Source organism: Lathyrus oleraceus, chromosome 3, assembly GCF_024323335.1.
Source record: "Lathyrus oleraceus cultivar Zhongwan6 chromosome 3, CAAS_Psat_ZW6_1.0, whole genome shotgun sequence".
NCBI lineage: Eukaryota > Viridiplantae > Streptophyta > Magnoliopsida > Fabales > Fabaceae > Lathyrus > Lathyrus oleraceus.
In genome coordinates this window covers 416,854,224-416,926,312 of record NC_066581.1, presented here as the reverse complement: position 1 = coordinate 416,926,312, position 72,089 = coordinate 416,854,224, and the positions used below count along the sequence as shown (strand labels likewise).

Sequence of the window (72,089 nt, the reverse complement as noted above, 5' to 3'; positions counted from 1 at the left end):
TGATATGTTATTGTGTGTGATTTGTAAGGGGGAGTTTGATAATTTAATGACGAGAGAATTACTACATGAAAAAAGGGAAGTATTAAGGATCATAATGAAATATTATTTATACTCATTAATCAAAGGCTGCTTATACTAGAAAAGCTTCACCAATCCCCTTCGGAAAAGGAAAGCATTTTAAGAAATCCATAAAGGCTTTGTAAGACAACACTTGGGTGGGAAAATTATAGAAAATAAACATTTTTGGGTCATTTTTGGAAACATGCCCATAAATGTAGCAAGTTCTAGAAACATGGCGATGTACACCTTACCTCTAAGGAGAAATGAACAACTTATCCTTTCATTGGTTGTTCTCTTGGTGGAGAATGAACATTTTTGGGCCATTCCCCGTCACACTTGGGAAATTGAAATTTCTTACTATTATCCTTGATTACTTCATAGAGTGAATCGAGTAAAAACCATCAGAAAAAAATATGGGGCACAACATTTTACATTTCTTAAAAAGGAATATTTTCACTAGGTTTGATGTCCCATAAGTCATTGTAATCGACAACAAGATACCTTATCCATATAAGATATTTAAAGAAATAATGGAGGACTTATAGGTAACCCATCAATTTACTTCATTATAATATCCTCAGCCTAATGGCGATGCCGAATTAACAGACATGGTTATGTTGCAAGGTCTGGTGAGAAGATTAAACAATGCTAAGCAAAATCAGGCATGTGATTTTCTAGATGTCTTGTAGGCTTCAAAGCCTCTAAAAATCTCATCCCAACTAACTCAATTAATTTTTTGTTATCTTCATCACCCCCCCCCCCCCCCCCCCCCCAAGTATTTTTTTTAACAAAGATTCAAGGTGGGAATTGATACTTTATAGAGCTTTTCATAAATAAATATAGTAAACCAGGAGTGCATGCAAAACTAATTTGATAAGAGTTATCCTTCCTCCAATTGACAAATTTTTAATAGCTCACCATGATAGCCTCTTTTTAACAGTTTTAATGACAGGTTACCCAGTAGCAAACCTTATAGGAATTTCCACAATTGGAATCCCTAAGTAGTTGAAATAGGTGCTTCCAAATTGATAATTCAGAATCTGGGCAGCCACCAACCACTCATGAGAACACATGCATTCCTAATAGATGGATTTTATGAAAATTAAGCTTCAATCCTCAGATTACTCTGAAGAGTTTCAGTGTCTCCTTAATGGTGCTAACATTAGATCAACTTTTTGTTCCAATAATCATAGTATCGTCTACATATTGTAAGTAAGAAGTCTGATAATTCTAATTATAAAAATCAAAGCCTTTAAATTTTCCTAAAACTACCATTTTGTTTCAGGATATTCCAATAAACAAGTGAGTTTCAAGCAAATGACATGTACCTTTGGTATTTTCCTATCCATTTCGCACCCAACAAAATCATAATCAATGTACCTAATTAAAGTACAATTCATCCCTTTGAGGTATCATAAACTTATATAAGTGGTGTGATAATGAGATGCCTTATATTGTGTTTGAACGTAGTGATGTGTGATTCTTTAGGGTTTAGTCGAAAATATACACATAAATAGTCAACAAACATAATATAAAGACAAGATGCAATAAGATAATGGAGAAATCCTCAATATTTTCTTTCTTCTTCTGTTTTTCTTTCCTTCTTTGTCCTTGTCTAAATTGTATGACGTTCTCATCAAGTTCGAGATTAACTTTACTTTATCCATGTTGAATCTCTTTTGCAACTCTTTGGAGTATTTTTCTTTATCGATGAAAGTTCCTTCCTTTAATTTATGAATCTACAATCTAAGAAAGTGCCACATCTTCCCCATCATAAACATTTCATAGTCATTCTACATCATATCAGAAAACTCATTGCACAAAGGTTCCCCACTAGCACCAAAATGATATCATCGACATAAATTTGCACAAGTGAAATGCCATGCTTGATATTCTTAATAAAGAAAGTTGTATCAACCTTTATTTTTAAAACAACAAATTGCTCAACCTTACGGACCAAGCCCGAGAGGCTTGTTTCAAAATTGTCAGATTTTGAGAAAACTAAATCAATAATTCAGAATTGATTCATAACACAAATTTCCAATAGTTCCAAAATTGTCTGAATTATGGAGAAAAAATTAATCAATGCATGCATATGTTATCAAGATAAATTCAGAAAAATCTCATCAAGAATAAACCTGCTTAAAGTAGGAGATGCCACACTGAATAATTATGATACAAACTATCACACGAAGCCTTTTAGATCATATGCAATGGAGTAAAAATTTATCGATATATGCATATGTTTATGCAGATAAAATCAGAAAATTCCATCAAGAATAAACATGCTTAAAAGAGTGGGAGAAAGTGAATGTTTATTAAATGCATCACATCAAAGTGAATAGTAATAATCCAGACTGTCTATATTTTCTTAAAAAGTATATATTTAACACATGAAAGACATGTGAAAATCATATAATATATACATGGAGAATCAAATAAGCAATACTAATGTTTAGGGATTAAAATCATAATTGAAAAATCATCTCTAATTTATCTCATTAGAAATTAAGGAAAACATATCAATGAATAAAAAATAATAATCATGATTAATTACAACCGACAATTAGAATATGAAACTTGCATACTCTTCCATACCTTGTCAACCTCAAGAAATCCCATACAAGTATCTTCAAAATTAATCTATAATGAAATAAAAAATATGAATATATAAATTCAACAAAAAGATAGTGGTAGTTTATTATTATGGACACAAAGCCAAGACTATTTAGAAAATTGTCTGAGGAGTTCGGAAAAGATAATACTAATGTTGGTGAGAATCCTCTATAACATTTTATCAAACATATGATATGCATATATAAAATTGAAATAACTCATAAAATAGATACCATAAAAGAAAAAATTATTTTCGAAGAACTTGGTTCTAGAGCGAGATTTACACAAAATAGAAGAAGGTGGGTTGAAGAAAGCCATACATGTGTTCTACCTCTTTTTTATGTACCATGTATCTGAGGAAATTTCAAGCTTACCAACGAAAAATCCAAGAGATTCTTTGTACCTGCAAAAATATGAATAAGTTCAACAATAAAACATCTATATAAATAAGTTCCAAACTTCAGCTACATCATACAAAAACTATGACTTTGAAACAGCAATATTTCAAGGGATCCTTAGCAGGTGTCAACAAACGAAAACATAAAAACCAGGAAAACACGAAGATTTGAATGAAGTCAAACGCATATCAACATACCTTGAGTCATAGTTCCAGAAAGATTTGTCGTCCTCTTTTACGATCAATATGTGATACGAAAACTGCAGTGAAGAAGTATATGTGGTGGAGGTGGTGGTGGCAGTATATAAGGTGGAGAAAGGGGGTGGCAGCGAGTTTAAGGTTTGTGGGAGAAAATATAGAAAATGGAAGAGGGAAAGAGAGAAGTGCGAAAAATAAAAAGTGTGGAAAGAGAAAGTATGTGCGCGTTTGTGTTGTTGTGCGAAAGAAAATTTTAGATTGTGAGCTAATGGGTGTTCGCCACGTGTCAAACAAAGAGAGGTTTGAAAGAGTTTTAATTATGACATTTGTTGATTGCCAATTTGTCCGACATGTAATGTAATTAAATTTTAGTGGAAGGGAAAAATAGTAAGAGCATGCAATAATATTATTATGGGTTGATAGTAGATGGTCTGTGGCTGGAAAATTACACATTAAAAGGTGGTGGAGAGATTAAATATTCAATGCTTTAATAATAGTAATTTATAGCCATTATTACCAATGCACCCCCACATATCTCTCTCACTTCCTCCTTCAATGTTTTGACTTTTCATTTCTTTAGGTCAATATTTGAATGGAAAAAGGAATGCATAAAAGTTGAAAGCATTAGAAGCTTTAAAATGGTTAAAAATACACAAAAAAGAAATAAAGTATTTTGGGTCATGGATAAGTTGGACTCTTACACATTTTACAATAGCATGATTAGTTAAAACATTAAAATGACACAATAAGCCCATAAGTCATGCCATCTTCATTAGTTTGTATTAAAATTACAAGTCTTGGCTAATTTCTTATCAATCGGTCTCTTACTCTCATTGGTTTGCTGATGGACTGTATTTGGGCATCATTGACTCTCTTACCACATTCCATTGTCATATGACCTCATGAATTTTGGATTACTTCATTTAAGTCTTTGTGCTTCATGTCCTCATCACTAGTTCTAAAGGGTTTCTTACTCATCAATGTTTTAAACTTTCAAATTTTAAACATTAAGAAAGATATGTTATTAGAGCCTCTCTTTAAGCAGTTGGAAATAATCACAAAGGTTGATGCTTAAAGAGTATGAACTTTAATAATAGACTTATCCTTTATACAACCAATCCGTTTTCTTTAATTCCTGCTAACATCATATATCATCAAATCTATTTTGCTTATTTTTATTAAATTAGCTAAGAGCTCTCGAAAACATTTTCATATTCTTCTGAGTTAGAGATGTTAGGTACAATGATTGAGAATTTTATTTTAAAATAAAGTTTAAAATTTTCAAACTCTTAATATTTTTGACCAAATCGATTTTTATTTTCAAGTAAGAGATTATAATGCTTTTGAAAATTTTTAAACTTACTTGAATTGCTTTAAGGCAATGTTTTAAAAATCGAACCGAAGATTGAATCGGTGAAACTTACGGTTTAAGGTTCAATTGATTCAACCGATTAAACATATGGTTAAACCGTTTATTAAATAAACTAATAATATAAATTAAATTCTATAAATATGCCACACATAATCATATGTTCACAACTTAATAAAATAAATATTTCAAAAAAATTCATTACAAATTTAATACAACAATATCGACAATACATATAATAACATAACATAGTTCTACATTTCATTTCAATATTCATTTAAGAATAATTTGACCAAATTAAAGAATTACAGTAAACTATGTTAAACTAATTCAAACTAAAATTAAAATAATAGAGTATAATAACTAAAATAAAGTTCAAATAATTAATAATACCTAAATTAAATTAAATAAAATAGCAAAAATAAATAATATAATAAACTTCATTAAAAAAAACGAATTTGAGTTCAACTACGACAAATAAATATTAATTGACAACAACAAACAATATTGACTTGAACGACAATCAATATTGAGTTGGATATCGTGACAATGTTTGAAAGGGATGATGTTAGGCATGACAACATAACCCGTACCCGCGGGTACCAGCCCGAACTCGTCCCGAAGTTGACGGGGAAAACCCGCTTTGACTGGGTTTGGGTTCGGGTTTGGATTTTCCCCAATTATAAAATATGGGGATGGGTTGGGTAATGGGGACACTAGTACCCACCCGAACCCGCCCCGTTTATTTCATTATGTATATTGTTATTTATTTTTTATAGTTTATAATATTAAATATGTGATCAATGTTTTGACATTTTTATTTGAATTTATTATTTAAAATATTTGAAATATATGTATGGAATTTTTTTAGATTGTTTTATTTTATTATTTGTAATGTAATTTTATTTTGAAAAAAATAAATATTTCTATTAAAAAATGGATTTCGTTAAATGAATTGTGGCGGGGCGGGGATACCCGAACTCAATCCGAACCCGTTTGGGACAAATTTGGATTTTGATTCTCAATCCCCGTTTGGTTTTGGGGCGGGGAACGGAGACTGTTTGGGGATTTGTGTTTGGGTTTGGGGGAAGTAAAAATCGTCTTCGCCCTGTTGCCATGCCTAGATAGCGTGGTGATAATGTAAGTATGGTTGAAAGCAAAACTATAATGTTGCGACAAAACTTAGAAGTTCGTATGCTTGTAAAAAAATACATAATTTTTTTGTGATTGGGAAGGAATGCAGGTTAAGTTTTGATATTTACCTATTAAAATTTTTAAAAAATTAAAAAAATATGGTCAATTTAATGAATTCTTTTGAACCAGGCGATTTTACAAAACCGACTTTGGTTATTTGATTCAAATTATTTTGGACGGTTCAATCCGATTTTTTCGGTTTTATTCCAATTTTAACCCACTAGCGATTTTGAAAGGTTGATCCAACCAGATTCATCTTTGATTCCCGATCCAACCGGTTGAACCGACTGATTTAATCCGATTTTTCTTTTTCTTTTTCATTATTATCTTATTCTTCTTCGTAATGATCCCATGTTGTCATGTTGTCGTATGAGCCTTCTTATTGTCTACTTGAAATTCTTATACTCTAAATATTTACTTTCAAAGTGTTTTGTAGGTCTAACCAATTTAATATATGATCTAATTTTTAAGATATTATTTATAGCTCATAATAGCATGTATTGTGAAAATATAGATAATTATAATTCTTCTATGAGTTAATAGTCATATTTTGTCTTAATTCTAAGAGATAATTGAACAACCACTACAATAACAATGGTTTTATGAGTTAATACTCAAAGGTAGAGAAGAAGAAGACTTTATTTATATTTAAACACTATGGAATCAATGCTTGAACGTTAAAGGTATGTGGAGATATCAAAATCATTTATAAATATTTAAAATAGTCATTTAAATCAAAGTTTAAATTTTAAAGTCTTGAAAATATTGTTTGAGTAATGAAAGGGATGAAGTTTCTTTTAATATAGTATTATATTAAGAATATATAACGAGGACCTGTTATTAAAGAGAAATATATCACTAACTTTCAAAGAAAATATGAAGGAAAATTATTACATAACTCTGTGCAAAATATTAAATTATAATACTGTAAAATTTAAAGAACAAGATATAAATTATTTAAATAAAAGAAGAGATTAATTAATATGGTCGGATTCAGTGTAAAAAATTTTACACTATCGATTCATCACCATCATTCATTTGTATTATTTTATAGATTTTAAAAATAAAAGTTAAATTTATCCTGATATTCGGAGATTATAATTTATTAACGGTGCAAAATTCTTTTACCAATTAAATTTATAAAAAGAACCTAATCTAAAAGCAACTTGTAATTCAAAAAATACTCTTAAAAAGTTTAAAAGCAATTTTATGTTATAACTACTAAAATTGTTATAACTACTAAAATTGTGTATTTACATTAAAAGTAGTACTATCTACTTTTAATATATAAAAGTTAATTACCACCATAATTACTTAATTACCCTAATTACAATCCATAATACAGCTACTTTCATGTTCCTATAAGTAATTTCGTACTAAACTCTATTTATACTACTAAAAAATATTCTTATGCAATAAATTTGGGCTTATTGTTGTTGCAATCTTATCATTCCAAAATGAAATCAATATTCTGAAATCAAATCAAATCAATATTCTAAAAATATAGAATAACATCTTAAAATTCTATTCTATTTGATTATTCATTTACTTATTACTAATTTATTTATTATATAAAAATATATCAAATAAAATTTTAAATATATGTTGTGTCATTAGCATTTATTTCAACTTTTGATTTAAATCAAATCAAATCAATATTCTAAAAATATAGAATAACATCTTAAAATTCTATTCTATTTGATTATTCATTTACTTATTACTAATTTATTTGTTATATAAAAATATATCAAATAAAATTTTAAATATATGTTGTGTCATTAGCATTTATTTCAACTTTTGATTTATTATTGATTTTTTATTTCAATGAATTTTTCTTTAAATATTTATGATCATGAAGAAATTAGACTATATTTTTATTTACTGTAAACAGTTTTATTGTTTTTGATTTTAATATATTTTTATTATAATTCGGTATACAGAATGTACGTATTTGAATAACATCTTAAAATTCTATTCTATTTGATTATTCATTTACTTATTACTAATTTATTTATTATATAAAAATATATCAAATAAAATTTTAAATATATGTTGTGTCATTAACATTTATTTCAACTTTTGATTTATTATTGATTTTTTATTTCAATAAATTTTTCTTTAAATATTTATGATCATGAAGAAATTAGACTATATTTTTATTTACTGTAAACAGTTTTATTGTTTTTGATTTTAATACATTTTTATTATAATTCGGTATACAGAATGTACGTATTTACTATAATTATTCTGTTGAAAGGATAAAATATGTTAGTGCAAAGATAACAGCGGTATAAGATTCAATATGCCAGCGTGTTATTGCAAAATTACATCTATGTAAAATTCAATTAATAATAGATTGACATTGGAATGACCCTATATTATTGTTCATAATAAGTAACCGATTTTAATTTATAGAGTTTGAATCTCAATTAAATCAAATCAAATCAAATAATAAATATACTATTTAAATTTTAAAAATATTCTTATCATATATGGCGGGTAAATATCAATAATAATAATAACAATAATAATAATTAATTGGTAGGTAAATTAACAATAATATTAAATTACTCAATTAATATTAATCAACTATATTAAATAGTTATTTTTAATTTAAAGTTATAATTTAATAACATATAATTATACAATCAAAACGATGTTATATATGTGTAACATCAAATGTTGGATCCTTTTCAGCATTTTGCCACACACCTCTATCAAATTTATATACTCTCTTTTTTTCCAGGTTATTAAGTTTGTAATTTTATAGTCATCTAAATTTGCAGTTACATTAATTTTTGAATTTTTTTTCAGTGAAAATGAGTAGAAAGGTTGATTCTGTGAAAGACATCAATGACTCAAAAGAAACTTGGCGTCTTGCTGTTCGAATAATGGATGTTTGAAGTGTTGTGAATAATAAGGATATTGAACATTTGGAGATGATTGTTATGGATTCCTTGGTAAATTGCTTTTCTTTTTTTAAGTATAGATTTTTGTATGATAGTTAGTAATTACAACAAAATGTTTTTTTGTATAACATATAAAAAGAAGATTATTTTCATTTTGTTAGGGTGATCGGATTCAGTTCCTTATTCGTCATGACCATTTACTGAAATGGAAAGAGGTCATTAAGGAGAATATGACATGCATTATAAACAATGGCAGTGTCTATAACAATGATTTTCAGTGGAAGGTATGTGATCATTCAAAAAAAATTGTGTTTCTTGGTGGTACCACAATGAAGGCAATCGAACTTCAAAATATTCCACCTAAAGGATATTTCTTTAAAGATTTTGGTGAGATACTTCAAGGCAAATGCAAAACCGATAGACTGGAAGGTAATTTAAATTCTATTATAACTTATATAACTTAAATATTTGCAAACACATTCAATAATGAACCTTACTTTAATGTAGATATTATTGGTGCTGTTAGTGAGATAAACCATATCCAATCCAACACTCCGGGGAAGAAAGTTGTTGTTTCTGTTGTGCTGAAAGATTTGAAGTAATGTGCATTGTTTTCATAACTTATGTGTTTGATAAATTTATATATTTTGCATCACTGAATCCCATCATATAATATTGTTTATTTATATTGCAAAATAGGGGTAATTGCATAAATTGAAATTTATGGGAAATCTATGGATAAAAAATTTTGGTTTACTACAATGATCCTAAAAACAATGGTTCAAAGTATTACACTATCAGACTTTATAAATACATAGCTGATTTGTATTTTTCATTATACGTTCAATAATTTTTATATTAATTATATAATTTACAGTGTCAAATGCATGGAGTGGTTCCAAATTGTTGATAAATGAAGACATCCCTGAAATTCAAGATTTTATGTCTAAGTATGAATTTTATTTATTTATTTATATTCAGATTATTATACATAATTTTTAATTTCAAAAACAATCTTATTTATATTTTATGAACTTTTTAGCACCAGAATGAGTTTAAGTATGAAGTTGTTAAGAACATGATATGTTTTGGTTGTAGGATGTGTTCTTACTTTTTTGAAGTGTTTATTTTGTGGGATTACAATTGACATTTATATTTCATGTATGGTTTAAAGGATGATAATGAGTATTTAATTCATGTGTGTGGAATTATTCAAAATCCTATGTTGTTATGTTGAACATTGTGTTTTGTGTGTTCTTTCAACTACAAAATTTATATGAGTATCATATCTTCAAATGTTAATAAGTATTTTAGATTGATAACAAAATACGTTGTCATCTTATGAAATATGTGTATACGACTAAATTATAAATAGATTATTGCATGTCATGTTTGGTTTCAGCATGCCTAATGGTGTTAGAAATTAAAAAAACAATTACATAAAAATTTATTATGAAATCCTTCAAAATTAATTATAGAAAACACATAGAAACACATTTTTTTACAATTTTTTTCAAAGTCTAATACATATGTTAAAATTGCAGGTAGTTCAGAAATGTTGGAGCAATGTTTGAATCTTGCATTCAACTGAATTAAGGATTTATAAAAAAACAAGGTATAATTATCATATACAATGAATTGTCTTTTGATTGGTAATGGAAAATCTACATTGTTTGTTTGAAATGATTAAGTTAAGCATGCAACTATACTTTTTATCAATCTCACGTCATCATATATAGTATTATAACTCAACATATTTAAATTATTTATTTGCCAAAATATAGTTGGGGGTTGAAATGAATAATTATGTCCACTGCCTCCTTTCTATTGGCTAGGTCAGTGGAGTATTAAAATAATTAAGCCGTAAGATAATTAATGTTATGCATGATTTGTAATAAATCAATAAGAATATCAATTCTTTATACATTTAGTTGTACAAGAAAATGATTATAAATAATTAAAGTGGGCTAAGAAAATGGGTCCCACTAAATCCCACTATATATTATATAAAATATAATTAAAAAATTGATTCAAATATATCAAAATACATTAAAAGAGAGTTTTTCATTGGGTAAGGTGATGTATGATATGAGTAATTTCCAATGGGTGAATTATTTTATGGATTTAGGATAAAAAGAGAATTTTGAAATCTTGAATTATGGTGTGGATTTGGAATAAGAGGTGGATTTTCAAAATATGGGGTGTTTCGTTGATTTGGGATACAAAGAGGACTTCCATCATTTTGCATAAAATTGGAGCATGTGTTATGTTGATTGAGGTTCATTTTCAAATGAAATGTGTACACAAAAAAATTAAAATTAAATAAAATAAATTGGTCAAATTTAGACTAGATGTGAGTGAAAAATGTGATAAAATAAATTACCTATTTATACTACTAAAAAATATTACCGTTATTTTATTGTTGTTGCAATCTTATCATTCCAAAATGAAATCAATATCCTGAAATTAAATTAGTTATCATTGTAGTTTTTTAAGGTTGCGGGCAGGTTTTGAATCATCACTTTCTAAAAGGTTGCGGGCAGGTTTTGTATAAACCCAGTTTTTTAAGGACCAAAGAATTGTACGAAGTTAAATCATTTTTGTTGCTGGACTTATTTCTCACAATTTTAACTAAAATTGTGAACCTTTTGTTTCAATATCTTTTGTTGCATTAAACCTTACTGTATCAATTGCAATTAATTTCAACATTTGGTAGTATTCATTACTATATTTTAAAACAAACGAGGTTCTGATATTTCTTTTACATGGTTTATGTATTTTAGTTAAATAATCATTTATTATGAAGGTTAATATTTGCGCTTTTATACCTCAAATTAGTAACAAATTGGAAAATTTCATCTATTACTAAATAAATATATTTTTATTTCTTATGTCCAAAATCTCAATGATAAATGAAATGTTTATTCATAACATTAACAATGAAATGTTTATTATATATCAATATATCAATAAATTGTAAAAATATTTTTGTATTATATTTTTTGATTATTTCCTTAATATAGTATACAAAAAAATTAAGCAAATTATATTACTATAAATTAATAATGTTTTACTTTATTATGTCCCAAACTGGAAAAAATTATTTGTGGAAATTTTTTGAACCCATTTATTGATCATTTAACATTCATTACATTAAAAAAACTCTTATGCAATAAATTTGTGTACGTTGATCCAACTATATATATATATATATATATATATATATATATATATATATATATATATATATATATATATATATATATATATATATATATATATATATATATATATATATATATATATATATATATATATATATATATATATATATATATATATATATATATATATATATATATATATATATATATATATATATATATATATATATATATATATATATATTTTAATTTTTTTTAAATAAATTATTGCACTTGCGCAACCCGTGCGAACGCACGGGTTCTTTACTAGCTTATCTTAAAATATCAACGTTTGCGCGACCCGTGCGAACGCACGGGTCCTTTACTAGTTTATCTTATAATATCAACGTTATTCTATAAATTTAAAATTAACGCAATTAATAATATTATTGAATATTAAATTATGCCGCATTTGTATATATACATCAATATTATTATTTATAAATTAAAAATTAAAAAACATTTTAAATAAAATGGTTGGACCTCGGTTAATTTCATATTGAACTTTAAACCTTACCTTAGACCTTTATATATTCCAATTTAATTTTAATTTAATTTCGATTAACTTGGTTATAGGCTTTACAATTTACTGGAGATTTTTTAGTTGGTAGTTTTTGTAAGAATATTTTTGAGTCACAATTTTTTAAAACTTTAATCAAATTGTAAAAATTAAATGTTTGCTCTAGCATAATTATATAAATTTCAATGACGAAATTGTCTCTTATATTGCGATGAGAATGAATAAAGTTATCCTAAGTTATGTTTTAACTTATAAAATAACTAAGTCATTTTTCTCTTAATTATTTATTTAAAATAAATAAATTTATAAAATATTGTTATAATTTTCAGTTGTAAATTTTGTCAAATACTTGAAATTCAACTCTTTAACCTATCTACCAACCATAAACTAGTTTAGATATTAGTCAGAGAGTTTAAAACTCTTTAAAACTAAAATTGTTTTATGGGGGTTTTAATAAAGAAATTCAGGTGCAATTAACAAACACTCAACAATAAGACTCGACCCATAAAAGCCCAAACGTATAACACTAACAGAAAAGTCTATAAAAACCACATGTCTCACTGAAACTCAACAAACCCTATTTTCCAGATCTTAGCGGCACTCACACTTTTTCTCGTTCAACTTTTTTTCTTTCAAAATTCTTCAATTTTTTTATATTAAATTTTTGATTGAACACGGACTGGGATGATTATTGCTATATTCTGACACCTCTTGTATGAGGTGAATCGCAAGATTCATCTTTGAGCACATTGAGCAACTCTCTGAGTCCTTATTCTTCCAATTTTTCCTTTGTTTTAAGTTTTAGTTTAGAGTTTTTGTTGTTGTTTTTTTTAATGATCGGTTTAAGCCTAATATTGCAATTTCATTGATGATCGATTTTGTCTGTCAATGAATCTATCATTAGGCAAAATCAATATTTGTGTTGTACGTGTTAACTTACGCGGCAATTCTTTCTTTATCTTTGGGAATTCTTAAATTATGGGATTTTCCTTTGATAAAATTGATACATTTTTTATTATAAATTGATATTGTTTATTTTTTATTTTGTTTAATTAGGTGTTGAAGGATGAAAATTTGACGGATTATAAAATTGATATGATTAGTTTCATATATGACATCATAATCAGCTACTTCTGACTACATCAATGGCAAGTTTTTTGATATTATGTCCTATTTTTATTTGTTTTAAATTTTTCATTACTCTTTAGCTTAATTCTATAATAATTTTGTTGTTTTTTTTGCCGATGATGTAAGTAAATATTTGCTACTCTTGATGGGATCACCCAGTTGATGAATCTTAACCACCAAGATCTCTGAGGCTTTCTTATATTATTGGTTGGAATTGCTACTTTTGGAACCTTTTCTTCTATCATGTCTTTAGATGTGGTGCTTTTATGTTTTTGTTTCCGGTGATATTCAAACTTTTGCTAGACATAAATTTGTTGACAAATCTTAAATCAGACAACAATACTTAACATTAAAATAATTCAAAGAAATGTCTAATTTAGTTAATTATGGAAAACAATAACACTTATATGTTTAATGAGAATTGTCTAATTTAGTTAACATTGGAAAACAGTATCAATATTTATGCCGTCTTTAAAAAATTTTAAATAAAGAAATTAAAAAAGAAGCTTTTTTTGTAATATAAATATTAAGTTTCTAATTAATCAATTTTATTGTTACATTAATTATATATATATATATATATATATATATATATATATATATATATATATATTATTAATCATTTATTTTATTAATAATTTATTAATTAGATTAATTATTATATATTGGCTGTGTAAAAAGATTTATACTATTGATTCATTATTATTCGTTTGTATTATTTTATAGATTTTTAAAATATAAATCAATTTTTTTTATTAATATTTGATGTTGGTGTAAAATCTTGTAAAATCTTTTTACGTGTATTTCAATTAACTTTTTTATTAATCATGTTTATTAATCTATTAATCAATAAAATGCATTAAATAGTTAATATAATATTAAAATTGGTTATTAATAAATTTTTAATTTATGTTAAAATTAATATTAAATTAAGTTTATTTATTTATTAAAATAAAAAAATACGTAAACTGGTGTATGTGTAAAATAGTAGCGTAAATATACCTTTCTTGTTTTTCAATATCATCCTAAATCTAGTGACTTTCAATATCTTAACAGAATTCAGTTGTTAGTTACCGCCTTTCTCGCTTGTAATTTCTTTGGGCTTAATAATTTGAGGAAGTTGACTTAGAATAATTCTAGTTAACATATTAGGAAAGATAATAGTAGCCTAACAAACTAAATTCAGTTTGACTTTTATGCCAAAGTAGAAGTAATACTAGAGCTGTTGTAGTTTTGTCAATTAAGGGAGTTTTATTAGATCTTGAGACTTGTTTCTACATAGATAATTATTGATAGCTGAAAGGGAAAACTTAGCACATTTTTTTATGACTTACACTTTCTTGAACTCCTGGCTTTCCTCATCATTGCAGGCAAATGCGATATTCACAATAAAATCTCTAACTAGGCTTCTTAACAGAACTCCTTTTCTTCAGCAATCCTCCTTTTCCTTTGACACATATTTCAATCTCTGCTACTTTTTAGAGTGATATGACACATTGTCGAAGGGCAACATAAGAAATCTTTTTCCATCAACTTTTCTTTTAAAAGTCGCTAGTGTTCTAGACATCAATTTTTACATTTGACTCGGTGCTAGTGTTCTAGACATCAACTTTGACATTTGACTTGGTGGATCGAATAATTTTTCTTTTGAAAGACTTTTCTTTCGTTTCAATTATTCTCAAATTCTTCACATGTGATCTTTGAGGATTTTTTTTACAAAAATAACTCATTTTTTAAAGAAAATTTCCAAAATATTTCTGGTTTCAATTTTTTTTCCAAAATACTCCATTTTTATGAGAAGTCGCCAAATTGAATTGGAGACTCCTCTTAAACATGAATGGAGGTGTCAATTGGATTGGTTAGGACAGGTGCTTGCCTACAGGTTTTAAGAGGAGTCGTCAATTCAATTGGAGACTCCTCCTAAAATGCATTTTTTATCCTATAAATAGATGCGTTGTGTGACTAATTGATCCACATTTCATATAATCATTTGGCAATAATGTTTGGTGCTCGTCGTTGATACGGAAAGGTGATGTTATTTTGGAACATCACGACGTTCGATCAACTGAAGAGGGAGCTAGTTCGTTGGTTAGATGGGAAAATACCAGGAGCTAGTTCGTTGGTTAGATGGGAAAATACCAGAAGGGGAAAAAATCAGAAGTATTGAGAAACTTGATAATATCTTTGGTTGGGGTGCGAATGAAGACTGATAAGGATGCTATGGAAATGATGTTCGGTTGAGACAACATCAATTTGATTGTTGTAATCAATTAGATGTTTTCAGATGTTTTGTACTGATGTTTGTTGTGAACCTCGTTGTAATAAAAATTTAATGATATATAATGAATGCTCCTCGATTGGGATAGTTGTTCTTGTGGTGTCCTCGTTGACGACAGATACTACGTAATCTTATCATTTTATCTATGGAATCCATCTCTTTCTATGCACATTGTGCCAAACAATATCACCTTCATATGGGGGTCAGTAATCCTCCATTGGTAGTACTGAGAAGCTTTGAGTATACACATCAGATAAATGGTTGTAAGCGTCTTGACGAGTATAAGCGCATGCTGCTATGACATGGGAGCAAGGTATGCGGAACGCCTGAAATTTTCCACAATCGCACCAACTTCTGTTTAGTCTAACAGCGTAGGCTAAATTTGGTTTCCCTTCGTTGTGGTCCATTGTTTCCTGGACGCTGAAATTTTGTTTATGGTCAAAGACTATTACAGCGTGTGTGCTAGCTTTGATGCTCTCCTCTTTCATGACCTTCATGCAACACTCACTAAATACTTGCCCGAACATTAACACCGCACTCCATCTTTCACCTCTGGTTACCAAGGCAGTTATCGGCAAATTTCGAATTCCTTTGAATACCCCGTTCATGCATTCCACAATGTTTGTTGTCATGTGGCCCCATCGTCAACCACCGTCAAATGCCCTTGTCCACTGCTCTACTGGTATGTTATTTAACCATACCCAACATTCACCACCTTCTTGCGAAGATTCTTATCTTTTATAGCACGCATGAAGTTTTGTGCAATGTGTCTGATACAGTAGACATGGGTAGAAGGAGGATCAAGGAGGATCATGTCATCCATTGTCATGGTTGTTGTAGGCACTCTCAATGGCAACATGTCTATCAGAAATCAAACAGAGATTGACTTGTGGAGCCACATGTGTTCTGAGATGTCGAAGAAAGAAACCCCATCCACCAGTCGTTTCACCTTCAACAAGAGCAAAGGCAATGGGAAAGACATTATTGTTGCCGTCTTGTGCAACCTCCATGAGTAAAGTACCCTTGTATTTTCCATATAATCAAGTGCCATCAATTTGAATAATAGGTTTGCAGAATGCGAAACCTTTGATGCACGGGTCAAATGCCCAAAAGAGATGGTGAAATATTCTATTACTTGTAGCACATGTTTCGTCTGGCATCATCGCTGGCAATGTCTCCATAATTGCCACAGTTCCTGGGACATATGATATGTTTTTAGTGCCCATAAAAATCGTGGCAATTCCTTGTATGAATTCTCACAGACTTTCTTGTAAGATGGAGTATAATTATATGTTGTTCTGATATGGGATATAATTATACTCACCTTCACTGATGGGTCTTTATTAACCAACGGCAGAATGTCTTGACATATCAAAGTTGCGCTTAGTTTACGGTGATCTTGTTCAACGTTAGTTGCAATGCAACTGTGTGGTGGGTCTATTGAAGCGATCTTCCAAGAGTCGTTTTTCTTCTTGTAAGATGCAGTCAAACGAAACTTACAAAGCATGTTACGACATTTGATAACATACCTTCTAGAATCAATGCGTTTCACTGTAAAGTCAATAGAGTTGTTCATGTGGAATTTTTTTATTGCCAGAACACATTCTTCTTTGGTACGAAACATGTCTCCCACCTTTAATTCGCCTTCTGATCTCGGATACGGATTATAGAAAACACTGTTGGATGTTTCACCATCGTAAAGATCCATATTTGTCATATGTTGAGGCGGATTATAGACATGACTATGAGGTATTGATGGTGGTTGATCATCATCTTCATCGTCATTGTTCAGCATGTGATCAACTTGTATCTCGGTCTCCTCTTCTTCTTCATCAACGACGTCCACTATTGCTTGTGCTTCTGGGTTGAGTCATCTGACCATTGTCGATCATCTTCACCAGATTCATCCTGACCGGTTAGTTGAGACTGTTGAGATGATATACATGGTTGAAGAGTAATGTATAACTCAATACAGTTGCAGCATGAATGTTCATGACTAACAAACATGTATTCAACATCTTCATCGTCTCGTACCTTAAGGGGGAAATACTTGCATTGACCATTCTAAAAAAATATTGGATTTTGATATGTGATCTTTGACACAATACCCGATCATATAAAGGATTGTATTCTTTTTTTAAAATGCAAGAAGGTTGCATTTCTCTTGATCGTGAGTCTAATGGTATCAGTGTTTTGAAAACAAAAACCATGTAGCTCAGACTCGTATGTTTCACCGTTGCAGTAAACGTTGACACTGTATAATGATGAAGATGACATTGTGCAGATGAAAACTATTTTCTTACTGCAGATGAATGTGAGTGAAGTGTCTTGGATGTTGATATTAAAACACTTAAATAGAGGAGTGAAGTGTCTCACATGCTAGCTAGTTCGGAGTGACGTGTCGTACATACAAGCTACTCTGAAATGATGTGTCAACCATGCAAGCTACTAAGAAGTGACATGTTCAACATGCAAGAGACAATACAGACACGTGTCATACATGCAGACACACACTCCAAATGAATTGGCGCCCCCACTCATTCCTTGCACATGGGCGCCAATTCAAGTGGAGACACCATGCATTCAGACCTCGAAACCAAGCAATCAGACCTAGGTCTTGCATGCATGTCCCTATGGAGGCGCAAATTTGAATGGCGACCCCTCTTAAAGGTTGTACATGGTCGCCAATTCAAGTGGAGACACCATGCAAGCACAACTTTTCATGCTCTCATCCATTTGCCTATAAATACATCCACTTCATCAACACTTCTTCCACACCATCACTCTCACTACTTCTTCTACAATACTTCTTCTACAATTTCATCTGCAACAACTTCTTGTAGTTTCATCTACACCAACCCCCCGATAAAATGTTTATCCTCACAATGGGCGAAGCACATAGAGGAACGGTTGCAAACATCGCAACATATGTAAGTTTTTTCTTTTGTTAACTTTTTATCTTTCATCTTCACCAACCCCTTTTATTTTGACATACCAACTTAGTCAAGTTTTTTATTCTTTCTTTTATAGGATGTATCAAGATTCCGAACTCGGGTCCACAAATATGTCCATATGGACCCGATCATTCAACCTTATGTTGAACTCACCGATTTTGGTCATATTAGCAAGATTTTGTCTTGGTCCATAGATAACAAATTCATTCTAGCTTTATGCGAAAGATGGAGACCAGAGACACACACATTTTGGTTCCCAACCGGTGAGTGTACCGTGACGTTAGAAGACGTCTACATGCTTTTAGGACCACCCATTAAAGGTAAGGCTGTTAATGGTAAGACCAACTATGCAAATTCAATTTGCATGGAGCTCTTAGAGACTGATTTGTTAGATGATAATGCAAGAGGTCAAGGTATACTACTCTCACGCCTTAAGTCGTACTATAATAGTTTATACTTAGATGAGCATTCTACCGAAGATGCTCGAATAATAAAAACTAGGTGTTACATTATGTTGTTAATTGGCTCGTTTTTATTTCCCGAAGGTAGTGGTTCTAGCATGCATATTATGTACTTACCTCTACTTAGACATGTAGATAGAATAGGAAGTTATAGTTGGGGATCTGCTTGTCTAGCCTATCTCTATAGCTCCTTGTGTAAAAACTCACACAAAGACACATCTACATTTTCTGGATGTGCTGTTTTACTACAAGCATGGGGTTGGTCAAGACTACCGTCTCTTGCACCCGTCAATAACAACCCTTTCACATTTCCGTATGCACAAAAGTAAGTTGTTTAAATTGATATATCTTTACTTACTTCTTCAAAGATTATTACCTCTAACTAATACTTTTTGACTTTTGGGTGTAGATGGTCTGCACGTGGTATGAGTTACAACAGATGTCCAAGACACTGTATTACTCAGTATCACAACCTGTTGGATCACCTTCGACCGACAGACGTAAGGAAAATAACTTAATTATTTCGTTATATTTTGATAACTTCTTCTACATTGACTATAATCCTATCTTCTTTCACATTTCAGTTCATTTGGCATCCATACCTTAATTTGGATCATGACCATGAGGTCAACGCTGAAGACGCAGTCGTATGGACTGCATGCACGCCGATAATACGGTTCACAACTGTGGAGATGCACAACAGTGACCGTGTCAAGCTGCAGTTCGGTATGCTCCAAAATATCCCATATCCCTCGGCTAGCTTAGGAGAATGGCATCTGCGAAAAGTTAACAACCAACGGAACTTCAATCCATGGCAAAGCTTCGCAAGATCGGAGTGTCGCAAATGGAAGCACCGTCATGACCATGTGTTAACTGGCGCAGTCATGCCAACTGAAGAAAAAATAAGTCGTACTTATATGGCTTGGTACAGATCAACTGATTTTCATTTCATCGCCGAGGATATGTACTTGTACGACCCACGCCAGATGACTTACACACCTGACACCTCAACATCAAACCCCCAACAACAGTGTCAGACCGGATACACACAACCCCCTATCCGTCAAACATTTCGTTTAACCAACACACAAACATACAACCAAAACATTCCATACACCCAACCTAAATACCAAGAGCATACCCCATACCACCAACAACAAATTGACCATCAACTTGAGACTCAACAACGCTTCGCACCCACCCCATCACCCTACCAAAGTCGCCTAAGCCAGAACATCCAACGATCATTCAACACCAACCGCCCCTTCTCCTACCGTAGCCAAGAAGCCCAAACCTCACAAAACCAAAACATCCAACAACCATATCTCTACCAAACACCCCAACAACCTTTCCAACCTTTCCTCGACGCATCATTCACACCCATGTCTCCCTTCAACCGTCCCGGTCGTCCATCAATGAGTCAACCACATCCCAACTTCTCTAGCATGGGTCATGAGCTCAGCTACGGCGGTACACCATCGATGCATACTGAAGACTATGCCGAATTGTCTGACTACCTCAACAGACCTTCTCCTGTAGTTGGTAGTGACGCTCCTGGCCCCTTAGATGATCAAACACCGGTACCGAATCGTCAACGTGGGTTAGGGTCACGGGTTAGGGTAGCTAGAGGATGTGAGACCGGAGGTCGGTTAGGTGATCCCGGTCATCACCATTAGGTTTCTTTGTGTAAACGACAAATTTTATTAATATCAAGTGGTCTTATATCAAATTTATCTATCACTTATACCATAAAACACAAAAAAATGCATTTTAGGAGGAGTCTCCAATTGAATTGGCGACTCCTCTTAAAACCTACACAGGGGCGCCAATTGGATTGGCTAAGGCACCTGCCCTAGCCAATCCAATTGGCGCCTCCATTCAAGTTTTAAGAGGAGTCTCCAATTCAATTGACTCCTCCTCCTAAAAGTGGGGTATTTTGGGATTTTTTTGAAACATGGGGTATTTTGGGAATTTCCTTGAAAAAGTGGGTTATTTTTGTAAACAAAAACCTTTGAGGAGTATTTTTCTTAACAAAAGTAGTCTTAGAAGGACCATCTTTCTTACTTTTTAGTGGATTTGTCCTAAGAGTTTTCTACTTCATGATTTTCATAGTAAACTTTGGGGTATCAATCTTCTATGTTTTACAAAGGTAAGCTTTTTAAAACAATTCTAGCTGGTTCTTGGGCAGTGAGTTCATGAGGTTGACAATTGGATTGTCATCATCCTTTTTGTAAGTCTTTTTGTTTTGTGGGTCCATATCATTCTAATTAGGATCGGAAGTCTCAAAGTGGTGTTATCTTTGTGAATTCAACACTTTCTTTTCTTGAGTATTTTTCCATTTCCTTTTGTTGAGACTTGGATAAGATTGAGGATATCCATATGATATATACCTCTTAGGAATTTAACAAGTTCATCAGTTTTAGGCATCAACAATGACTAATCCATACTTCTTCTCATTGATTGAAGCAATCCTAATATGATCAAATAAATCAATGTGAAGTAATTCTAAGGGTCTAGAGGTAGAGACAATGTTTTAAGATTTAAAAGAAGTTTTGTTAATTTTTCCTACTTGATGCTCCACAAAGAGCATCTGAGTGATAATCAAGATCTGACAACCCTTTAACAAGTTGTAGCTTGCTAAGTTTGGAGATCAATCTCCGATTGGCATATTTCTTATCACTCACTCACATAAGGAAAACTACCTTCTGATTAGTTAATTCAGAAAGATTAATTTTATAACCTTTGGAAACTACTCTAAGAGAAAATAGATTTATCAGACTCATCTTATTAAACAAGACTTCATAATCATTATCCTAAAATTGACTAATGAATGCTCAATAGATTATGTTTCCCACTTACTAACCAAACATTATTGGCAGAGATTAAGGAATTATCAATAGTACCCATACCAGTGATCTTCCCTTTCTATCCTTCAAAGTCAGGGTCTAGAACATATGCTTTTCTCCCGTCAAATTACGTGAGCGACCATTGTCCAAGTTCCATGCTTGTTGTCTTGTTTCTCCCTTTAGGTATATCTGCAGCAAACACAATTTCAGATTTAGGTAGCCGTAATCTTATGGGTCCTCTATTGTTAGTTATATCAGTTTCCTTTTATTTTAGGCATTTTCTTGATAAAAGCGTTTAAACTCATTCCAGAATTTTTGCTTATAAATTTTTTGTCTAGGATAAGTTTTGACCTTGACTTCTCAACCCTTCAGAACCTTTGATCCACAAGTCTTGGGTTCTTATATTTTTAGAACATTTGACTTGAGATTTTTGGGTTTTGGATTCTTCAAAACCTTTAACTTCTGAATGATAGGTTCATATATCGTCAGGACCTTTGTGTAACAACCCAATTTTAGTAATTATTTCCTATATTATTATTATATTTTATTTGATTTATTTGAAGTGTTAAGTAATTAATTGGTTGTTATGTAGTATAATAATTGATTATATTAATTGATTTGGTGTGTTAATTAATTATTTAGTTGATATGAGATATAATTTAATAATTGATTATATTAATTAACTTGGTGTGTATATTGTGTTGGTTTAATTTATTTGAATTAAATAGAGATATTATAATGTTAGGTATTATTGGGCCTAATAATTGTATCATTCTTTAAGCCCAAATAGAATACAAGTATATAAGAGGTGAGGAGAGTGAAGAGTGGGATTATTTTGATCATTTGACGCCAACAGAAAAAGAAAAGAGGAAAAGTAAGGAGAAGAGTGGAAGAACAAGAGAGAAACTAGGGTTTCCAGAAAATTGAAGAGGTAAGGGGGAGAATCCTTATTATTATGGGTTAGTATGATTGGGTCAATGGGTAGAAGTATGTTTAGGTTAAAATCCCTAATTTTGTATGGTTGTTTGAAATTGTTAGGTTTTGATGAGTATTCTTGATTTGTGGTGATTTGATTGTGTTAAAAATGCAAATTTACGTTATATACTTAGAGTATTGTATGAGTTATAATTTTATGAATGTTTGGCTTTTTACGGAATCGAAATCGGAGGTCCGAAAGTCCTCTAACGATGAAAAATGCAGAAAATTCTGCATTCTGTTTTATGTTAATCGGTTACCCGCAGAGCGTTAACCGGTTACTTGCTAAAAAACTGCGCAGGAAATTGATTTTGTTTTACGTTAACCGGTTACCCACCGAGCGTTAATCGGTTACTTGCTAAAAACCTGCCCAGAAGCTGATTCTGTTTTGTGTTAACCGGCTACCCCCCGAGCGTTAACCGGTTACCACTGTTGAAAAATGAAAAATTGAGATTTTAAAAGTTGTATTCATTTTGAAATGCAATCTAAGTGTGCGTAGTTGATAATTATCCTATATTTGTGAATGATATATTGTGTATATGGTGATATGTGGAATGTTAAGATGGTAGAGATGATCTTAATGGCATATGTGTTGGTATTTGTACATTCATTCATGGCATGGTCGGCTTCATGGTGGAAGCGGTGAAACTGTGGGTTCACATGGTATTAGACGTTGATCCTTGAATGGAAATAGGCGTAGTAGACGTTGATCCTTAATTGGAAATAGACGTAGTGGCTTGGATTCTAGATATTGAATCGGAAAGCGGTGAAACTGTGGGTTCACATAGACGTTGATCCTTAACTGGAAATAGGCGTAGCAGACGTTGATCCTTAATTGGAAATAGACGTAGTGGCTTTGATCTTGTCCGGATCGGAAGCGTGGCTTGGATTCTAGATATTGAATCGGAAAGCGGTGAAACGTTGGGTTCACATTGCGGTACCACATGCATAGAGTCACATGTATTGAATTGAGTCACATTAGAGTTATGTAATAATTGAATGTGTGCATTGATGTGGTTGTGAGGTGTGTATGAGATATGGTAATTGAATTTGGTGAGGTTTGGACACATAATTTGGCAAAATATGTGATTATGTGATAATTGTAGATATGTGTATAATTGGGAATATAGTATTGGATTTGAATATTATACTCCTTGAGTTTTGATGGATGTTTGAAACATGTGAAATAAATATTGGTTAGTATTATTTACATGGTTATATGAAGTGTGATGAATTCCTTTAATTGTTGATTTAATCATTGTGCTTTATTATACTTCTTCATAATGATTTGAATTCTCACCCTTCTGTTTGAATGTTGCTTTACATGGCATCGTGCAGACACTCTAGAGTAGTATTGCGGAAGTAAGTGGACGGTAACTTACTCGAGATTAGCTGGAGAGTTCCAGTGCTTTGTTTTAGAGACTAAGTAGTGAGTCAATGCTCTGGTCATGTAACACGGGATAGATTGGTAGTATTAAACTCATATCTGATTTGGATACGTATTATGTTATTACTTGTGAACATGTTTATTTGAAAATTGCGGTTTGAGAGGCCATAGTGCCAAATATTCTGGATATGGTTTTAGTTATCTTGAGGAGATTATTGAGAGATGATCATGGTATGGGACATGGATCATTTTATGAAATACATGAGTATTCATTATTTTCCCCTGCGAACGTATATTCTTGAATATTCATGATAAGTGAAATGTGTTATTTTAAATGACCAGGTGTATTGTATATTGATGATGAATGATTTTGGTTTTTGAAAGCTTTTAGTTTTTGAAAACGTCGATGTGACGCCCTTTCGTTTATATGCGTGCTTATTTACTCTGATTATATGTTAAGTATTTTGGGGTAGAAAAAGGGGTGTTACATTAGTGGTATCAAAGCATGGTCGACCAGTTGGTCAATAGTCGTTAATGTTTTCCAATCATGCTGTATTTGATTTGTGTATCTGACACGATCGATACTGTTGGTCTGGTTGTTCGGGCTGTTTAGGACGATGGTTGCAGGCAGGAATGATGATGTCATTGCTGAGGAGGCGCTGAGGATGTTGGCTGACTCCATTGGTCAGATCCCTCAAGCGAATGCTGGTAACCGAAATGGAGATAATGATGAGTTCCATGCTTTGGGGAGATTCCAGAGGAACAATCTTCCTGTCTTTGAGGGTGAGCATGAACCTGATAAAGCTCAAGCTTGGCTGAAGGAAATTGAGAAGATCTTCAGAGTCATGAACTGTACCGATGCTCAGAAAGTGCAGTTTGGTACTCATATGCTTGAGAAGGAAGCTGAAGATTGGTGGAATAACACTCTTCAGAGGTTTGAAGGAGACATCATTAAGGTTACTTGGGCTCTTTTCCGTGATGTCTTCTTGGAGAACTATTTTCCAGAAGATTGTCGTGGGAAGAAAGAGGTGGAGTTCCTTGAATTGAAGTAAGGAAATGGTACTGTTGCGGAATATGCTGCTAGATTTCAGAAGCTTATCAAGTATTGTCCTCATTACAATACTGCTAATGCTGAGAGATCTAAATGCTTGAAGTTCGTGAATGGCTTGAGACATGATATCAAGAAGGCCATTGGTTACCAACAGATTACTCGTTTTGCGGAGTTGGTTAACAAGAGTCTGATTTATGATGAGGATAGTAGGGAAAGTGCTTCTTTCTACAAGAGTTTGAAGGGGAAAAACCAGGATCGTGGGAAACCGTATGATGACAAGAGGAGACAACCTGGTTTTGGCAAGAAGCCAAGTGGGGGAGGATCTTCTACTCCACTTAAGTGTTTCAAATGTGGCGTTGAAGGTCATCGTGCTGTTGATTGTAGTAAGGATTCTGTGACGTGTTTCAAGTGTGGCAAGAGTGGTCACAGAGCAAACCAGTGTGGAGTTGGTTCTAGTGTGACTTGTTACAATTGCGGTGAGTAAGTTCACATTAGTACCAAATGTGATAAGTCAAAGAAGGAGCAAGCGAAGGGAAAGGTGTTTGCATTGTCTGGTGCGGAGGCCACTATCGATGATAGGCTAATCCAAGGTACGTGCTTTATTAATGGTACACCTTTGACTGCCATTATTGATACCGGTGCAACACATTCTTTCATTTCTTTGGATTGTGCTAAGAAATTGAATCTTATATTATCTGATATGCGTAGAAGTATGGTTATTGATACACCTGCTATGGATTCTGTTTCTACTTCCTATGTGTGTCTGAATTGTCCGTTGAGTATCTTTGGTAGGGATTTTGGAATTAATTTAGTTTGTCTTCCTTTAGAGCAACTTGATGTGATTTTGGGTATGAATTGGTTAGAATTTAATCGGGTGTATATCAACTGTTTTGAGAAGACAATTATTTTTCCTGAGGTTGGTGCGAAGGAAGATTGGTTTGTGTCTGCTAAGCAAGTTGAGGAATCAGTGCAAGGTTTCGAGTTGTTTATGTTGTTGGCAACTTTGGATATTTGTGAGAAGAGGACGATTGAAGAATTGCCAATAGTTTGTGAGTTTGCGGAGGTATTTTCGGAAGATATAAATTATTTACCGCCGGAACGCGAGGTTGAGTTTTCGATTGATTTAGTTCCTGGAACTAGTCCTGTATCGATGGCTCCCTATCGAATGTATGCTTCTGAGTTGAAAGAGTTGAAAAGTCAACTTGAAGACTTGCTCGAGAAGAGGTTTATTCGTCCTAGTGTGTCGTCGTGGGGTGCACCTGTTCTGTTGGTCAAGAAGAAAGAAGGTTCTATGAGATTATGTGTTGATTATAGACAACTGAATAAGGTGACGATTAAGAACAAGTATCCACTTCCGAGGATTGACGATCTGATGGATCAGCTGGTTGGAGCTTATGTGTTTAGCAAAATTGATTTGAGGTCTGGGTATCATCAGATTCGTGTAAAGGCTGAGGATATTCAAAAGACTGCTTTTCGGACAAGGTACGGTCACTACGAGTACTTCGTGATGCCTTTTGGTGTGACTAATGCACCTGGTGTATTTATGGAGTATATGAATAGAATTTTTCATGATTATCTGGATAAGTTTGTTGTTGTGTTCATCGACGATATATTGATTTATTCCAAGAGTAAAGAGGATCATGCCGAGCATTTGAAGGTTGTGTTATCGGTGTTGAAAGAGAGGAAGTTGTTTGCTAAACTCTCTAAATGTGAGTTTTGGTTGAGTGAAGTAAGTTTTCTTGGACATGTGATTTCGAGTGGTGGTATTTCTGTGGATCCTACGAAGATTGAAGTTGTATCTCAATGGGAAGCTCCTGAGTCTGTTGCTGAGATTAGAAGTTTCCTTGATTTGGCTGGTTATTATAGGAAGTTCATTGAAGGATTTTCTAAGTTGTCGTTACCATTGACGCAGTTGACTAGGAAAGGTCAATCTTTCATTTGGACTTCGCAGTGTGAAGCGAATTTTCAAGAGCTTAAGAGAAGATTGACTACGACTCCTATTTTGATTTTACCGGATCTGTTAGAAACTTTCGTTGTGTATTGTGATGCTTCTTTGTTGGGTTTGGGAGGTGTTTTGATGCAAAAAGGGCAAGTGGTAGCGTATGCTTCAAGGCAACTTAAAGTTCATGAGAGGAATTATCCGACCCATGATTTAGAGTTGGCCGTCGTTGTGTTTATGTTGAAGCTTTGGAGACATTATTTGTTTGGATCGCGATTTGATGTGTTTAGTGATCACAAGAGTTTGAAGTACTTGTTCGATCATAAAGAATTGAATATGAGGCAAAGGAGATGGTTGGAATTCTTGAAAGATTATGATTTTGGTTTGAATTATCATCCTGGAAAGGCGAATGTTGTAGTTGATGCATTGAGTAGGAAGTCATTGCACATGTCTATGTTGATGATTCGAGAGTTTGAATTGTTAGAGCAATTTAGAGATTTGAGTTTGGTTTGTGAAGCGACGCCTTCGTGTGTTAAGCTTGGTATGTTGAAGCTTACGTGTGGCATTCTTAACGAGATTAGAGAAGGTCAGAAGTCAGATTTGAAATTAGTCGATGTTACGACATTGATTAATCAAGGCAAAGGTGGTGACTTTCGGATTGATGAGAATGGTATCATGAGGTGTCGTGATCGAGTTTGTGTTCCGGATGTTGCGGATTTGAGAAAGAGGATTCTTGAGGAAGGGCATAAAAGTGGTTTGAGTATTCATCCTGGTGCTACTAAAATGTATCAAGACTTGAGAAAGATATTTTGGTGGCAAGGTATGAAGAAGGATGTAGCGGAATTTGTGTATTCATGTTTGACTTGTCAAAAGTCAAAGATTGAAAATCAAAAGCCGTATGGTATGATGCAACCGTTATCTATTCCCGAGTGGAAGTGGGATAGTATCTCTATGGATTTTGTTTCGGGTTTGCCGAGAACATCGAGTAATTGTGAGGCGATTTGGGTCGTTGTGGATAGGTTGACGAAATGTGCTCATTTTATTCCGATGAGGATGTATTATTCGATGGAGAGACTTGCTAAGTTGTACATCGAAAGGATTGTGTGTTTACATGGTATTCCGTCGAGCATTGTTTCGGATAGAGATCTGAGGTTCACTTCGAGATTTTGGGAAGGTTTGCAAAGTGCTTTGGGTACGAAGTTGCGTTTGAGTTCGGCATATCATCCGCAAACTGATGGTCAAACAGAGAAGACTATTCAGTCACTTGAAGATCTTTTGAGGTCTTGTGTTTTGGAACAAGGAGGAAATTGGGATAGTTTCTTGCCTTTGATCGAGTTTACGTATAACAACAGTTTCCATTCAAGTATTGGAATGGCACCTTTTGAGGCTCTCTATGGTAGAAGGTGTAGAACTCCTTTGTGTTGGTACGAATCGGGAGAGAGTGTTGTGGTTGGACCCGAGTTGATTCAAGAGACTACGGATAAAATTAAGATGATCCAAGAGAAGATGAAGGCTTCTCAGAGTCGTCAAAAGAGTTATCATGATAAGAGGAGGAAAGCTCTTAAGTTTGAGAAAGATGAGCATGTATTTCTTCGAGTTACGTCAATAACGGGTGTTGGTAGAGCTTTGAAGTCGCGTAAGTTGACGCCGCGTTTCATTGGTCCTTATCAGATTTCCGAGAGGGTAGGTGACGTGGCATATCAGATAGCATTACCACCGTCACTTTCTAATCTTCATGATGTGTTCCATGTGTCCCAATTAGCGAGGTACATTGTGGATCCATCGCATGTTGTTCCATTAGATGATGTTCAAGTGCGGGATAATTTGACGGTTGATACATCACCTATGCGAATTGAAGATCGAGAAGCGAAGAAGCTTCGTGGTAAGGAGATTGCTTTGGTGAAAGTGATATGGGGCGGAGTCGCCAATGGCAATATTACTTGGGAACTCAAGGATAAGATGAAGGAATCGTATCCGGAGTTGTTCGTTTGAGGTAAATTTTCGAGGCCGAAAATCTTTTAAGTGGGGGAGAGTTGTAACAACCCAATTTTAGTAATTATTTCCTATATTATTATTATTATATTTTATTTGATTTATTTGGAATGTTAAGTAATTAATTGGTTGTTAGGTAGTATAATAATTGATTATATTAATTGATTTGGTGTGTTAATTAATTATTTAGTTGATATGAGATATAATTTAATAATTGATTATATTAATTAACTTGGTGTGTATATTGTGTTGGTTTAATTTATTTGAATTAAATAGAGATATTATAATGCTAGGTATTATTGGGCCTAATAATTGTATCATTCTTTAAGCCCAAATAGAATACTAGTATATAAGAGGTGAGGAGAGTGAAGAGTAGGATTATTTTGATCATTTGACGGCAACAGAAAAAGAAAAGAGGAAAAGTAAGGAGAAGAGGGGAAGAACAAGAGAGAAGCTAGGGTTTCCAGAAAATTGAAGAGGTAAGGGGGAGAATCCTTATTATTATGGGTTAGTATGATTGGGTCAATGGGTAGAAGTATGTTTAGGTTAAAATCCCTAATTTTGTATGGTTGTTTGAAATTGTTAGGTTTTGATGAGTATTCTTGATTTGTGGTGATTTGATTGTGTTAAAAATGCAAATTTACGTTATATACTTAGAGTATTGTATGAGTTATAATTTTCTGAACGTTTGGCTTTTTACGGAATCAAAATCGGAGGTCCGAAAGTCCTCAAACGATGAAAAACGCAGAAAATTCTGCATTCTGTTTTATGTTAACCGGTTACTTGCAGAGCGTTAATCGATTACTTGCTAAAAATCTGCGCAGGAAATTGATTATGTTTTACGTTAACCGGTTACCCACCGAGCGTTAACCGGTTACTTGCTAAAAACCTGCCCAGAAGCTGATTATGTTTTGTGTTAACCGGTTACCCACCGAGTGTTAACCGGTTACCCACCGAGTGTTAACCGGTTACCACTGTTGAAAAATGAAAAATTGAGATTTTAAAAGTTGTATTCATTTTGAAATGCAATCTAAGTGTGCGTAGTTGATAATTAACCTATATTTGTGAATGATATATTGTTATGAATGTGTATATGTACCATTGGTGGATAATTCATAGAGTTGAATTATGGTGATATGTGGAATGTTAAGATGGTAGAGATGATCTTAATTGCATATGTGTTGGTATTTGTATATTCATTCATGGCATGGTCGGCTTCATGGTGGAAGCGGTGAAACTGTGGGTTCACAGGGTATTAGACGTTGATCCTTGAATGGAAATAGGCGTAGCAGATGTTGATCTTTAATTGGAAATAGACGTAGTGGCTTGGATTCTAGATATTGAATCGGAAAGCGGTGAAACTGTGGGTTCACATAGACGTTGATCCTTAACTGGAAATAGGCGTAGCAGACGTTGATCCTTAATTGAAAATAGACGTAGTGACTTTGATCTTGTCCGGATTGGAAGCGTGGCTTGGATTCTAGATGTTGAATCGGAAAGCGGTGAAACGTTGGGTTCACATTGCGGTACCACATGCATAGAGTCACATGTCTTGCATTGAGTCACATTAGAGTTATGTGATAATTGAATGTGTGCATTGATGTGGTTGTGAGGTGTGTATGAGATATGGTAATTGAATTTGGTGAGGTTTGGACACATAATTTGGCAAAATATGTGATTATGTGATAATTGTAGATATGTGTATAATTGGGAATATAGTGTTGGATTTGAATATTATACTCCTTGAGTTTTGATGGATGTTTGAAACATGTGAAATAAATATTGGTTAGTATTATTTACATGGTTATATGAAGTGTGATGAATTCCTTTAATTATTGATTTAATCATTGTGCTTTATTATACTTCTTCATAATGACTTGAATTCTCACCCTTCTGTTTGAATGTTGCTTTACATGGCATCGTGCAGACACTCCAGAGTAGTATTGCGGAAGTAAGTGGACGGTAACTTACTCGAGATTAGCTGGAGAGTTCCGAAGCTTTATTTTAGAGACTAAGTAGTGAGTCAATGCTCTGGTCATGTAACACGGGGTAGATTGGTAGTATTGAACTCATATCTGATTTGGGTACGTATTATGTTATTACTTGTGAACATGTTTATTTGAAAATTGCGGTTTGAGAGGCCATAATGCCAAATATTCTGGATATGGTTTTAGTTATCTTGAGGAGATTATTGAGAGATGATCATGGTATGGGACATGGATCATTTTATGAAATACACGAGTATTCATTATTTTCCCCTGCGAATGCATATTCTTGAATATTCATGATAAGTGAAATGTGTTATTTTAAATGTCCAGGTGTATTGTATATTGATGATGAATGATGTTGGTTTTTGAAAGCTTTTAGTTTTTGAAAACGTCGATGTGACGCCCTTTCGTTTATATGCGTGCTTATTTACTCTGATTATATGTTAAGTATTTTGGGATAGAAAAATGGGTGTTACACTTTGTGACTTTGAAGTCTCAAGTACTGATTGGTCTTGATTTAAAATAATGGGATCAAAGTCTTGCCTTTATTAGAAGCAGATATAACATAAGTTTTCAAATTTGTTTTAATATTTCTTCAAAAAGAAGGTTCTGAGGGTTTTTTCAAGAGTTGTGCTTTTTGATTAATTCACTATAACCCAAACATTTTACTTTGCTCTTACTTACTCCATATATTATGGAATCAAGTTTTATTCTCTCAAGACCTGTTGTGATAAAATCTTGGAAAGTCATTTCATGCTCACTCATAGATTTATCGGATATTTCCTTTAATTGAGCAATATGATCTTTTTCTAAAGATTCAATTTTATCTTGAGAAGATTTTGGTTCTTCTTTCTGACGATCATTTTCATGTTTTAAAGTTTTCATATCTTTTTCTTGAATAAAATATATTAGATTAGAACGAGATAAAAGTTGATTCATGTTCTGTTTCAGAGGATATGAGAACCATCAGTGCTAAATTTGCTTCTCCTTCATCTTTGCCTGAACTGTCTTCATTATCAAGTTCATCCCATGTTGTCATGAGACTCTTCTTGAATTTACTTCTAAAGTTGTCCTTCTTGAAGCTTTGTTTCTTTAGTTTGTCATTTTGCAGATCAGGGCAGTCAACTTTGAAATGAACATGCTTCTTGCAATTGAAGTAATTCTTTGATCATCCACTTTGTATTTGGAACTAGATCCTCTGGAGCCACTAATTTTACCAGAGAATCACTTGTTCCTTTTTGTCAATTGTTGAAACCTCCTGATGTGACAAAGGCCACTCGTCATTATCAGATTCACCATCAGAAACTTCTTCATCAAAAGCTTCTCCTGATTTCCAAACTTTTAAGGGTCTGACAACTTTACCACCAGATATTTCAGCATCTGACTTCAACATCGTTGTTTTAGATTTCATCACGGGCATATCACCATTCAGTTCGATTGCATGGATCTAAATGTTGCTAATAATACTTTTAAGGCTCCATGTATTCAGATTTTTAGCCTCCTGAATAGATGTGACCTTGGGTCTCTGTATCTAGTAAGAAGACTTCTCAAAATCTTCTTTACATGATCAGATGTAGTGTAACTTTTGCTCAGAAGCTGAATACTTGATACAAGGACTTGAAATCTAGAAAACATGGTTTCAATATCTTAATCCTCCTTCATTATGAACAACTCATAATGTTGTACAAGAAGGTTGGCATTAACCTCTTTGACTTGTCGGTTCCCTTCATGAGTGGAACATAAAGACTCAAAGATAGTCTTAGTAGTTGACTTATCATCTTGATATATTCTGATGACAGTTCATCATTGCATGAATTTATTTAGTCGAAGAATCAGATCAAAACAAGTGAAATATGAGCTAAAATGAAGAAGAAATACCAAAGAATGAGAAAAAAATAGTTAAGTGTGAAGAAATTGGACTTAGTGAAAATTCAGGTGAAAATAGAGCAAAAGAGTGCAGTTACGGGAAAAAGCACGTGCAACATCGCGCGATACAAGTCATCACGCGTGCAATGGCTTTTTTTCTGAGCTTTTTCTAACGCGTCTAATCCATTTTGAGCTCTTTTAAGGGGAAATTCTACACTTTTGCAAGGGTTACGAATTTTGTAGAACAAAGTACGATTTTGACGACATCGAAGGTGATTTTGAAGGCATTGGAAGCCATTGGAGACCATTACTTCAAGGGAATTCCCAATGTTATTCTCATCTATTGTTTTTGGTATTGTAATATGAATTATGAGCAGCTAAACTCCTTTAAGTTAGGTTGTGTTATGATGAACTTATTTCACTATTGTTGGGTAATATGTTGATTTGACTTTGTATGAACCTTTTGATCTATAATCCTATTCAATTGCTTATTATTATTGATGATTTTCATGTGATACACTATTTGAAATTGGTTTTGGACACAGGGAATACTAACTATTAGTCTACTTACGCTGGTTGAATGGGAATAAGGGACCCCGAGTAGTGGCATATGGAATTAATGTTTTGTGCTCTGCATACGCTGGTGGACTAGGGATAAGAAGCTCCGAGTAGTGATTAGTGAGTTATTTTATGAGGTATTAGTTATAGCAACTTTGTTAATTTGATATGGGGTTATAATGATAAGATCATTCATATGGCATCAAACACCAACAATAGAAAAATAGGGGATTCTAACCACAAACTGGCCATTTTTGTAATTTTGTTAACACACTCATTTAGTTTTCGCATTGCAAACTCGCCCCACCCCCTTTACTATTTTCTATACATTGCACACATTTTGTCTTATTAGAAAGTAGTCCATGTGGATTCGATATTTTATTACTGCGACACTATCGGTACACTTGCCGAGAAGTCATCAGGTTTTAGCGCCTTTGTCGAGGACTATTGATATTTCAATAAGGCAGCGCTTGCGCGACGTTTTAATTTTAGTCTTTCTTATTTTTATTTTATTTTCTTGCTAATCATAATGCTAATGAGGTATTTCTTGTTTGTGTATGCGCAACTCAGGATCGACATTGATACCGTTTGATCCAAAAATTGAAAGAACCACACATGATATCAGGAGAGCAGTCGGAGAAGCAAATATAACTCAAAGGATCTTAGTTGAAGATCAAGCATTGATTTCTTTTGACTCTGAAGAGGAAATCATCATGGCAGTTGTACCACCCCAAACTATGAGGGATTATTGTAAAATAATCGATGAAGGACATGTTTCAAGAGGGCTTGTACTGGAAGACCCTACTAACTTTGATATTAATAATTATTATGTATTTTTAGGTTTAAGAGACAATTCGTTCGACAGAAACGCAATTAGAGACCCGTTGAAGCATCTTGCACGCTTCTACAAAACAACTTCGATGTGAAAACTAACCGACGTCACTAAAGACCAAGTTAAGTTGAGGTTGTTTGAGTTCTCACTAGTTGAAAGGGCTAAGGATTGGTTACTTTGCCTTACAAATGGAACAATTCGAACTTGGAGGACAAATTCCTATAAAGATTTTTCACCACTACTCAGTTTACCGAGTGAAGAACATAAATTGTAAAATTCGAGCAGCAGGAAACTAAGTCATTTTATGACTCGTGGGAAAGATTCAAAATTTTGTTATGTAGATGCTTCTTCCCCTTAAGTACCCTTGATTGATAAAAAAAATTGTTTAGTCGCTCATACCAAGCCTAGGTGCTTGTTTGAGACCGTACAAAACACATTTTAATTTGTAAACATGATTGGGATACTCATGATTTTCAAAACCAGGAAGTTGAGCAACATACACCTCTTCATTAATATAACCATTTAGAAATGCACTTTTCACATCCATTTGAAATTATTTGAAGTTCTTAGAGCAAACAAAGGCAAGAAGAAGGCGTATGGCCTCAAGTCGGGTGACCGGAGCATAAGTCTCCTCATAGTCAATACCCTTATCTTGGTTATACCCTTGAGCGACTAACCGGGCCTTATTCTGGTTTATCACTCCATTTTGGTCAAGCTTGTTCCTAAAAACCCATATTGTGCCTATTATTTGATGATGTTTTGGATACAGGACAATGTCCCAAACATCATTCCTTTTAAATTAATTTAGTTCATATTGCATTGCCATGAGCCAATGCTCATCAAGTAATGCATCGTTAGCATTGTTAGGCTTAACCGGTGACACAAAAGCGAAGTGATAACAAAATTTTCATCTTAGGGCCTTATTCCAGGTTATCACTCCATTTTGGTCAAGCTTGTTCCTAAAAACCCATATTGTGCCTATTACTTGATGATGTTTTGGACGCAGGACAATGTCCCAAACATCATTCCTTTTAAATTAATTTAGTTCATATTGCATTGCCATGAGCCAATGCTCATCAAGTAATGCATCGTTAGCATTGTTAGGCTCAACCGGTGACACAAAAGCGAAGTGATAACAAAATTTTCATCTTAGAGCATGTTTTCACGCCTCTTGTGATATCTCCAATAATATTATCAATAAGGTGATATTTGGATGTTCTCTAAGACAAAGGAAGCTTGTCTATTGCAGCTGAACTCTCCTCATTTTCCTCTTCGTGATCATCATCTTCAACTTTCTCATTTTCATTCTTTTGAGATTGATCAATCCCTTCACCATCTTCATTGAGAGTGGCATGCAAAGACACACTTATATCATGAAAAGACATACCCTTTTCCAACATATTTTGGAAAAGAGTCATCAAAAGAAACACGAACAGACTCTTCAACAATAAGTAGCCTCTTGTTATAGACCTTATATGCCTTGCTAGATTGTGAGTATCTGAGGAATATACCCTCATCGGATTTAGCATCGAATTTACCTAGATTGTCCTTTTCATTGTTTAAAATAAAACATTTACATCCAAATACATGAAGGTGAGAAACATTAGGTTTTCTACCTCTAAGTAGTTCATATGGGGGTTTGTTTAGAATAGAACGCATTGATATCCTATTCAAAACATAACATGACATGCTAATAGCATCAACCCAAAATTACTTTGGTAAATTTCCTTTATTAAGCATCATCCTCGCTAACTCCTCTAAAACTCAATTTTTACGCTCCACAACCCCATTTTATTGTGGAGTTCTTCTAGGAGCCGAGAAGTTGTGCTCAATACCATGTTTCTCACAATACTTTTCAAAAATAAGATTTTCAAACTCTCCTCCATGATCACTTCGAATCGAAACAATTTTCAAATTCATTTTATTTTGGAACAATCTAGTAAATTGTTTGAAATCCGAGTATGTCTCATCTTTACTAGACAAAAACATAACCCAACAAAATCTAGAATAGTCATAAACTATAACAAAACCATAATAGTTTTCACCTAAGCTTTTGGTCCTAGAAGGACTAAAGAGGTCAATATTAAGAAGTTTGAGAGGTGTAAATGTTGAAAAAACATTTTTTGATTTAAAAGAGACATTCATTTGCTTCCCCATTTGACATGCTTCACATAGGCGATCTTTTGTGAACTTCATTTTAGGAAGACCAATGACTAGATCCTTTGAGGTTACTTTAGTTAGTAAGTCAAAGTTAATATGAGCTAAGCGCTTATGCCACAAACAAGAGTTTTCACCCATGGTAGCAAGACACTTAGTACCAACCAAGGACACACTATCTAAATTTAGCATATAAGTATTATTGACTCTTAAGCCCTTAAACACACAATCCCTCTTCTCATTATACTCAAATAAATAACGAGTATTAGTGAAAGTAACTTTAAAACCCTTGTCACAAAGTTGGCTAATGCTAAGAAGGTTGTGTTTAAGACCATCAACAAGCATTACATCGAAGATAGTAGTAGATGAGGAATTACCTACACTACATTTTCCAAGAATAACTCATTTGTTATTATCTTCATAAGTGATGAATCCCTTTTTCTTTGGCACAAAATTAATAAAAAGTGACATGTTACCCATTATATGCCTTATACATCCACTATCAAGATACCACATATTTTCAATAGATTCAAGACATTTAACTTGTTTCTTCTTCCTTCCATTAGCCATAAGACAAATCTGGGTTGATTCTACACTTGAAGTGGAGCTTTCATCGCTTGAGGAGTCACTTTCACTCTCACAATCTACATAAGCTCTTCTAGGTTTATTAGGCTTATTGTGATGCCCTTTTTCTCTGTCTTTCTTAATTATGGCACATTTCGGTCTATAGTGACCAATTTCACCAAAACTATAACAAGAGCTTATAAATTTACCTTTCCTATTCTCACAATCTTTTGAAGACTCGGAGTCCATTCTAAATTTTGCTAAGTTGCCTTCGGAGTGCTTGACCTTGTTCTTCCGAATATACCTTTGGTATCTATTGACAAATAGCCCGACATCATCATCATCAGAGATCTTGTCATCCCTTTCTTAATACTCATTAGGCTTATACTTTGAAGAGTTGAAACTATACGTCTTTAGAGCAATGTGCATCTTCTCTTCCACCTTGTGTTTACCTTTCTCTTTCTTTACCATCTTTTCATATTATTTTTCATCTTTTTTAAGCAAGTGAGTTCTTGCTCATGTTCTTCAAATTTACCAAACAAAGTAGTAAGATCAAGTGCTTTAAGATCATTTGCTTCTTTGATAGCGGTGACCTTGGGTTGCCACTCACTGTTAAGACATCTTAAAACCTTGTTAGTAACAATAACATTGGAGATAGGATTACCTAGAGCATTCAATCTATTAATAAGATGTGTGAATCTCTTTTGCATGTCGACAATGGTTTCACCATGCTTCATATGAAAGAGTTCAAACTTTTGGTTCAAAGTATTAATTCTAGCGTGTTTGACTTCATTAGTTCCCTCATGTGCAACTTCTAATGCATCCCACATAGTCTTGGCGGTTTCACAATGAGAGACACGATAATACTCATCAACACCTAATGCGGATATAAGAATATTTTGTGCTTTCCAATCACGAGACCACAATTTCTTATAATTATCATTCCATTGATTTTCCAATTTTTGTATCACCATTGGTCATTGTAATTTATTATGACTATTGGCAATGACGTCCCATACGCCCTTATCAACGGAGTTGATATGGATACGCATACAAACTTTCCAATATGCATACAAGCTTTCCTTTAGGTTCGATATCCATTATCTAATAAGCAAATCTTAAGACCAGAAACAACCGGAGCTCGTGATACCACTTATTAGACGATATGCCTAGATATAGAGGGGGGTGAATAGATTCCAAGTTAAAAAGTTATTTGAAACTTTGATTTAGAATTTTTTTGGCGCGAAAGCAAGCTTCAAATATTTTCTAGATTCAAAATCTTCCAACCGAACCTTCTTTTGAAAAGCCCAGATATGCGTGATAGTACCAATAGAATGATAATAATCCATAAGTCGATCAACAACTATTAAGCACAACTAATTGAATACTCTACAGTAGTAAAAGTCTATCTCCAACAATATTCACACATAAAAAACCAAGTCAAGCAATTTGTCGAACACTTGGTGTGCGAAAAACAAAGTTTGGAATTTTATATGGTGTTTGTTGTTCTAAGAAATCCAATCACAATCGAATGGACTCTAGACAGAGAGACTTTGGACTTTGGACAAAGAAACTCTGGACTCTAGACATCATCAAATTCTGAATCAAAGTTAGAATATGAAGAAGTGCTCAATTAAAGTCAACTTTAGATATCTTAGTCAACACTTCTGAAGTAAACAATAAAAATTCACTCGTGTAAATTCAAGCCTCATTTTCACTAGACTCTCAAGTCCACCTTCAAGGTTGTGAACTCTGATCAAGATCCAAATCATCTATAACACGAAGCCGATGATTCTAGAAGATGGTACAATTTGAGCGGCGTAATCAAAAGGACATATTCACTGATATTCCCAAAGACTATACTGCCAAACGACTATCAAAGATTTTCTCTCCACTATCCACGATTTTTGGCTCAACCTCGTACCACTATTACAGTTGTGGAATTGAAGAAGTTTCCAATTCTATTCTCTAACTATGTTATTCATCATCTATATAAAGAGGACAAAGAATATCGAGAAACAAGACGAACTTCATTGAAGAAACATATATACGACAACTAAAAGAATTTCAATAGAAAAAATCAATATCGAGAAAGAGAAATTAGAGAAAAACACTTAGCTATCTATTTCATATATTCTTAAGTGTAAAATATGTTTATCACTTTGTGTATATGCTTATTTAGAAGTAATATTGTAAACACAAACCTTGTATTTAACCGTTGTTAAATCTTTGAGGGACTAGGTTTTATTCAGATCCTTGAGAAATCACTGACAGGTAGTTTTTGAGTTGTAATTTCTTAAGGGACTAGGTTTAATGAGAATCCTTGAGAAGTCATTGACGAGTAGTTTTTGAGATTATAATAAATTTGATTATTAAATTAAATCTTGTTGAGAAAGTAAAATCACTCTGACGAGTGGATTGGACTAGTCTTGTTAATGGTGAACTAGGATAAAGATACATTGTTATTTTTATCATTGTTGTTATTGTTTTTGGGTCACGAAAATTGTCATATTTGAAACCCAATTCAATTCCCCCTTTCTTGTGTTTCTTGAATTTCAATTTTTGTGTAAATGTAAGTATGTGTGTATGAACTCAATGTTAGATTGATTGTTCGACTAATCAAATTCAATTTGAGTCTTGCATGTAAATTGACTTATGTTAATTGATGTGTTGTTGTTTAAGCAACTTCATCTATCTTAGTTGTTGTAATTTTTTATAATTTAAGTTAACAACGGAATCCATTTAGTTGTATCCTTTATAAAATTCTGTTATCTTTCGCTTCTGATTGTAAAATTATGATTTTCAAAGAATTTTTTTTAAAAATGATTTTAGAGAAATCATGCATTCATCCCCCTTTATACCATTTTACATTCACATTCTCTTCCAATAATAATATGTGAGTGTATAATAATTTAGAAAGAGGAGTTGAATATACTGTTTTCCCTAAAACTATTTTTCGAAAACATTTTATTGTAACATAGTTTATTTTTCAGAGAAACTTATGAGGAGGTATAATTAATACTTGTAATTCTTATCAAGACATACTTTAGGTTGCTTCTATTTGTTTAAATTGTAATATACCAATGTATGGTTTGTTTGTGTATTGTTTTTGTCTAGCTTATAAGCAAATAATCATATAAGTCTTCTACAACTCATAAAATGTGGGAAAATTTTACCTTGTACCCCTACAGTTAGCCCCATACCCCTACAAAATTTTAAAAATTCTCATTCTACCCTTAATTGGTTTTAACCAATTTACCATTTCATTTTTACCATTCAGTTGAAAATTTCAGAAATTACACTTTCACACCTCTCACATCGGAACTCCTGCAAAATGACTTCCGGTATGTATTTTTCCCAAACCGGAAGACTTAAAGAATGACTTCTGGAACACACAAAAAAGCAAACGGGAACACTTCATGAAAGAGTTCCGGTTCAATTAAAAAAAAATTACAAAACCGGAACCAATTAAAACACATATTAGAAAACAAATTATAAAATATTCAAATATTATTCAATTTCAAATATACGTTGTTTATTTACCTCACCGAACCATATATGTCGAGCAACATGATACTCGTACTTCACCAAAAGAGACGTATCATACGACCCTCCTGGATATCCAGCCGGCTCAGCTGCAGCTGCAGATGAAGATGCACCCCGGTCTAACGTGCAGACTGGAATCCGGCCATCTGCACCTCGTCTTCGAACCACTGCAAAAAAAATGTTTAAAAAAATAATTAAAATAAATAAAAAATAAAAATACGTACCGGAACACTTTCTTAAAGAGTTCCGGTATACATCACCCAAACCGGAAGTCTTTAAGAAAGACTTCCGGTATACAACTATATAAACCGGAAGACTTTCTAAAAGACTTCCGGTTCAGTGCCCCTTAAAGGCAACAAACCGGAACTCTTTAGAGAAGTGTTCTGGTATACAATTAATGGACCAGAAGACTTACTCTAAGTGTTCCGATTTACCATGCAAAAAAACCAAAATTTTCTCTTCTCCGGAAGTCTTCAGCGAAAATGGTAAAAAAAATTTGAAATGGAAAATATACCCTATTTATATGAGGGCATTTTGGTCAAATTTTTTTAAAGATAGGAGTATGGGTACAATTGTAGGAATACAGGATAAAATTTTCAAAATGTGGATAGTTGTTACCAAATAATTAAAATAAAAGTGATACATTTAAAAATATCCAAATATATATAATTAACTTATTTTCAAGTGTATTTCAATTAAATTTTTCTTCAACTATACTTTCTCTAAATTATCTAGTGGTGTTACTAAGAGACGCGTCATGAACCGCCGCGGTAGTACTATTATTTAGTACGCCAGTCTTTTTTTGGCAGCATAGCGTAATCAACAAGAAAATGGGAGTTCACGGTCTCTGGGAACTTCTCTCCCCCGTGGGTCGCCGTGTCTCCGTCGAGACCCTCGCCGGCAAAACCCTAGCCATCGGTACGCCCTAAAACCCTAATTTCCTCATTGACATAAATCAAGCAAATAATCTCCTCTCCATCTCCACACCTTCTTTTTTGCAGACGCGAGCATATGGATGGTACAGTTTATCAAAGCGATGCGTGACGAGAAAGGTGAAATGGTTCGCAACGCTCATTTGCTTGGATTCTTCCGTCGCATTTGCAAACTCTTATTCCTAAGGACTAAGCCTGTTTTTGTCTTTGACGGTGGAACGCCTGCCCTGAAGCGCCGCACCGTCATTGCTCGACGGAGACAGCGTGATGTTTCCCAAGCTAAAGTCCGCAAGACTGCCGAGAAATTGCTTCTTAATCACGTAAGCCTTTTTTTCCCGCTCTCAACCACGAATGAAACGGCTACTCTATACTAAGTATAGACTTAGAAACCAGACATTGGAGAGTATCTCCAATTGATGGCACACCTTATTTAACCTGACTGCATCCGCTATGAACGGTGAGAAAACTCATATACCTGATGCCTTAAAGTTTTGGGTGGAGATGTGGTCTATCTTTCAATTGTGGTCATGGATCATCGGTCCCGTTAGTAGTGGCTTCCCCTCCCTAACAAGTGGGGGAGATCGTTGAGTGCAAGTGTGAGTGATTATAGAGGCAAGTGTGAGGGATTAAGTCCTTCAATCAAGAGAATAAATAAAAAAAACAAATTCATCTTTTTGTTTGTTTGTAAAAACCACTTAATTTTGTTTCTTATGTAAGTAGAGATGATAATAATTCAAGAAAATTAAGTTATTGGATATAAAGTGGTTTCATATCAGATACAAACATGTCGAATCGTGACATGATTTCCATATAAATTATAGACACATCTTCAAACTGAAGTGTCGTATACACACATGTCGAATACTAAATACAACTTCCATATAAATGGCGGACATGTGTTGAACATAGACACGACTACAATCTGAAGTGTCAATGCTACTTTGTTTCTCTTTTCTCTTTTTAAGCCTGTTTTAGTATTTTTTGTGTGAAAAGATCACTTTTTTAAAAACAAAATTGCTACTTTTAGTATGTTTTCATCTGTTAGTTAAGCTGAACACACGTTTGGTATCAGAAAAAGTTTTCTATTTTCTTGGTGTGTGATACCAAATTATAACATCATGTAAATATCTAGAATATAAGACATGATATCACATAAGAGTACCGAGTCATCAAACAAAGAGGAATACAGCACGTCTAGATTAACTCTTAATATGAAATGGAGTTAAACATAAACATAAAACACATCCGGTCAAACTGAATAAACATTAGGTAAACATAAAATAAGTGAGGATCCATCTAGCTAGGTCGCCTTCCTTTTTCCTTTATTCTTCTTCTTGACCTACTCATCTGAAAAATAATCAACAAAGAAGGGACAAGACTACGTCTCAGTGAGTTCCAGCAAGTTGACAAGTTGACTCCTGAGATCTAATATGGACACTATGACTCTGAATCTCATAAGTTATCTACGTCATCTATCTATCTCTTGGGGCTGTAAGTCCTCTGATCACTTTTAGTTACTTGATTTTAAGTTTTGTATGGAACAAACAGAGATACTTTCACTGCCGTGTTGGTTTGCAGTTATGTAAATAAAAGTGAATTCAGAAAATGTAAACTTGAATAAGTTTTCTTGAATCAGACAGTTCATTAACTTTTATGGTTTATTAAAGTGAGATATGAGAGAGAAGAGATAGAAAGCTAAAAGAGAAAAGAGAGAAACTAATTCTGTTTTTTTTATATTGAATTGGAATGGAGCATGATGCTCTATTTATACCAGAGGAGTTGAACATTCAAGAGTTGAATCATTCAAGCTCTGCATTTAAGGATGACCTTACTTATTCTATAGTGCTGAACTTTTCTTATTCTATTAAATTAAGGCTGACCTTAATTATTCTATAGTACTGATTTTTCATATCCTAAGATATAACTCTAATACTCCCCCACAAGCTCAAGGTGGCTGCAAAGGCTGACTTGAGGCAGACAGGTTGAACTTGCTGCTGAGCTCCATAAATCTTGAACTTGAGAGAGGCTTGGTGAGGAGGTCAGCCTTCTGGTCAACACCAGGAATGTGGCAGACAGTGAGAGACTTATTAAGGACCTTTTCTCTTACAAAAAAGAGATCAATTTCCATATGCTTTGTTCTTGCATGAAGAACAGGGTTATGAGCCATAGCAACTGTGCTCTGGTTGTCACAATAGATGGCTGGAGTTGTCAAGGGAATTTTTAGTTCAGCTAGCAAAGTTTGAACCCATAAAACTTCAGCTGTGGTGTGCGCCAAGCTGCGATATTCTGCCTCAGCACTAGAACGAGCAACAACAGTTTGCTTTTTAGACCACCAAGAGATCAAATTAGAGCCTAAGTACACAGCTGACCCAGAGGTGGATCTTCTATCATCTGGGTCAGCAGTCCAGTCAGCATCACAGTAGGTCTGCAGAGAGAACGGAACAGTGGAGGCAGGAGTGAACAATAAACCCGAGGTGATAGTGCCTTTTAGGTAGCGTAGAATACGCTTGACAGCTAGCCAATGGGACTCCAAGGGGTGTGCCATGAACTGACATACTTTGTTAACAGCATAGCAGATTTCTGGGCGTGTAATTGTTGCATACTGCAGGGCCCCTACAATGGACCTGTAGTGAGAGGCATCAGACAAGGCAGCAGACCCTGTTTTGATGAGTTTGGTGGTGGATGCCATAGGAGTAGCAACTGGATTGGAATTCTCCATATCAGTTTTGATTAGCAAGTCCCTTAGGTACTTAAATTGAGTGAGAAGGAGATTACCATTGGACAGTTTCTTCACCTCAAGGCCCAGAAAATAATCCAAGTCACCAAGTTGTTTGAGAGAAAACACATGATTTAGTTGTTGAGTAATTTGCTTGATGAGAGGAGGAGAGTTCCCTGTGATGATTATATCATCAACATAAACTAGCATATAAATGACAGCACTGTGATGCTTGTAGATGAACAATGAAGCATCACACTTGCTGTTCAGAAATCCAAAGGATAAAAGAGTGGTTTTGAGTCTTTCAAACCATTGCCTTGGGGCCTGTTTGAGGCCATACAAGGCCTTGTGCAAGTGACAAACCAGAGATGAATTAGGGGCAGTAAATCCAGGGGGTTGCATCATATAGACCTCCTCTTCAAGAATGCCATTCAAAAAGGCATTGTTTATATCCAATTGCTGCAGAGGCCAATTATAAGTGAGAGCAAGAGTCAAAATAATTCTAATTGTGACCGGTTTAATAACAGGGGAGAAAGTTTCATTAAAGTCAAATCCATGGACTTGATGGAACCCCTTAGCAACAAGCCTAGCTTTGTACTTATTTACTGTCCCATCAGCATTTTCCCTTACACGAAAAACCCACTTGCAGCCTATTGCTTTCCTGTTAGCAGGCAGTGGTACTAAAGACCAAGTGTTGTTCCTTATCAAGGCACCATACTCATCTTGCATAGCAGCAAACCACTTAGGATCTTGGAGAGCAATTTTAACACTCTTAGGCTCAGAATTGACAAGAAAAATGGAAGGATTTAGACGAGGTAAGGGTACACCAGATTTAGTTCTAGTAGTCATAGGATGAGTATTGGTGGGGAGAGGCTGAAGGTTAGGATCCCTAGGAGCAGAAATAGAGGAGGAGGATGGTGAAGTGGTAGTAGTGGGCTGATTGTTGGCATTTGAAGAGGGTGAAGGAGTAGGATTAGTGCTGGCTGTTTGTGTTATAGGGTTGGCTGACACAAAGGCAGTAGGTGTGTGGCTGGAATTGAATTGAGAAAAAGAAGAGGAGTGTGAGGTAGTGGAAGCAGTAGGAACGGGAAAAACATTAGGGAGAGCTTGTGTGTTAAGGGTTACTTTAGATGAAGAAGAGGATGGAATGGTTGATGAGGGGAGAGAAACATTAGGAAAAAAAGTATCATTGTAAGGAAATTTGGACTCATTGAAAAGGACATCTTTAGAGATGAATATTCTACCACTTGGGGAGAGACATTTGTAACCTTTGTGAGCTGTAGAGTACCCTAGAAAAATGCATTCATGGGATTAAAGTCAAATTTTTGAGAGTTGTATGGGCGAAGGAGAGGAAAACAAGCACACCCAAAGACTTTGAGGAATTTATAATCAGGATTTTGATTGAAAAGGACAGCATATGGTATATGTTGATTGAGAGACATGGTTGGTAACCTATTTATTAGGTAGACAGCAGTTAAAAAGGCATGATCCCAAAATTTGAGAGGTAAAGAGGCATGACTCAAGAGAGTTAAACCAAGATCAACAATGTGTCTATGCTTCCTCTCCACTACACCATTTTGGTGATGAGTGTGAGGGCAAATTAGACGATGAATGATGCCAAGATCAGAAAGAAATTTTGTAAATGGGCGAAATTCACCACCCCAATCAGTTTGGACAGATTTAATAGGAAATCCAAATTGTAATTCAGCCATGACTTTGAATTGTTTAAAGATAGTTAAGGCTTCAGATTTATTTTTGAGCAAATAGATCCAAGTAAATCTAGTGTATGCATCAACAAAGGTGATGTAGTAGGTAAAGTTTTGGGAGGATTTGACTGGGGCAGGACCCCATAGGTCACTGAAAATTAATTCAAGAGGAGAGTGATATTGAGTTTGTGATTGAGGGGAGTGCAGCCTATGTGCCTTTCCCATACAGCAGGCAGAACAAAAGACAGATTCAGCTTTATTAGAATAAGGAATATTACATTGAGCTAAAACAAGTCTCATAGTATTAGAATTTGGATGACCAAGGCGTAAATGCCAAGTATGTTGAGAATTATATGAGTTATTAGCTGATAGATTTTGATTAGAAACTGAAACCTTATCACTAGTGCTGGAATCAGATCTTGAAACAGGAGCATTAGAGTCTAAGGTGAGACATGAGACTTGACTTGTTGAAGGAGACTTAAGAAGCTGAAGGTGGGAAAATTGGTACAGGCCATCACTTCCTACACGACCTTGGAGCAGAATTTCATTGGTAGCCTGAGATTTGACATAACACATATCAGCATGAAACTCAAAGAAAACTCTATTATCAAGACAGAATTTGCTGACACTTATCAGATTCTTTGTAATAGAAGGAACAAGCAGTAAATTATGAAGAGCTAATGGAGTGTTGGGTTTAGAATGAGAGGGAAAATAAGAAGATCCTGAAGAGTGAATGTGCAAACCTTGACCATTACCAATGAAGATCTGATCAGGACCTTCAAAAGGGGTGGTCTGCTGTATGTTTTGAGAGGCATTGGTAACATGATAAGAAGCTCCTGAGTCTGGGAACCAGGCACTGCTTGGAACTGAAGCTGTGTTAGCAATCATAGCATTGAGAGTGATCTGTGACTGAGGAACAGGGAGAGGAGCAAGTCTTGGTTGATAGCTTGGGCGTGACCAAGTGTTAACCATGGGCTGAGCAAACTGAGGTCCACCAATTGGTTGATACGGATTGTAGAAATTTTGTAGGTTCATTGTTTGAAAATCAGCAGGTATGTTAGGTTGAAACTGTTGATTGAACCTGTGATAGCAGTTAGCAGCAAGGTGACCATATTTGAAGCAAACTTGACATTGAATGTTGCTGAACCTACCTCTCCCACGGCCGCGTCCACCACCACGGCCAGATGCACGACCTCCTCTTGAATAGGTTGGATTAAAGGTTGAATTCACAGCTTGTTCAGTGTTCTTGTTATTGGAGTTATCAGTTTCAGGTTGAGAATTAGCTTGAATGAGATTCACTGTGGCAGCCACCTCCATTTGAGAGTGTTTCTTATACTTGTTGAATCTCATCTCATGAGCAAGAAGAAGAGCTTCAACTTTTTCAAGTTCTACTGAATCAAACTTGCTTTCAATGACTGAAATAACAGAGGCAAAGTCTTGAGGAAGACCTTCAAGAATCACATCAATGTGTTGCTGATTTGGAACTGGATCTCCAACTGAAGCAAGTGCATCAACAAGAACTTTGATGCGAACCAGGTAATCACCAACAGATTTGTCTTCAAGTGTTGTAGATCTGAGTTCCGCTCGTAGTTGTCTTGCTTTCGCACGTGTAAGCTTTTGAAAATGCGCAAGAATACGTTCCCAGAGCTCGTAGGAATGAACGCATCCAAGAACACGTGAAAGAATCGAAGGTGAAAGCGTGGATTGAAGCCACGTCATAAGCCACTGATCTTGCGTAATCCAGGTGCGATACGCAGGATTCTCACGAGCAGCTGCACGATCTTCATCAGTTAGATATTGATTCGGTATGTCACGAAGGTAAAGGTAGTTTTGAAGATTATTCGTGTTAACGAAAGGATCTACTTGTTGGCGCCAAAGTAGGAAATTCTTCTCATCAAGTTTTTCTGTGATTTTGAGTTGGAATGACATAGATGCTGCGGTGGCCGGAGCTGTAGTTACCGGAGTCGCCGCGGTGGCCGGATCTGTAGTTACCGGAGTCGCTGCCATGGATAGAACCGAAGCTCTATGATACCATATTAAAGTGAGATATGAGAGAGAAGAGATAGAAAGCTAAAAGAGAAAAGAGAGAAACTAATTCTGTTTTTTTATATTGAATTGGAATGGAGCATGATGCTCTATTTATACAAGAGGAGTTGAACATTCAAGAGTTGAATCATTCAAGCTCTGCATTTAAGGATGACCTTACTTATTCTATAGTGCTGAACTTTTCTTATTCTATTAAATTAAGGCTGACCTTAATTATTCTATAGTGCTGATTTTTCATATCCTAAGATATAACTCTAATATGGTTTGACACGGTTTTAATTTATATTCAGGTCAGGTTTCAAATTTTACATTTGCTAGGTAACAGAATTTCGTTGGAAAATTGGAAGTTGAGTGCAATTTGGTTACAATAGCATACATTTTCATGTATAACATGTACCTAAGTGATTGGTTAGTGATTTTAGATTTTACACTGTACTAACAGCAATGAATGAAAATTAAGAGTTATTCCAGGACTCTATTTCACTTCATCAAGTTTGCTACTTCCTCAACTCAAACAAGCACATTCTAGCTTATTGACTTCATAACTTGTTCACTTGCGTATTGTATTTATTGTGATTTTAGAGGGACGTTTGTTCTCAATTTTATGTTGGTTGCTAAATGAAAATCCTGGAATTTACATTAAACCTCAGTGTATGACCATAAAATATAATCTATATGTTCTATGGGTAACCAACCAGTATCCGTGGGAATTGGATTTGGCACCAATTATGCTAATGGAAGATGGTGCGTTCAATCTGTTATAGGCTATGTATTCTGCTATCTTTACTTTTTTTGTTTTTTAATTTCTTTTGATAGTTAAAGGCATTACGGTTGAAGGAACTGGCTGATGATATTAAGAAGCAGAAACTGAAGCAAAAGAGTGGCACAAAGTCTCAGGAAAAATCAAATCAGATGGACTTCGTTGGCAATGATTTAGGAAAAAGTCACATGAAAGAGCTAGATGAAATGTAATCTGCATATCTGTTGTAAATTTAGAGGTTTTATTCTATCAGAATTTTATTAAATTTTTGAATTATTGAATTAGGCCTGCAGTTATGTCTGTGGCTAAGGAGGACGGAAATCTATCACAGGCTAAAATTTCGACAAGGTGCAACCAAGAGGAGCTTGATGAAATGTAATTAACCTATATTCCTCCCCAATGAAGGATACATATAGCCATCATAAGTTCCGTGCGATGTTCGTTCTTTTCAAGTATAAACTATAAATAATCTTGAATGTGGCCAGTAACTTCCTATAATGTTTGGATGAGTTAATTTAGGTTGGCAGCATCTATAGCTGCAGAGGAAAATGAATTACGATCCAGAGGAGGAGGGACATCTACTGTAATTAATTCTTCAGATGCAGACGAAGAGACGATACTGGTAAGTTTTCAAAAGAAAGTGGACTGATTGCAAAAATGGAAATGGGAATTCCAATCATATGGTTTTCTATTTTGTGTACCATTTTTTGTTTATCGTGTAACTTATACCTTTTTGAGAATGTAGATGTAAATAGTCATTGCAAATAGTAGAGTTATTGCGGTTAATAAGGCAATATTTGGTTTTTCTTATTAGTTGTTCTATTGTAATTATCTCTGTTGATGCTCCTGTATCTGTTGTTTTTTCTTTTTCATTTGTTTCAATACATTTAATTTTTTTCTCAGCCTACAGCCAATGATGAAGTTGATTTAGCTGTTTTAGCTGCTTTGCCACACTCAATGCAACTTGATATTCTTTCTCAGGTCAGATTTGAGATGATCTTGCCTTTTCCATTTATCAATTTCCATATTCTTTTTATTATAGTTTTAGCTTGTTACCCTTTTAACCAACATATAAAATGACATGCAATGAAAGGATCAGATAAATAATTTTCAAGAATTAATAATTTATTCCCACAATGTTAAGATAATATTTCCTTGGAAACATCATTGTCAGTTGACTAGCTCACTTATATGGCATATGATTTATCTATCTTACATTTGGTTTAAATTAAAAATGTTTTAGTTGATTGTTTGATAATAGCTTAAAGGCAAGAAAACAGGACCACTGAAGCAAGTTGACAACCAGACAAGACATGAAGTTAGTGATTGTGGCAAGGGTAAAGGGATTGTTTTCAATGAAACTGACCAGGTTGGGTGTAGCTCAAGATGTAACGTCAATGCGACATCCAGTAGTGACGACCAAAAAAGAATTGATGAAATGTAAGCTGCATAAAAAGTCATAATTTTTAAATTGTAGTGTCTTTGCTTGTTTATCAGGGTTGTTTTGATGATCCCATTAGGTTAGCTGCTTGTATTGATATGGAGGAAAATGCAAAGCTGGTAAATAATGTATCAAATTCCCTTGGGGGTTCTACCAATAAGGAAAAGGATGGTAACTATGACGAAGATGAAGAGATGATACTGGTCAGTTATATTTCTAGATATTTCTGTCTGAGTTATTTAACCGTGGTTTGTGCTGAATGTAGCTCAGCAGTTATTTTCAATTTTGGTAATCTTAATATAGGATAGCCACACTTGCTTGCAATGTTGTAAAACAGAAGCCGTGTTGAAATGACATGGCAGGTTTTGTGCCAACCACTATAGGCAATTTGTGCAGGGCACGCGCTATGGCAGCACCATAGGTTGCAATCCCACGGCCATCTGCCATAAACTTTCATCATCTGCCTTTGATAACATTGCGTCCCCTACTCCAAACTTGAAAATTGTAGTGCCTTGTAGCATCTAGTCTTGAACAAGAATAGTGTGTTTACTTCACTTACTTCTGGCAGCCAGCTATGCACAGTGAAGTTGATCCAGCTGTTCTGGCCTCTCTGCCTCCATCAATGCAACTGGATCTCCTTGTTCAGGTAATTGAGTTCGCAAAGTATTTTCTAGTCAAGAACATTTTTTGTTTATTAAGATGTATGCTATTGATTAATTATTCTGCAGATGAGAGAGCGATTGATGGCAGAGAATAGACAAAAGTATCAGAAAGTCAAGAAGGTTGGTATAATGAATTCACATACATTTGAAATGCGAAACATATGCGATTGGAATATTGTAAGAAATGTGACACATATGCGACTGGAAAGTATCATGAAAATAAACTTGAAAATATTGTAAGAAATAAGTTTCATCAAAATTATTGTAATAGACAAACATAGAGTGATTTTCTCAATATAACTTAAATTTATACATATCTTAACAGTCCCCCTCAAGATTGTTTCATATGTTAAGTTATCGTCGAGCCTCTGAAAGATTTGGTGAAGATATCAAAGGAAGCAACCCTTAGAATTGTATTTTGACCTAACTCAACCTTACAACTGAAAATATAGTTTTTACAAGTATTGATATTTTTCTTTCTCCATTTACTATGTTCTCTAACTGTTAAATTTTTTTTTTTTTAAATTCTTTTTGCTAAGAAAATTACTTTTCCTTGATGCTAATTGGGGCTTAAACAGTGTGCATCTATCTGAACTTAGGATTAATGCACGTCATCCAATTGGCTACTTTCAGGATCCTTCAAAGTTCTCTGAGCTTCAAATACAATCTTACCTTAAAACTGTAGCTTTCCGTCGCGAGATAAATGAAGTTCAGAAAGCTGCTGTCGGAGGAGGAGTAGGCGGGATACAGACTTCACGGATTGCATCTGAAGCAAACCGAGAGTATATATTCTCGTCATCCTTTTCCGGTGACAAACAGTAAGTAATGCTATTTTCGATGATTTGGGCTTTTGGTTAATAAAATGCCTTCCCCAATAACCACTGCCTTTAACATGACCCGGGGATTTTCCAGTGCACATGATGCCCTATATATTTTCAATGTTGACAACTTCTCCTATCCTTTCATTTCTAAATATTTCAGAGGACTTACCTCCACCAGATTAGAAAGAAATGTTGAAGATACACAGCAAATGGAACGGGGAAGACATCCTTCACAGAATTTTATAAATAACATAGCAGCAGAAAATGTTTCTAATATTTCAGCTGGATTGGTTTGCGGTGAACCTTGCGAGCCTGTTGATGAAAGTATTGAGACATATCTAGATGAGAGGGGTCGAGTTCGAGTTAGTAGATCAAGAGCTATGGGGATGCGCATGACCCGTGATATACAAAGGAATTTGGATTTGATGAAGGAGATTCAGCATGACAGAACACATACAAGCAAGGTTGATAACATTGACACAGTGCCAAATACAGAAAATAGTCCATCAAAATGTTCTGGGAGTCAGCTTAGTGGTAAAACAAGAGAAGTGAATATTGACTTAGCTGGAGATAATGTGCAAAATGAGGAATTAATGCTTGGTAAGAATACTTCTATAGAAATATCCTTCGAGTATGATTGCAAGGATGAACTTGCAAGTGGCGGGGATGATATATTTGCAAGTTTAGTTGGAGGAATATCTATGGAACACTCTCATGCTGATGATACCGTGGTGAAAACACCTTGTGGTTCTGATTCAGATTGTGATTGGGAAGAAGGAATTCTTCAAGGCAAGAATACCATTTCTCCCGGATATAATAAAGTGGAATTGAAGTCTTCTGTTACAGGTGAGTATGATAATAATGAAAGTGAAGAAGAATGGGAAGACGGGGATTGTAATGGTACTAAAAGTACCTTATTTTGCCCATCTGAGCCGGGAATGTTGGCATCAAAAGGGCAGTTGGAAGAAGAGTCTGATTTGCAGGAAGCAATTAGGAGAAGTCTTGAGAGTACATGGGATGGAAAACTTAAATGCGTGCCATCTTTAGATGAACATTCAAATGCTTATGAGAAGAAATTGGATCCTAATTTAGAACATGGTGATAACAGTGAAGCTTTAGGAGACAAAAATGCAAACTACATGACTAGAAATGACCCAGAAACTTTCCATCAGTTAAAGTCATCTGTGACATTTAAATCCAAAAACTCAGATACATTGATTAACGAACCTAGCAAACTGGATGGACTCGATAATTCTGAAAATTCAATTTCAGATGGAAATGACATGATGATGGATGAGGTTCCAAATCTTATTGTTGCAGAGGAATTATTGGATAATCATAATGATGGTGGCATGTCCAAGGTTGATCCACTTGGTGTGACTGAAGAGGAGAAAAAGAAAAGTAATGATGATTCTGAAGCATTGAGTAATTCTTCTGACAATACAAAGGCTGCTATTCTTTCGATGGAGCCATCCGTGAAGGGAGCTAAAGAAGATCTTGATCTGGAGTTAAAATTGCCTTCAGTGAACAATGATGGAAATTTGTGTATGGAAAGGACTAGTAACCTCTCCCAAGAATCAATGATTACCCCAGGAGATTTTCCTGTACTATTGGATGAGGTTCAATTGAATGAAGAAATGGAAATTCTTGATAGGGAATATATGAACCTAGAAAAGGAGCAGAAGAAGTTTGAGCGTAATGCAGAGTCCGTTGACAGCGAATTATTCACTGAATGCCAGGTGAGAAACTGAAGTCTTACATCACCTAATCACGATAACTGTTACTTTTTTAGGAAAACAGCTGCTGGGTGTTTCATGCTTTTTCTGCCCGGGGAAACTATTGAACAATTAGTTTTGATTGAAGATATGTGCATAATATCAGTCTGAAACTAATGTAGTTTGAATTTTCATTCTAGAGGCACTGATTTAACGAACACAATTTTGTGTCTTAATAGGGAAGCAAATAATCAGCATGGACAGGGGCAACTACGATGGAATTCTTGTCTTTCAGCGAATATATTTAGAAATGTTACTGACACACATTAAACCAGAATTTCAAAACAGTTGTATAATATGAAATGTTTTACTCAATTATTTATGACAGATCCCAGTAAATATTTTTTCTTGGCAGATGTGCCAAAATAGTCAGATTAAACATAATTAGCGTGCTTATATCAGTATTAGAGAGAGATTTCAGAGCCATCTAGTTTATATTGTGTTGGAATAAGTATTTTATAATTGGGCCTCTTATTAGAGAAAGCTCACGGCCCAATATAGGTTCCTTAGCTACTGCAGTAAGTTAGCTTTTCAGTCGTAACTAGATTTGACTTCAGTCTAAGTAAAAATATTGTAAAGCTAACCGAGTTCATCATTATGTATGTCTGTATCTTAAACCATTGCATAAGATCTTAAATTTTTTTAGTGGTTACTTTTTACATGTTTTTCAGGCACCAGCTGACTAAGTAATCTAGACTTGGATGCTGTTAAAGAACATGATTACTTGGCAGTGCCATTGTCCTAATAATTTATATTTTATCATTGAGGACTCTGAAACATTTATTGCTCAGGCAGATGTGATAATTAACTTCTTATTTTTTTCTTTTTTCTTCTTTTTTGTCATTCCATATTGTGATCTTCTACTTGTTGTAGTATGTTTATCACTCATGTTTCTCATGCTTCTGATACCCTGTAGGAACTACTGCAAATGTTTGGCTTGCCATATATCATTGCCCCTATGGAAGCTGAGGCACAGTGTGCTTACTTAGAACTATCAAAACTGGTTGATGGGGTTGTGACTGACGACTCTGATGTCCTTTTATTTGGGGCACGCAGTGTTTACAAGAATATATTTGATGACCGCAAATACGTAGAGACATACTTCATGGAGGTCTACATATCTCCTAAAGCTGGTGCCCATGAATAATTGTTTTTAAAATTTTCTCATTTTTGAGCTTTTTTTCTATGCTTCAGGACATTGAAAAGGAGCTTGGATTGACCAGAGAAAAATTAATTCGCATGGCACTACTTCTTGGGAGTGACTATACTGAAGGTGTCAGGTGTGGCAACTATTTTCCTTACTTGTTCTGGTGCATAAGTGTGGCTAGGCATGCCTTTCTTTCTACATGGAGATATTCTAATGTTTCTTTTCTTTATCCAACTAGTAATAAGATATTTTCCATATGTCCTTTCCCTGCATTTGTGGCAGGATATCAGTTATATGCTTATGTATATGCTCCATGCTAACCTGACTAGACATGTTATGCGGTAATGTAGTGGGATTGGTATTGTTAATGCTATTGAAGTTGTAACTGCATTCCCGGAGGAAGATGGGTTCCAGAAATTCCGGCAGTGGGTAGAGTCACCAGACCCCACCATCCTTGGAAGGTCGGATACAAAATCTGTATCTAAGAAAGGGTCAAAACTTGAAGAAAAGGAGTCGCCTGATTACATCCAAGAAAGAAAGCAAATTTTCATGGATAAGCATGTAAATTCTCTGTGCTTTCAAGTAATATATTGACAGATAATTTTGCACTTTATTGTGCTTGGATTTGACATATTCTTTTTGTTTTCTAAATAGAGAAATGTTAGCAAGAACTGGCATATTCCTTCTTCTTTTCCAAGTGAAACAGTTATATCTGCTTATTTATCTCCAGAAGTTGACAGGTCAACTGAGCCTTTCGCATGGGGAAAGCCAGATCAGCTCGTTCTTCGCAAGTGAGTTTATATGTTTTTCCTTTCTTGTTTCCGTAGACCTTATTTCCACTTAAGTATTGTAGAAAAGAATGGGTAAAAAGCTGTTGTGTTATTCCGCAGGGAAAGCACCTTTAAATAGGGGAATTACGATTAATGTCAATGACTTAAAGAATGTCATAAAATAAAATGCTGATCTTAGAAATAATTGAGAATATCCTGATAATAGAAAAACAAATTAAGAGCATATTTGTCCTGTTCATCCTGTAATATCTTCTAAACCCCCGTCAAATTGGTGCATAAATATCAATCATGCAAAAAGAGATAGAGGGGCTGCTTGCGAACACACTGGAAGAACCCGTGCCAAAAGCAGTGCTGGGGATGGTGGTGTGTGGTTCTCACGCACAATAAGAAAGCAGTGCTGGAGCTACATCTAACTATAATAGCTGCGTGACTAACTGGCGTGGCTAAATTTACAGTTAAGCCTGAGAAAGGATAGAATACAAACAGGTGTAGATTGATAGAGAAATGTATTCTCTCTCTCACACTCCCACAAGCCCAAGATGGAGGAGATGATGGAAGAGTCTCAGTCATCTTGAGTTCGTCACTGAAATATTTTGCCATGCTTTTAGCATTAGAGAATGATAAACTAACAGTCCCTCTGAGAATGGCAAACTGATGTATTTCATTTCTCTGAAACTCTATAATGACGGCACCTTTGAAATGGTCTTATATTTACCTTGTTTTGAAAATGTATATGCATTTTCAATATTCTACAATACTGAGTTGCTTCCTGCATACAGAATGTGCTGGGAGAAATTTGGGTGGTCTAGCCAGAAAGCAGATGAATTGCTGTTACCTGTTTTAAAGCAGTACAACAAACATGCGGTTAGAGACTTCGCTCGCTTAACTGTTCTGCTCGCTGTTTATGTTTTTTTTTTTGTGTTCGACAATTAGTTTTATTGGAAAAAATAGATAAAAGCTGATATATTTTATTCGTTAGTCTTAGGCTGGTTTATATAGTGAAGATACAATTATTATAATTGATTTTCTCCTTAATGGAGAATAAATAAAAATAAAGGTAGTATTAAAGGCAATAATAGAACTGGAAATAATATATTTTCCAACACCCCCCTCAAGTTGGTGCATAGATATCTATCATGCCCAACTAAGTAGGTCTTACCAAACTTTTGGTCAGAATATCCGCAGTTTGTTGACTTGAAGTCACGAAGGGTAGACATATGATTCCTGCATCTAACTTCTCCTTTATCAAATGTCGATCAATCTCGATATGCTTGGTTCTGTCATGTTGAACTGGATTATGAGCTATGCTAATAACAAATTTACTGTTAGAGTACAATTTCAATGGAAGCTCAATTTTCATCTTAAGTTCTTCTAGGACTTTAAGGATCCATAATCATTCACAAATACCTTGAGACATAGCTCTAAACTCGGCCTCTGCACTACTCCTTGCTACAACTCCTTGTTTCTTGCTCCTCCATGTCACAACATTACCCCAAACATAGGTACAATATCCAGAGGTTGATCTTCTATCTGTGATTGAACCCGTCCAACCGACATCGGTGAAGATAGATACATTTCTTTCACTAGTCTTCTTAAAAAATAATCCTTTTCTAGGATTTCCCTTCAAATTTCTCGATATCCTATAGACTGCCTCAAGATGTTCCTCGAAAGGAGAATGCATAAACCGACTCACTACACTAACTGAGAAAGCAATATCGGGTCGGGTGTGTGACAAATAAATCAGTTTCCCAATCAATCTCTGATATCTTCTAGTATCAACAGAAACATTACCTTCTCCCCAAAGTTTAGCATTAGGATCCATAGAGGTATCTGCAGGACGACATCCACTCATTCCTGTTTCTTTCAACAAGTGTATAATGTATTTCTGTTGTGAAACCACATTTTTTGACCGAGCAACCTCCATACCTAGAAATTATCTCATGAATCACAGGTCCTTGATTTCAAAGTCTACTGCCAATTTCTCTTTTACTCTTTCCATTTCCACTGTATCGTCTCCAGTAAGGACAATATCATCAACATAAACAATCAGGACAACAACTTTTCCATCGTGGGAGAATTTTGTGAACAAGGTGTGATCAGCCTGTCCTTGGATGTACCCTTGTTTCTTCATGGACTGAGTAAAATTTTCAAACCAAGCTCTAGGGGACTGCTTTAATCCATACAAAGACTTATTTACTTTGCACACATTTAATCCAAATTTGTTTTCAAAGCCAGGAGGAATGCCCATATATACTTCTTCTTCTAGATCGCCATTAAGAAATGCATTCTTAACATCTAACTGATGCAAAGACCAATCCATGTTAGCAGCAAGAGACAAAAGAATTCTGACAGTGTTCAATTTTGCAACAGGAGCAAATGTCTCTGAGTAAGTATACCATAGGTCTGAGTGAAGCCTTTAGCCACCAAGCGAGCCTTGTACCTTTCAATTGACCCATCTGAATTATACTTCACAGTAAACACCCATTTGCATCCAACTGTCTTCTTGCCATCTGGTAGTGATGTAACACTCCAAGTTTTGTTCTTTTCAAGAGCTTTCATCTCCTCGAGTACAACTTCCATCCACTTTGGAATTTCTAGAGCAACCTGTACACATTTTGGAATTTCTACACTAGACAATTTTGAAGTGAAGGTAAACATAGATGAAGACAAATTTGAATATGATATAAAATTGGACATGGGATGTTTAGTGCAAGATCTGATAGCTTTTCTAATGGCAACAGGATCATCTCTATCAGGATACAAAATACGACTCTCAGAAATAGAGATAGACTTACCTTTTCTTATGTTAGGAAATTGGTCATTCCCCGGTTCAGATTCTTGACAGTGTTGAGATGTGGACTGGTCCTTTCCTTTATGGTGCTTTTTCACAAAAACCTTTCCTTTCCAAGTCCTGTTTCCTAATTCAAATTTGTTTTGTTGAAGTGACTCATTATTTTGTGGCATTTCAATTAGATCATCATTATCATCGTTTTTAGGATTCTCATTGTTTTCTACAAGAGAAAATGTAGGCTCGGATTCACAAGGTTCCTTACTCATAACAGGAGTAGGATCAGATAAAGAATCATGACCATTTTCTGTTGGTGCAGGTGTAAAAATCTTAGAATTTTGTGATACTGACAAAGATACGTTATTTAAAAAACTCATGTCCTCAATTTGAAAGAAGTCTTCGTTTATCTCCCCCCTTGAAGATGAGTGTCATAAAAGAAAAGTTTATTTTCAAAGAATGTAACATCCATAGTGACAAATATTTTTTTAATTTTTGGATCAAAACATTTATATCCTTTTTGGGTCGTGGAGTATCCAACAAAGACACATTTTATAGCACGTGACTCAAGTTTTTCAACATTTTTATGTTCATGAACAAAGGCTGTGCAACCAAAGATTTTTAAAGTCAAATCAGTTAAAAGACGAGTACTAGGAAAACATTCTTTGAAGACATTAATAGGAGTTTGAAAATTGAGAATTTTAGAGGGTATTTTGTTAATTAAATACGCAACTGTTAAAACAGCTTCGTCCCACAAATAATTTGGTACTTTATTTGAAAAAAGTAGAGCTCTAGCAACCTCTAGTAAATGTCTATTTTTCCTTTCGGCCACTCCATTTTGTTGAGGAGTATTAGGACATGAACTTTGATGTACAATCCCATTTTTTAGAAAAAAATCACCCAGGATAGTGTTAAAATATTTTTGCTATTATCACTTCTAAAGACTTACCCAACATACTCTTGTATGGTCATCTATAAATGTGATAAACCATTTTTTGAGAGAGTGTGTGTTTGTACGGTTAGGGCCCCAAACATCACTGTGAACATAGAAAAAGGTTTTGATAGTTTATACAGCTGTATTGAAAACTGGGAACGATGATGCTTTGCAAACTCACATGCTTCACATTTAAACGAAGAAATTTTTTTATTGTGAAATATCTTAGGAAACAAGTATTTTAAGTAACGAAAACTAGGATGACCTAATCTTAAATGCCATACCATAATATTGTCATCTTTATTATTCAAAACAGAAAAAGACTCAAAGCAGGAACTTATTGTTTTCGAAGGTAGTTGTGATGAAGATCCAATGTCAAGGTAGTAGAGTCCTCCACTCTCCTTAGCGTTGCCAATCATCTTCCCCGAGTTCAAATCCTGGAAGACACAGTGAGATCGGAAAAAATTAATTTGACAATTTATATCTTGGGTTAATTTACCGACGAACATTAAATTACAAGATAAATTTGGAACATGAAGGACATTTTTAAGAGTTAACATCGGAGACAACACAACCGACCCTTTACGCGCAATGGCTGAAAAAGAGCCATCTGCGATTTTTATTTTTTGATTACCTGCACATGGACTATATGAAGAGAACAAAGTAGATTCACCAGTCATGTGATCGGAGACACCTGAATCTACTATCCAAGTAAGACTGGGACTGACACTAAGAAATGCAGAATCACCTTTTGTTGCTATAGAGCAAGAAGGGGTTGGAGACTCGAGGAGTTTGTACTGTCTGTCTAGTTGCTCCGTAGTGAGTGGAAACTGAGACGGAGGATGTTGCTGCCCTTGATGAGAATTACTAGCCTGAAATGCACGACCACTTTTCTTCTTCCAGTTAGGAGGTTTGCCTTTGAGCTTCCAATAAGTTTCACGTGTATGCCATTCGCGTTTGCAGTGATCACACTAACGAACTTTGTCTTATCTTCTTCCCTCGTCAAGGTTCTTAGTAGGCAGAGCTGAGCCTTCAGATTTAGAATTTCGTGGTGTCTTGCCCATCATAATTCCTTGCCGTGCCTTCCCTTCTTATTTCTGCAAAAGTTTCACGAAGAGTTGGCAATGGTACTTTTCCTAAAACTCTACCTCTTACCTCATCAAGGTCTTTATTGAGCCCATCAAAAAACATGAATACACGATTATTTTCTTGCCTCTTGAGAAACAAAACACTGTCTTCTGTACACCTCCAATTGTCATCATAACAGAGATCTGTGTCAACAGCTCATTGTAATAAGCAGTTACACTCCTGTCACCTTGTTTCGCATGCCATAACTTTGATTTTAAACCAAAAATTTGAGAGGAGTTTTGAATATCAGAGTATGTTTCCTTAACAACTTCCGACACATCCTTTGCGGAAGGTAAAAACATGTAAGTTTACCTATTCCAGTTTCCATAGAGCTTACCAGCCACACAATAATCAAGGAGTTTTTCGACTTCCATTGTTTGTAACGAGGGTCTGCTGTTGCCGGTTCAGCTACTGCTCATGTTAAAAAACCAAGTTTTTCTTTGCTATCCAATACCAACCGAATGGTTTGAGACCATTCATTATATAGTTATTCCTATTCATTTTAGGGATATTGACCTTGAGGGAGTATGAGGAACCCTCTTGATCATTACCGCCTATGTTGGAATAACTGTCACAAAAAACAATGTCGTTCCTGTTTCCATTGTTGCTGTCATTGTTTATGACCACCGGCGGTTCCTCTCGTACGCCGTTTCCGCGGCCACCGCCGTATCCGCGGCCGACGTCCGACTCAGGTTACGGTTGTTCGCCATGGTTGGATCCAGTGTAGGCCTGTGATGTGGAAGGCCACCTGTTGTTGTTATTCGCCATAGGAGGCTAAACGGGTATGCAAATCGGATCGGGTAAGAAAGCGGGTCGAACAAAAATATGTTGAGGAAAGTTTTACGGTAACCCCTAACCCAGTACTCTTAATATCATATTAGAAAAAATAGGTAAAAGCTAATATATTTTATTCGTCAGCCATAGGCTGGTTTATATAGTGAAGATACAATTATTACAATTGATTTCTCCTTAGTGGAGAATAAATAAAAATAAAGGTAGTATTAAAGACAATAATAGAACCGGAAATAATATATTTTCCAACAAATTTGATCGATAATTATATAGGCAATCATTTTTGTTGGTTATATACTATCTTATTGGTACTCCAACTTACTTTTCATATCCTGATTTTTATATAATGTAGACTCAACTGCGGTTGGAGGCGTTTTACAGTTTCAATGAAAAATTTGCAAAAATTCGTAGCAAGAGAATCAATAAAGCTCTAAAGGGAATAACTGGTAAGCCACCTTCAGAGGGAGCAGAGGAAGAGGAAGGTCTTGCAGGTAGGAAGAAATCAAAAAGAAAAGAGTCAATGGAAAGAAAAAATGACAGGGATGTTGTTGCTAAGCAACATACAAAGAAAAAGAAAATCAATGATGTTTCTACTTCTACACATGGTGCATCTGAGGTTGAAAAGTTACAGCCATGTATGCAAACAGAAGAAGAGCCTCGGAATAAAAGTGGAAGTGGGCGAGGAAGAGGTAAAGGTGTGAGAGTAAAAAGAAGCAGAGAGAAGAAAGGTCGTTGTTTTCAATCTGAAGCTGAAACATCATCAAGTAGTAGTGATATTGAGAATCATGAGCCGGGAGTACATATTGATGGGCCAACAGTTACAGAAGCTGTGCGAAGGGTAAGCTTCATTCTGAATAGAATTTTTTACTTCAAAATACGAAATATGGTGCTCCTTCAAGTTTTTGCGCTGTTGAGAACCTTCCATCATTCTTAATAGTAAACAAAATATATAATTTGGTACTTCTTAATCCTGTCAACTGCATGAATATCTGTTATCCCTTCCTCCCTATCTATGTTTAAATGCGAACCAATTAGTTTTTTCCAATGGGCCTGCTCTGTTTATGATTGGTCTGTTTTTTGCCCCCATAAATCTCGGCTGTCTATAAAACAGCAACGTCTTTTAAATTCCAATCAGAAAATAAGTTAAAAGATTGCTTTGCTACATTTATTTATCGAGGAGTGTTAGGAAGACACTCTATCACACTCTTCTATTGGTTAAAATTCAAATGGATTCCACTAAATCATGTAGGCCCCACATAAATTTCGTGGACCCCACAAGAATTTTGACCCACTAAATCTGTCAATTATTCATTCAAGAATGACAATGAAAAAGTTTCTTTAAATAACTAGTAATTAAAAGTCTTACTTAACTGTTGTTTACTTTTCAGTCAAAGCGATCTCGGAAACCTGTCAACTATTCCTTCGAGGACCTTGAAGTTGAAGATGCAGTTGATTCATTTGATCAGAATAATCAGACTTGCTTGCGCGGAGAGGGACTACAAGAAAAATCATCTTGCATTGATGATGCGAGTGTAGATAGTTTCAGCAGAGGGATTGAAAGCAATATGATAGAAATTCCTGTGAAGGATAACTTACCCGCAAACTATCTGGAGCCTGACACAGATGCTGGTGCAGCAACACCAAATACTCGCCCTTTAGATGACTATCTTGAAATGGGAGGTGGATTCTGTGCAGATGATAGTGAGATGGATAAGAACCATGATGCAATTGATGACATGAACACGGCTACAACAATCTCTCCAGGCTGTTCTGAATTTTTGGGTGAAACTGACCGTGATAAAAGTAGTTCAGATATATTGTTTTCTGGTACTGAAAAGGTTACAAGCGAGATACAAGATGGAGAAACATGTCACAAGTTAGACACAGTGCCAAATGACCACCTAAATGCTGGCATAAGAGTGTTGACACCAGAGAATGCTCATCACAATAGTGAGAGCTCTGAGGTAGCTTTTAGCGCTATGCCTTTTTTGAGGAAAAAAAGAAAGAGATGAATCTTCCCAACTCTGAATGATGCCTCAATTGTGTTTCTTAGTAAATCACATTATCACATTAGATATTTATCAATTTTGTATATCAAATGTTGAGTATTTAATTTATAATGCTATTTATAACATCAAACACACCAATGATGCTTAGAGTAGAAATCCATTTTATTCTCACAAAAAATGAAGTCCAAGTTTTGAAAAAAAATTAAACTTTTAGTCCAATTTATTCTCACTTCTTATGATGATTTCTATAAATTATATTCGTATTTTCTCTAAGAATGGAGAACAACCTCTTACTTACTCAATTGGATTCCAATAATCTCAACTTATACTCTTTTCATATCTCATATTTTGTTAGACGTAATTTTCCGATCATGCTCAAGTTTATTTACAAACAAAAATCACCGTTGTTATGAAAATTACTAACTCTGGTCCTCTTTTAATGAAAAACTAGCAGTAATATCTTAGATGCTATTAGTAGAAGACCATCTCTCACGGGTAAAAAAAATTGACAAAACTTTTACTTATTTAAATATCATTCTCTTAGTACTTTTTGTTTTAAAATCATTAATAATTCATTCATAATCAAAATTCTTATAAAAGTTATTTTCAATTGAAATCAACGTAAGACTATTATGTAAATACATAGGAGATCTCAAATAAGATTTTAATAATTTTAACTTAAAAAAACTTTTTTCAGTTGATGCAACACTGATAGGAATAATCAATATTATTTTATAAGTTATGCATGTATTAGAAAAACAATTAAAAGTCTTTAAAGAACTCAATATCAAACAATTTGATTTTGATTCAACTGTAAAAACTTCTCTAAGAACTTTCAATTCTTCAAACAAAATTTCACCATCAAGATCAAGAGAATCGTCATGTTTTAAACGAGTTTCAAGATGTTTACAACATGCTTTCAAATCCCTATCAGATAATGATCTAAGTCTTTCAATGTTAAACAAGAATTCAAAAATATTTTCATATGTGCTATACTGCTCAAATCTTCTATATAAGAAATAGCGATTTCGAAAAGACTCATCAACAGACTCAAGATTCAGTTGTGTGGGTTGAGATGATTTTTCATCATAGTGTTGTTTTCTATGAATTTGACGTTTTTGAATAAACACACATTCAATTTCATTCCCAATCTTTTCAGCACCAGCCTTAGTATTTACAAATCCAGATTCTCCATACTTTTTCAAATACTTGATCAAAACCTTTTACTAGTTCTATAGTCACATCAATACGCATGTCTTTTTTTTGCAAACTTTTTTAATTTATTCAGTTTCACTCTTAATTATTCTTAATTTTGGAATCTTTATCTTGTTCAACTAGTTGAACCGGTGTTTCTCTTACATTTGAAGTTTGAGATTTAATTGTATATATACCCTTGCTATTTACTCTTGACATGACAACATAGAGTTGTCAGTGACCTAACATATATAAACCAACATAGTCTAAGGATTGACCTTGTGTTAATGGTCATTGCAAATGAAACAATAATGGGGAATTGTCTTCTAATAAATTTGAATGACCAAGGAGATTGAGATGAAGATAAAGACATTCTTGATATGTAAATAGTATTTTCAATATGGGTATCTGAACTAAATTTTGCTTCTATGACATAATTAGCTAGTCTAGTCACCGTCAATCTTGTACCATTACAAATGCCTTCACTTTGATCCAAATTCCTTATCAACATGATACATGAACCGATTTTTAATTTCATGGAATGATTTGACAACCCAAATATTTTCAAAGAGTTCAGAAAATCAGATGTTAAATGCTCGAAACCATCATTGTCATTTGCTTCTGATCTGTTAATGGAATCACTACTCAAATACTCTTTTGACTCACCTGTATAGATAATAATATTGAGTTAGCATAAATATAATAACATCTAAGGAAATAGAAAGACAAAAACATAGGCATATAATGGTTACACGGAAGAAGTTAGTGATGTAATCATTGATTTCATCAATTATTTCAATAGTTGAAGTTAAAATAGCTCTACTTGTAGGAAGATAGTATCAATGAAATTTTGTAGGAGATTTGTATAAGTACTTGTAACAATCTTGTCTATTGAGTCCACATAATTTGTTAGAAGTAACTCTTGTGGAATTGTAATTTCAACACATTCATCATTTAGTTCAGATATTTTTTCATCACCAACTTTCAAAATCCATTTAGAAAACTTATGAATCTCTTCATCATCGGTTGAATTAGACCCAGTTTCCAAACGCATATTTTTGGTTTGTTTTAGAACTTTATAATGATCCCAAATATATAATAAATTTATTGTAGAATGGACAATGTCCGACCTAATACGTCTAGAAACCACATGTAAAATTTGTCTGAAATCACCACCAAAGACAACAATTTTTCTTCCAATCGTTTTTTGACATAAAACATTCAATAGCCATAAAATCTTTTAAAGATTTGTGAAGAAATTGGTGGATGCCGTATCAGTAACAACAATTGGCACTGTTAGCAAGCTATTTAAGTAACATTTAGGGTACTTTTATAGCAAAATGTTTAGTGGTACTGTTATCAAGCTATGCATGAAACATTAAGTGGTACCGTTCGTTTTGAAGTTATGCAATAAAAGCACAACAGTACGGTGAAAAATAAATATGTAGTTATAAATTTTATGTTGCTAGTGGACTGAATCAATATGGAAAAAGTTTACACCGTCAATTAATCATGGATATTTGATATTAAAAGAAGTTTAACTTTTATTTTAAAAATCTATAAAATAATACAAACGGGCGGAACGATGACGATGAACCGACCGTCTAAATTTTTTTACGCAGTAATTAATCCCATATAAAAATGAATATATTTCATGCTACTAGTTATATGGAAATAAATATGCAGTTATAAATATGTAAATGAATAAATATGTACAGTATCCTCCTATTGTAGTCAAATATGGAAACAAATAAATATATATTTATAAAAATGCTGCTGCCAGTATGTCTGAAAAGATAGATATACCGTGACATTAAATTCAGTGCAGTGGATATATATCGTGCCAGTATATATCATAAGCGTTTCAAACCATTCAGGTACAACAATCAAGGAAAAACTCAGTTGCAGAAATACAGAAAATATTAAGTTGGAGCATTCCAACTACCGTATGGTAAGCCGGTAAATAAAAACCGCTAGATACATTATAAAGTTCCAGGAATTAAATAACATTATCTAGCCAAAAAAATTGCAAGTCCCAGATACGTTTCAGTACCGATATATGTTTGAAAATATATACGTCACATGCGGCAGATATAACGTAAAAAAATCATTTTTGTAAACTTGCAGGGCTTTAAGTTCAGTTGCACAACATAAATACGATATGAAAATCAGGGGCGGTAAACTTAATAATAAACCGGCATGAATTTCGGCGGCACTAATGTTACTAATAAATTGATCACCACAATATGATTTACGATAACATAATGAAGTGTTAGAAATCTTTTGTGAAATTCGTTGTATCAGTAAATTTGCTAATAAAATTACAATGTAGTACCGGTTAGAGATTGAAATAAATTTTAGTATAAAAGCTTTTGAGTTAGAACATCATATCTCCGTTCATCCTATTTTAAAGAAAATCCAGCACATAAATATCAGGATATTACATAGACTTAAAAGTCTTTCAAACTTCTTTTATTTTTTTAAGTTGTTTCTCAATTTCCATAAAAATCAGTTGTTGGATTTCTTCCGGAGAGTATTAAATCTACAATAATGGTGTACAAATATGTTAAGAAAAGTGATAGTTTAATGACGAAAATTAATGACACGTACAAATATGTGTAATATTACCATTACATGGATTATTAGACAAATGTCGCTATTCAAATAGAATTCCATCTGATAAGTATGTTCAAATGTTACGCCATACATAATCAGGCCGATTCATTGAAGCTGATAACAACATGATAACATAAAGTTTTCGCAGAAATACACCAAAACCCCAATTGTAGGCGCCTCTTTTATTGCCTCAATGAATTCTCTGTCTTCTTATAGAAATCCCATTGCAAAGCAAGCTTATATGAAAGTTGCATGTTTAAATCCCTCAACAATCTTCAGATCATCATAACTTGTAGGCCATTTCTTCACTGTCAACAACATTCGCATATAATATAATTCCCCGGTTGTTGGAGGCACCCAAATTAAACGACCAATTGTATAACCACTTTTCCTCGATTTCCAACATCTTATTCTCTTCACACAAACAAACTTTGACACAAATTTTCCATATGTCAATAGCTTGGCTTCTTCATATTCTCTGTTTGCCACAAACCAAGATGTAAACACGTATTCAGTTACACTCGCCTTAAGAAGGATATTGTCAATTTGTTCAAAATCTTTGTAATACACCGAATTATCTCCTTCCATGTGAAAAAACAATCTTTCAACAGTCAGTTTTCTTCCATGGATAGAATATGAAAATATTTTCCAACACGCTTACTTGGTGATATATATCTACAATTAAGGTATTTTTTGATTTCATCATTATTTCCTTCACCAGCAGCTGTAGTCGGAACAATAACAACTTATATTATCAGAACCCTCCTTGTTGATGTACTTGATGAGGTATTTAATAGAAGTACTTTGATTTCACTATTCCATGTTGACGTGTGCTTCATATTTCATAAGAAAATATGTGCATTGTAGGGTACAACATGGCGCTATTTAGCATGATTCCATTCTTCTCAATTGTAAAGTCGTTATCCTTTCTTCTATAAATCGGATATTCATCTTGATCAAGTATAGTGACATTTTGGAACTTCTATGGATAGAACTTTGAACACTTTCCATTCTTCATACACAGACATTTAGGATTTGCCATTCCATAAGGGCCATGTACCATGTGGTTCTTTACAAGACTATACAACTTTGGTTGTTTTAAAGGGTATGGTACCTCAACAGATATAATTTTGTCAATATCACCAGGTGCTAGATATTTATTTGATGGATGTAAGAAGATTAGGAGGGGACATGATACAAACCTCTCTTTTGGAATTCTATGGTGTACATGTCTGTTATGAATAACAAATATTATAAAAAAATCAATATGTCTGTTATGAATAACAAAGATTATAAAAAAATCAATGTAAAGAAGCAAAAAACAAATAGTAGTATATGTAAATTATGTAGTATGAATGAATATTATGAACTTACATGCTAGAACTTTTCCTAAGACATCTTTCTTAGTCACGTATGATAATAGGCTATCAAACTTCATTTTAAAAACTCTAGCAATGATATTAGGTCTATCTTGTGGCTTCAAGTTGAGAGGATTCAAAGCTAGTTGAGTTTTCGACCAATTTGGGTTGCATGTGAAAGTAATGAAAAGATCAGGCAAGCCAAATTTACTACAAATAGACATGCCATCATAGTATAGTTGATCTATAAATCTCTTACTACCAACATAAGATGAAGGTAAGATGACTCATTTTCTAATGCTCGACTCACGTGTTTGGCCTTGGTCTCCTTCTACATTAAGGCTACGATACTTAAAAACTCAAAACTTGGATTGATTGTTACGTAGACATTTCAATCTTTCTCCCTCTAACATGGTGTAAACATCAACCAAAAATTGTTGAAACAATCTTCGAGACGACAAAAGAGTTTTACCTTATTCAAATCTTGTTTGGATGCGAAATGCCAACCATTCTCGAATAGTAAGTCAGTTTCTTGGGTTATCGTCGAAGATATCCAGATCTCTGTTAGCCACATCTGGTCTATAACCATCTTCTTCATATGGAAATATCAAAGGATACTGGTAAGCCAAATGACTTGCATGAAATTCATCAATACATTTTAGTGACCCCCTTTGTCTTTGCATAATAATGCCTCTTTCTTCAGTTGTGTCAATATCATCAATTATTAAAGTTGAAATTCTGGTATCAGATATGAGATGTCGAAGGTAATGTCACGATAATAATATCTGAACAATACAAACACAATAAAGATAAAGAACAGTAATGCAAGAGACACAAGCAATTGTTAACCCAGTTCGGTGCAAACTCACCTACGTCTGGGGGCTACCAAGCCAGGAAGGAAATCCACTAAAATAGAATCAGTTCAAAGACTCTCAGTAAACAACACAAGTTACAGTCTTTTTCACCTAATCTCTACCCGTGTGACTTCTACCTAAGAACTCTTAGATATGAGATCCCACTCACTCCCCCTCAATCACACTAGTGATATTAAACAAGAATTATAATGAAAAGAAGACACTCTTCAAAGACACACACTTGATCTTACTTAGCAGCTTCAATCAAGTAGACACACACCCATGCTTAAAAGCTTTGAGTGACAAATTACAACTCAAAAATTAGACCAAATCAATCATCTATGGATGAATTGAATGGCTTACAATTCACACGACCACACAAGACTTAAACCCTTATTCTCTCTCAATATTTCGTTCGTTATTTCTTGTGTATCAAATCAGGTTTTCCATGTCCTTTTTATAGAAGCATTTGGCTGGGCTTGGACATCATAAAACCCTAAAACTATTTTCCATTCATATCTTCTCATGACAGTTGATTAGATCTCTTTGGAAAATAAGTTAATCACGTTGTAATTACTGATTGATAGCGTGTTTAATCATATCTTCAATCATACATAGATTGCCATTAAAAACGCAATCACATAACACATAACATTCAGACTGAATGTTCTGTATACAGATGTCATGACATCGGGTCTGACATCCTGGAAAAATCCTGCATAATTATATTTTAAATGGTCACGACTTTATGAGTCTATCGGGGTACTAACTGCAAGCGCACAGTCTAATCGCGTAGTTTTAAAAGATATCGATCCCACAGGGACTTAATGAATCGATCTACCATTTTTCTAGGGTTACTGCGTAAAGCTAAGGCGGATGATACTTTAATGATTAGGGGAGAAAAGTAAAACTAAATTTGGATCTAGATAAAATATCAAATAATATGGATATCAGTATGTAGTTCGTCGTATTTGGGGAATCAAATCTTCGTTGGTCTTTTTCTTAATTTTAAAATAAGTCTTTTCAGTAGACACTATTAATTAAAAGTCTTTTCCTCAAACTCTCGCTTTGTTGAATTAGACTATGACTTTATATTTTAACGTACGCTCTCACTATTTCGTTAAGTCTAAAATCACTTTTGAAAATAATAGAATCTATAGAAACTCCTTTTGAGAAAATACTAACCATTTAAACGCCCTCGTCTCAAACTCTCGCTCTGTTGACTTAGATTATATGATTAAACTTAAATGCTTAACTCTCGTCCTCACATTTAACTTTTAAAAATAATTTTTGAAAATAATTAGAATTTAATTAACCTTAAAAATTGCTTTCGCCCTGATTTAAAGTTAATGTTCAATTTACACTGTCCAGTTAAAAACTCAAACCGTCGTTCTATTGATTTTAACTTCTTTATGTCTTTTACTCTCGTACAAAAACCTTGGCATTAACTTTGTAAATTGAGACCAGAAAAAGAGTGACTATATTCTGAAATAAATTTAAACCAACTCAATTTGGATTCCTTTATTCCGCTTACTTTACATACCGATATCTAAATTAATTAGCCAGACATGATGAACATGCATAAACAATAATCATGCATAAATACGGCCATATCAAACAAACAACATATATAAACAGCGGAACAAAGCATATGTAAATTAAAACGATAAATCAATTAATTAATGAACCTGGAAAAATACTAGAAATCTGGATTTTATCTCCTACACTTCGGTGCTCGAACACTCCACCACAAGTCGGTTGGATTTGTTCTTCACAATTCTCGATCAGATAGGAAAGTAAAAACAAGGAAATAAAATACTATGATCTAACGTAAGGTTAGATCCAGTAAAAATTACACAATAGTTTCCGGTGTAGAAACTATCGTGAGAAAGTAAATTGTATGCTTCAGAAATTAAACTAGAAAAAAGAAAGAAATAAATTACTTGAAAAGTTAGAATGCTGGAGAAATTGTACGGAGAAGAGAGAGCTTTAATTGGCTTTTGTGAGGTTTATTTATATTAACCTCCCAAGATAACCGTCTCCTAGAATGTGTCTTCAGTATGGTTCAAAGCGTCTCCGAGTGCATGAGAGAATTTAGGGGAAACCGTCCACTCAGTCACGCACGTAAAGCCGAAAATATAGGAGTGGAATATATGACGTCCGTCACACTATGTGTTACGGTCGTAACACTAGGTCTTAGGACGTGGCGACCGGCACGTGCTTGTTGCGGTCGTGACAACAATTTTTTTGTTCCAAACGTGGGCTGGGCTTTGGTGCTTCAGCTTGCTGCTTTTCCTAGAAAACCTTCTTTTTGCACCCCTTTTCTTTCTTTTTCACATGTGCTTTAAATAATGATACCTGAAATAAATAATAAAAAAATGCCGAGTAATATCGAATAATATAAAATAAATTGAATCAAATAACGATATAATTTAATTAAATCAAGTCTAAAAATGTGATATAGTTTCATGTTATCAAACTCCCCCACACTTAGACTTTTGCTTGTCCTCAAGCAAGAAACAATGTAGAAATCGATTTTTTTTTTTTAAATATTAGCCAGATGAAATTTCCAAACACACATCAGTTTGTAATAGGTTGCAAGTAAATCTCGTTAGAAATAACCTGAGTTTAATT

General features: G+C 34.2%; 2 protein-coding genes and 2 non-coding genes across 4 annotated transcripts; all 4 read left to right on the top strand.

Moving 5' to 3' along the window:
• The first annotated feature begins 13,143 nt into the window (after positions 1–13,143).
• On the top strand, positions 13,144–13,234 carry LOC127134243 (small nucleolar RNA snoR1). The gene has a single exon (XR_007807996.1). It is a non-coding gene; the product is annotated as a small nucleolar RNA snoR1 (small nucleolar RNA).
• Positions 13,235–13,705: 471 nt separating this feature from the next.
• LOC127132899 (small nucleolar RNA SNORD24) lies at positions 13,706–13,787 on the top strand. The gene has a single exon (XR_007806902.1). It is a non-coding gene; the product is annotated as a small nucleolar RNA SNORD24 (small nucleolar RNA).
• Positions 13,788–17,451: 3,664 nt separating this feature from the next.
• On the top strand, positions 17,452–20,975 carry LOC127129348 (protein MAIN-LIKE 2-like). The gene is made up of 3 exons (XM_051058560.1): positions 17,452–19,612; positions 19,697–19,787; positions 19,872–20,975. The coding sequence occupies exons 1-3, from the start codon at positions 18,945–18,947 to the stop codon at positions 20,961–20,963; spliced, it is 1,851 nt and encodes a 616-aa protein (XP_050914517.1). The 5' UTR covers positions 17,452–18,944; the 3' UTR covers positions 20,964–20,975.
• A 20,674-nt stretch (positions 20,976–41,649) lies between these two features.
• On the top strand, positions 41,650–63,652 carry LOC127128000 (DNA repair protein UVH3). Its single transcript, XM_051057257.1, has 19 exons — positions 41,650–41,906; positions 41,990–42,240; positions 49,205–49,356; positions 49,434–49,523; positions 49,668–49,770; positions 50,052–50,129; positions 50,410–50,588; positions 50,669–50,792; positions 51,158–51,235; positions 51,318–51,371; positions 51,885–52,069; positions 52,233–53,811; positions 54,764–54,958; positions 55,042–55,127; positions 55,345–55,555; positions 55,649–55,785; positions 56,565–56,649; positions 61,777–62,262; positions 62,813–63,652. The coding sequence occupies exons 1-19, from the start codon at positions 41,819–41,821 to the stop codon at positions 63,434–63,436; spliced, it is 4,785 nt and encodes a 1,594-aa protein (XP_050913214.1). The 5' UTR covers positions 41,650–41,818; the 3' UTR covers positions 63,437–63,652.
• The last annotated feature ends 8,437 nt before the right edge of the window (positions 63,653–72,089 follow it).

Excerpts from the sequence above, each read along its gene's own strand:
- LOC127129348 (XM_051058560.1), top strand. The coding sequence starts at position 18,945 with ATGGACCCGATCATTCAACCTTATGTTGAACTCACCGATTTTGGTCAT. Across the intron at positions 19,613-19,696 it reads ACATTTCCGTATGCACAAAA|ATGGTCTGCACGTGGTATGA; the intron begins GTAAGTTGTTTA and ends TTTTGGGTGTAG. Across the intron at positions 19,788-19,871 it reads ATCACCTTCGACCGACAGAC|TTCATTTGGCATCCATACCT; the intron begins GTAAGGAAAATA and ends TTCACATTTCAG.
- LOC127128000 (XM_051057257.1), top strand. The coding sequence starts at position 41,819 with ATGGGAGTTCACGGTCTCTGGGAACTTCTCTCCCCCGTGGGTCGCCGT. Across the intron at positions 49,524-49,667 it reads CAAGAGGAGCTTGATGAAAT|GTTGGCAGCATCTATAGCTG; the intron begins GTAATTAACCTA and ends GAGTTAATTTAG. Across the intron at positions 52,070-52,232 it reads TCCTTTTCCGGTGACAAACA|AGGACTTACCTCCACCAGAT; the intron begins GTAAGTAATGCT and ends TAAATATTTCAG.